Source organism: Danio rerio, chromosome 16 (assembly GCF_052040795.2).
Source record: "Danio rerio strain M-AB ecotype USA chromosome 16, GRCz13ab, whole genome shotgun sequence".
NCBI lineage: Eukaryota > Metazoa > Chordata > Actinopteri > Cypriniformes > Danionidae > Danio > Danio rerio.
Genome location: NC_141036.1, coordinates 28634049 through 28704873, shown reverse-complemented (window position 1 = coordinate 28704873; position 70825 = coordinate 28634049). Strand labels below are relative to the sequence as shown.

The following is a 70825-nucleotide window of genomic DNA, read 5'->3' as shown; positions in this document are numbered from 1 at the left end:
TAGGTGGAGGGCCAAGGGTCACCCTGGGGCCTAGTCTGCAAGTCTAGGGAGAGAGGTGGACCCCTGGGTAGCTTTCTGGGGTCAGAGGCCCCTAGGTGGAGGGCCATGGGGCACCCTGGGGCCTCTATTGCAAGTCCAGGGAGAGAGGTGGACCCCTGGGCAGCTAGCTTGGGTCAGGGGCCCCTAGGTGGAGGACCAGGGGGCACCCTAGGGTCTATACTGCAAGTCCAGGGAGAGAGTTGGAGCCCTGGGTAGCTTGCTGGGGTCAGAGGGCCCAAGGTGGAGGGCCATGGGGCACCCTGGGGACTCTACTGCAAGTCCAGGGAGATAGGTAGGACCCTGGGTAGCTTGCTGGGGTCAGAGGTCCCTAGGTGGAGGGCCAAGGGTCACCCTGGGGCCTCTACTGCAAGTCTAGGGAGAGAGGTGGACCACTAGGAAGCTTGCTGGTGTCAGAGGCCCCTAGGGGGAGGGCCAAGGGGCACCCTGGGGCCTCTATTGCAAGTCCAGGGAGAGAGGTGGACCTCTGGGCAGCTTGCTTGTGTCAGGGGCCCCTAGGTGGAGGACCAGGGGGCACCCTGGGGTCTATACTGCTAGTCCAGGGAGAGAGTTGGAGCCCTGGGTAGCTTGCTGGGGTCAGAGGGCCCTAGGTGGAGGGCCATGGGGCACCCTGGGGACTCTACTGCAAGTCCAGGGAGATAGGTAGGCCCCTGGGTAGCTTGCTGGGGTCAGAGGCCCCTAGGCGGAGGGCCAAGGGTCACCCTGGGGCATAGTCTGCAAGTCTAGGGAGAGAGGTGGACCCCTGGGTAGCTTTCTGGGGTCAGAGGCCCCTAGGTGGAGGGCCAAGGGGCACCCTGGGGCCTCTATTGCAAGTCCAGGGAGAGAGGTGGACCCCTGGTCAGCTTGCTTGGGTCAGGGGCCCCTAGGTGGAGGACCAGGGGGCACCCTGGGGCCTATACTGCAAGTCCAGGGAGAGAGTTGGAGCCCTGGTTAGCTTTTTGGGGATCAGAGGGCCCAAGGTGGAGGGCCATGGAGCACCCTGGGGACTCTACTGCAAGTCCAGGGAGATAGGTAGGCCCCTGGGTAACTTGCTGGGGTCAGAGGTCCCTAGGTGGAGGGCCAAGGGTCACCCTGGGGCCTCTACTGCAAGTCTAGGGAGAGAGGTGGACCACTGGGAAGCTTGCTGGTGTCAGAGGCCCCTAGGGGGAGGGCCAGGGGGCACCCTGGGGCCTCTATTGCAAGTCCAGGGAGAGAGGTGGACCTCTGGGCAGCTTGCTTGGGTCAAGGGCCCCTGGTGGAGGACCAGGGGGCACCCTGGGGCCTATACTGCTAGTCCAGGGAGAGAGTTGGAGCCCTCGGTAGCTTGCTGGGGTCAGAGGGCCCTAGGTTGAGGGCCATGGGTTACCCTGGGGACTCTACTGCAAGTCCACGGAGATAGGTAGGCCCCTGGGTAGCTTGCTGGGGTCAGAGGCCCCTAGGTGGAGGGCCAAGGATCACCCTGGGGCCTAGTCTGCAAGTCTAGGGAGAGAGGTGGACCCCTGGGTAGCTTTCTGGGGTCAGAGGCCCCTAGGTGGAGGGCCAAGGGGCACCCTGGGGCCTCTATTGCAAGTCCAGGGAGAGAGGTGGACCCCTGGGTAGCTTGCTGGGGTCAGAGGCCCCTAGGTGGAGGGCAAGGGGGCACCCTGTGGCCTCTATTGCAAGTCCAGGGAGAGAACTGGACCCCTGGGTAGCTTGCTGGGTTCGGAGGCCCCTAGTTGGAGGGCCACGGGGTACCCTGGGGCGTCTACTGCAAGTCCAGGGAGAGATGTGGACCCCTGGGTAGCTTGCTGGACTCAGAGGCCCTTAGGTGGAGGGCCACGGGGTACCCTGGGGCCTCTACTGCAAGTCCAGGGAGAGAGGTGGAGCCCTGGGTAGCTTGCTGGGGTCAGTAGCCCCTGGGTGGAGGGCAAGGGGGCACCCTGGGGCCTCTACTGCAAGTCCAGGGAGAGAAGTGGAGCCCTGGGTAGCTTGCTGGGGTCAGAGGCCCCTAGGTGGAGGGCAAGGGGGCACCCTGTGGCCTATACTGCAAGTCCAGGGAGAGATGTGGACCCCTGGGTAGCTTGCTGGGGTCAGAGGGCCCTAGGTGGAGGGCCATGGGGCACCCTGGGGACTCTACTGCAAGTCCAGGGAGATAGGCAGGCACCTGGGCAGCTTGCTGGGGTCAGAAGCCCCTAGGTGGAGGGCCAAGGGTCACCCTGGGGCCTAGTCTGCAAGTCCAGGGAGAGAGGTGGACCCCTGGGCAGCTTGCCTGGGTCAGGGGCCCCTAGGTGGAGGACAAGGGGGCACCCTGAGGCCTATACTGCAAGTCAAGGGACAGAGTTGGAGCCCTGGGTAGCTTGCTGGGGTCAGAGGCCCCTAGGTGGAGGGCCATGGGGCACCCTGGGGACTCTACTGCAAGTCCAGGGAGTTAGGTAGGACCCTGGGTAGCTTGCTGGGGTCAGAGACCCCTAGGTGGAGGGCCAAGGGTCACCTTGGGGCCTCTACTGCAAGTCTAGGGAGAGAGGTGGACCACTGGGAAGCTTGCTGGTGTAAGAGGCCCCTAGGGGGAGGGCCATGGGGCACCCTGGGGCCTCTACTGCAAGTCCAGGGAGAGAGGTGGACCCCTGGGTATTTTGCTAGGGTCAGAGGCCCCTAGGTGGAGGACCAGGGGGCACCCTGGGGCCTATACTGCAAGTCCAGGGAGAGAGTTGGAGCCCTGGGTAGCTTGCTGGGGTCAGAGGGCCCTAGGTGGATGGCCATGGGGCACCCTGGGGACTCTACTGCAAGTCCAGGAAGAGAGGTGGAGCCCTGGGTAGCTTGCTGGGATCAGAGGCCCCTAGGTGGAGGGCCAGGGGGCACCCAGGGGCGTCTACTGCAAGTCCAGGTAGAGATGTGGACCCCTGGGTAGCTTGCTGGGGTCAGAGGCCCCTAGGTGGAGGGTCAGGGGGCACCCTGGGGCCTCTATTGTAAGTCCAGGGAGAGAGGTGGACCCCTCGGTAGCTTGCTGGGGTCAGAGGCACTAGGTGGAGGGCCAGAGGGCAGCCTAGGGCCTCTACTACAAGTCCAGGGAGAGAGGTGGACCCCTGGGCAGCTTGCTTGGGTCAGGGGCCCCTAGGTGGAGGGCCACGGGGTACCCTCGGGCCTCTACTGCAAGTCCAGGGAGAGAGGTGGACCCCTGGGTAGCTTGCTGGACTCAGAGGCCCCTAGGTGGAGGGCCACGGGGTACACTGGGGCCTCTACTGCAACTCAGGGAGAGAGGTGGAGCCCTGGGTAGCTTGCTGGGGTCAGTAGTCCCTAGGTGGAGGGCAAGGGGGCACCCAGGGGCCTCTACCGCAAGTCCAGGGAGAGAAGTGGAGCCCTGGGTAGCTCGCTGGGGTCAGAGGCCCCTAGGTGGAGGGCAAGGGGGCACCCTGTGGCCTATACTGCAAGTCCAGGGAGAGAGGTGGAGCCCTGGGTAGCTTGCTGGGGTCAAAGGGCCTTACGTGGAGGGCCATGGGGCACCCTGGTAACTCTACTGCAAGTCCAGGGAGATAGGCAGGCCCCTGGGCAGCTTGCTGGGGTCAGAGGCCCCTAGGTGGAGGGCCAAGGGTCACCCTGGGGCCTAGTCTGCAAGTCTAGGGAGAGAGGTGGACCCCTGGGTAGCTTTCTCGGGTCAGAGGCCCCTAGGTGGAGGGCCAAGGGCCACCCTGGGGCCTCTCTTGCAAGTCCAGGGAGAGAGGTGGACCCCTGGGCAGCTTGCTTGGGTCAGGGGCACCTAGGTGGAGGACCAGGGGCACCGTGGGGCCTATACTGCAAGTCCAGGGAGAGAGCTGGACCCCTGGGTAGCTTGCTCGGTTCAGAGGCCCCTAGGTGGAGGGCCACTGGGTACCCTCGGGCCTCTACTGCAAGTCCAGGGAGAGATGTAGACCTCTGGGTAGCTTGCTGGGGTCAGAGGCCCCTAGGTGGAGGGCCAGAGGTCACACTGGGGCCTATACTGCAAGTCCAGGGAGAGAGGTGGACCCCTGGGTAGCTTGCTGGTGTCAGATGCCCCTAGGTGGAGGGCCAGAGGGCACCTTGGGGCCTATACTGCAAGTCCAGGGAGAGATGTTGACCCCTGGGTAGCTTGCTGGTGTTAGATGCCCCTAGTTAGAGGCCCAGGGGGCACCCTGGGTCCTATACTGCAAGTCCAGGGAGAGAGGTGGACCCCTGGGTAGCTTGCTGGGGTCAGATGCCCCTAGGTGGAGGGCCAGGGGGCACCCTGGGGCCTATACTGCAAGTCCAAAGAGAGAGGTGGACCCCTGGGTAGCTTGCTGGGGTCAGAGGCCCCTAGTTGGAGGGCCAGGGGGTACCCTGGAAACTCTACTATAAGTCCAGGGAGAGAAGTGGACCCCTGGGTAGCTTGCTGGGGTCAGAGGCCCCTAGGTGGAGGGCCAGGGGGGACCCTGGGGCCTCTATTGCAAGTCCAGGGAGAGAGGTGGACCTCTGGGCAGCTTGCTTGGGTCAGGGGCCCCTAAGATGAGGACCAGGGGGCACCCTGGGGATTATACTTCTAGTCCAGGGAGAGGGTTGGAGCCCTGGGTAGCTTGCTGGGGTCAGAGGGCCCTAGGTGGAGGGCCATGGGGCACCCTGGGGACTCTACTGCAAGTCCAGGGAGAGATGTGGACCCCTGGGTAGCTTGCTGGACTCAGAGGCCCCTATGTGGAGGGCCAGGGGGCACCCAGGGGCGTCTACTGCAAGTCCAGGGAGAGAGGTGGACCCCTCGGTAGCTTGCTGGGGTCAGAGACCCCTAGGTGGAGGGCCAATGGGCACCCTGGGGCCTAGTCTGCAAGTCTAGGGAGAGAGGTGGACCCCTGGGTAGCTTTCTGGGGTCAGAGGCCCCTCTTGGAGGGCCAAGAGGCACCCTTGGGCCTCTATTGCAAGTCCAAGGAGAGAGGTGGACCCCTGGGCAGCTTGCTTGGGTCAGGGGCCCCTAGGTGGAGGACCAGGGGGCACCCTGGGGCCTTTACTGCAAGTCCAGGGAGAGAGTTGGAGCCCTGGGTAGCTTGCTGGGGTCAGAGGGCCCAAGGTGGAGGGACATGGGGCACCCTGGGGACTCTACTGCAAGTCCAGGGAGATAGGTAGGCCCCTGGGTAGCTTGCTGGGGTCAGAGGCCCCTAGGTGGAGGGCCAGAGGGCACAATGGGGCCTATACTGCAAGTCCAGGGAGAGAGGTGGACCCCTGGGTAGCTTGCTGGTGTCAGATGCCCCTAGGTGGAGGGCCAGAGGGCACCCTGGGGCCTATACTGCAAGTCCAGGGAGAGAAGTCGACCCCTGGGTAGCTTGCTGGGGTCAGAGGCCCCTAGGTGGAGGGCCAGGGGGCACCCTGGGGCCTATACTGCAAGTCCAAGGAGAGAGGTGGACCCCTGGGTAGCTTTCTGGGTTGAGAGGCCCCTAGTTGGAGAGCCAGGGGGTACCCTGGGGCCTCCACTGCAAGTCCAGGGAGAGATGTGGACCCCTGGGTAGCTTGCTGGACTCAGAGGCCCCTATGTGGAGGGCCAGGGGGCACCCAGGGGCGTCTACTGCAAGTCCAGGGAGAGAGGTGGAACCCTCGGTAGCTTGCTGGGGTCAGAGACCCCTAGGTGGAGGGCCAATGGGCACCCTGGGGCCTCTACTGCAAGTCCAGGGAGAGAGGTGGAGCCCTGGGTAGCTTGCTGGGGTCAAAGGCCCTTAGGTGGAGGGCCAGAGGGTAGCCTAGGGCCTCTACTACAAGTCCAAGGAGAGAGGTGGAGCCCTGGGTAGCTTGCTGGGGTCAGTAGCCCCTGGGTGGAGGGCAAGGGAGCTCCCTGGGGCCTCTATTGCAAGTCCACGGAGGGAGCTGGACCCCTGGGTAGCTTGCTGGGTTCAGAGGCCCCTAGGTGGAGGGCCACGGGGTACCCTGGGGCCTCTACTGCAAGTCCAGGGAGAGATGTGGACCCCTAGGTAGCTTGCTGGACTCAGAAGCCCCTAGGTGAGGGCCAGGGGGCACCCTGGGGCCTCTATTGCAAGTCCAGGGAGAAAGCTGGACCCCTGAGTAGCTTGCTGGGGTCAGAGGCCCCTAGGTGGAGGGCCACGGGGTACCGTGGGGCCTCTACTGCAAGTCCAGGGAGAGAGGTGGAGCCCTGGGTAGCTTGCTGGGGCCAGTAGCCCCTGGGTGGAGGGCCATGGGGCACCCTGGGGTCTCTACTGCAAGTTCAGGGAGAGAGGTGGAGCCCTGGGTAGCTTGCTGGGGTCAGAGGCCCCTAGGTGGAGGGCAAAGGGGCACCCTGTGGCCTATACTGCAAGTCCAGGGAGAGAGGTGGACCCCTGGGTAGCTTGCTGGGGTCAAAGGGCCCTAGGTGAAGGGCCAAGGGTCAACCTGGGGCCTTTACTGCAAGTCCAGGGAGAGAGGTGGAGCCCTGGGTAGCTTGCTGGGGTCAGAGGCCCCTAGGTGGAGGGCTAGAGGGCAGGCTAGGGCCTCTACTACAAGTCCAGGGAGAGAGGTGGAGCCCTGGGTAGCTTGCTGGGGTCAGTAGCCCCTGGGTGGAGGGCAAGGGGGCACCCTGGGGCCTCTTTTGCAAGTCCAGGGAGAGAGCTGGACCCCTCGGTAGCTTGCTGGGGTCAAAGACCCCTAGGTGGAGGGCCAATTGGTACCCTGAGGCCTCTACTGCAAGTCCAGGGAGAGAGGTGGACCCCTGGGTAGCTTGCTGGGGTCAGAAACCCCTAGGTGGAGGGCCAATGGGCACCCTGCGGCCTCTACTGCAAGTCCAGGGAGAGAGGTGGAGCCCTGGGTAGCTTACTGGGGTCAGAGGCCCCTAGGTGGAGGGCCAGAGGGCAGCCTAGTACCTCTACTACAAGTCCAGGGAGAGAGGTGGAGCCCTGAGTAGCTTGCTGGGGTCAGTAGCCACTGGGTGGAGGGCAAGGGGGCACCCTGGGGCCTATATTGCAAGTCCAGGGAGATAGCTGGACCCCTGGGTAGCTTGCTGGGTTGAAAGGCCCCTAGGTGGAGGGCCACGAGGTATCCTGGGGCCTCTACTGCAAGTCCAGGGAGAGATGTGGACCCCTGGGTAGCTTGCTGGGGTCAGAGGCCCCTAGGTGGAGGGCCACGGGGTACCCTGGGGCCTCTACTGCAAGTCCAGGGAGAGAGGTGAATCACTGGGCAGCTTGCTTGGGTCAGTTGCCCCTAGGTGGAGGACCAGGGGGCACCCTGGGGCCTATACTGCAAGTCCAGGGAGAGAGTTGGAGCCCTGGGTAGCTTGCTGGGGTCAGAGGGCCCAAGGTGGAGGGACATGGGGCACCCTGGGGACTCTACTGCAAGTCCAGGGAGATAGGTAGGCCCCTGGGTAGCTTGCTGGGGTCAGAGGCCCCTAGGTGGAGGGCCAGAGGGCACAATGGGGCCTATACTGCAAGTCCAGGGAGAGAGGTGGACCCCTGGGTAGCTTGCTGGTGTCAGATGCCCCTAGGTGGAGGGTCAGAGGGCACCCTGGGGCCTATACTGCAAGTCCAGGGAGAGAAGTCGACCCCTGGGTAGCTTGCTGGGGTCAGAGGCCCCTAGGTGGAGGGCCAGGGGGCACCCTGGGGCCTATACTGCAAGTCCAAGGAGAGAGGTGGACCCCTGGGTAGCTTTCTGGGTTGAGAGGCCCCTAGTTGGAGAGCCAGGGGGTACCCTGGGGCCTCTACTGCAAGTCCAGGGAGAGATGTGGACCCCTGGGTAGCTTGCTGGACTCAGAGGCCCCTATGTGGAGGGCCAGGGGGCACCCAGGGGCGTCTACTGCAAGTCCAGGGAGAGAGGTGGACCCCTCGGTAGCTTGCTGGGGTCAGAGACCCCTAGGTGGAGGGCCAATTGGCACCCTGGGGCCTCTACTGCAAGTCCAGGGAGAGAGGTGGAGCCCTGGGTAGCTTGCTGGGGTCAAAGGCCCTTAGGTGGAGGGCCAGAGGGTAGCCTAGGGCCTCTACTACAAGTCCAAGGAGAGAGGTGGAGCCCTGGGTAGCTTGCTGGGGTCAGTAGCCCCTGGGTGGAGGGCAAGGGGGCACCCTGGGGCCTCTATTGCAAGTCCACGGAGGGAGCTGGACCCCTGGGTAGCTTGCTGGGTTCAGAGGCCCCTAGGTGGAGGGCCACGGGGTACCCTGGGGCCTCTACTGCAAGTCCAGGGAGAGATGTGGACCCCTAGGTAGCTTGCTGGACCCAAAAGCCCCTAGGTGAGGGCCAGGGGGCACCCTGGGGCCTCTATTGCAAGTCCAGGGAGAAAGCTGGACCCCTGAGTAGCTTGCTGGGGTCAGAGGCCCCTAGGTGGAGGGCCACGGGGTACCGTGGGGCCTCTACTGCAAGTCCAGGGAGAGAGGTGGAGCCCTGGGTAGCTTGCTGGGGCCAGTAGCCCCTGGGTGGAGGGCCATGGGGCACCCTGGGGTCTCTACTGCAAGTCCAGGGAGAGAGGTGGACCCCTGGCTAGCTTGCTGGGGTCAAAGGGCCCTAGGTGAAGGGCCAAGGGTCAACCTGGGGCCTCTACTGCAAGTCCAGGGAGAGAGGTGGAGCCCTGGGTAGCTTGCTGGGGTCAGAGGCCCCTAGGTGGAGGGCCAGAGGGCAGCCTAGGGCCTCTACTACAAGTCCAGGGAGAGAGGTGGAGCCCTGGGTAGCTTGCTGGGGTCAGTAGCCCCTGGGTGGAGGGCAAGGGGGCACCCTGGGGCCTCTTTTGCAAGTCCAGGGAGAGAGCTGGACCCCTCGGTAGCTTGCTGGGGTCAAAGACCCCTAGGTGGAGGGCCAATTGGCACCCTGAGGCCTCTACTGCAAGTCCAGGGAGAGAGGTGGACCCCTGGGTAGCTTGCTGGGGTCAGAAACCCCTAGGTGGAGGGCCAATGGGCACCCTGCGGCCTCTACTGCAAGTCCAGGGAGAGAGGTGGAGCCCTGGGTAGCTTACTGGGGTCAGAGGCCCCTAGGTGGAGGGCCGGAGGGCAGCCTAGTACCTCTACTACAAGTCCAGGGAGAGAGGTGGAGCCCTGAGTAGCTTGCTGGGGTCAGTAGCCACTGGGTGGAGGGCAAGGGGGCACCCTGGGGCCTATATTGCAAGTCCAGGGAGAGAGGTGGACCCCTGGGTAGCTTGCTGGGTTCCAAGGCCCCTGGGTGGAGGGCCAGGGGTACCCTGGGGCCTCTACTGCAAGTCAAAGGGAGAGAGTTGGACCCCTGGGCAGCTTGCTGGGTTCAGAGGGCCCTAGGTGGAGGGCCACGGGTCACCCTGGGGCCTAGTCTGCAAGTCTAGGGAGAGAGGTGGACCCCTGGGTAGCTTTCTGGGGTCAGAGGCCCATAGGTGGAGGGCCAAGGGTCACACTGGGGCCTCTATTGCAAGTCCAGGGAGAGAGGTGGACCCCTGGGCAGCTTGCTTGGGTCAGGGGCCCCTAGGTGGAGGACCAGGGGGCACCCTGGGGCCTATACTGCAAGTCCAGGGAGAGAGTTGGAGCCCTGGTTAGCTTTTTGGGGATCAGAGGGCCCAAGGTGGAGGGCCATGGAGCACCCTGGGGACTCTACTGCAAGTCCAGGGAGATAGGTAGGCCCCTGGGTAGCTTGCTGGGGTCAGAGGTCCCTTGGTGGAGGGCCAAGGGTCACCCTGGGGCCTCTACTGCAAGTCTAGGGAGAGAGGTGGACAACTGGGAAGCTTGCTGGTGTCAGAGGCCCCTAGGGGGAGGGCCAGGGGGCACCCTGGGGCCCCTCTTGCAAGTCCAGGGAGAGTGGTGGACCTCTGGGCAGCTTGCTTGGGTCAAGGGCCCCTGGTGGAGGACCAGGGGGCACCCTGGGGCCTATACTGCTAGTCCAGGGAGAGAGTCGGAGCCCTGGGTAGCTTGCTGGGGTCAGAGGGCCCTAGGTTGAGGGCCTTGGGGCACCCTGGGGACTCTACTGCAAGTCCAGGGAGATAGGTAGGCCCCTGGGTAGCTTGCTGGGGTCAGAGGCCCCTAGGTGGAGGGCCAAGGGTCACCCTGGGGCCTAGTCTGCAAGTCTAGGGAGAGAGGTGGACCCCTGGGTAGCTTTCTGGGGTCAGAGGCCCCTAGGTGGAGGACCAAGGGGCACCCTGGGACCTCTATTGCAAGTCCAGGGAGAGAGGTTGACCCCTGGGCAGCTTGCTTGGGTCAGGGGCCCCTAGGTGGAGGACCAGGGGGCACCCTGGGGCCTATACTGCAAGTCCAGGGAGAGAGTTGGAGCCCTGGGTAGCTTGCTGGGGTCAGAGGGCCCTAGGTGGAGGGCCATGGGGCACCCTGGGGACTCTACTGCAAGTCCAGGGAGATAGGTAGGCCCCTGGGTAGCTTGCTGGGGTCAGAGGTCCCTAGGTGGAGGGCCAGGGGTCACCCTGGGGCCTCTACTGCAAGTCCAGGGAGGTTAAGCCCTGGGTAGCTTGCTGGTGTCAGATGCCCCTAGGTGGAGGGCCAAAGGGCACCCTGGGGTCTATACTTCAAGTCCAGGGAGAGAGGTGGACCCCTGGGTAGCTTGCTGGTGTTAGATGCCCCTAATTGGAGGGCCAGGGGGCACCCTGGGTCCTATACTGCAAGTCCAGGGAGAGAGGTGGACCCCTGGGTAGCTTGCTGGGGTCAGATTCCCCTAGGTGGAGGGCCAGGGGGCACCCTGGGGCCTATACTGCAAGTCAAAAGAGAGAGGTGGACCCCTGGGTAGCTTGCTGGGGTCAGAGGCCCCTAGGTGGAGGTCCAATGGGCACCCTGGGGCCTCTACTGCAAGTCCAGGGAGAGAGGTGAAGCCCTGGGTAGCTTGCTGGGGTCAGAGGCCAATAGGTGGAGGGCCAGAGGGCAGCCTAGGGCGTCTACTGCAAGTCCAGGGAGAGAGGTGAATCACTGGGAAGCTTGCTGGGGTCAGTAGCCCCTAAGGGGAGGGCCAGGGGGGCACCTGGGGCCTCTACTATAAGTCCAGGGAGAGAGGTGGACCCCTGGGTAGCTTGCTGGGTTCAGAGGCCCCTGGGTGGAGGGCCACGGGGTACCCTGGGGCCTCTACTGCAAGTCCAGGGAGAGAGTTGGACCCCTGGGTAGCTTGCTGGGGTCAGAGGGCCCTACGTGGAGGGCCATGGGGCACCCTGGGGACACTACTGCAAGTCCAGGGAGAGAGGTGGAGCCCTGGGTAGCTTGCTGGGGTCAGTAGTCCCTGGGTGGAGGGCAAGGGGGCACCCTTCGGCCTCTACTGCAAGTCCAGGGAGAGAAGTGGAGCCCTGGGTAGCTTGCTGGGGTCAGAGGCCCCTAGGTGGAGGGCAAGGGGGCACCCTGTGGCCTATACTGCAAGTCCAGGGAGAGAGGTGGACCCCTGGGTAGCTTGCTGGGGTCAGAGGGCCCTACGTGGAGGGCCATGGGGCACCCTGGGGACTCTACTGCAAGTCCAGGGAGATAGGCAGGCCCCTGGGCAGCTTGCTGGGGTCAGAGGCCCCTAGGTGGAGGGCCAAGGGTCACCCTGGGGCCTAGTTTGCAAGTCTAGATAGAGAGGTGGACCCCTGGGAAGCTTTCTTGGGTCAGAGGACCCTAGGTGGAGGGCCAAGTGCCACCCTGGGGCCTCTCTTGCAAGTCCAGGGAGAGAGGTGGACCCCTGGGCAGCTTGCTCGGGTCAGGGGCCCCTAGGTGGAGGACCAGGGGCACCCTGGGGCCTATACTGCAAGTCCAGGGAGAGAGTTGGAGCCCTGGGTAGCTTGCTGGGGTCAGAGGGCCCTAGTTGGAGGGCCATTGGGCACCCTGGGAACTCTACTTCAAGTGCAGGGAGATAGGTAGGCCCCTGGGTAGCTTGCTGGGGTCAGAGGCCCCTAGGTGGAGGGCCAAGAGTCACCCTGGGGCCTCTACTGCAAGTCTAGGGAGAGATGTGGACCACTGGGAATTTTGCTGGTGTCAGAGGCCCCTAGGGGGAGGGCCAGGGGGCACCCAGGGGCCTCTATTGCAAGTCCAGGGAGAGAGGTGGACCCCTGGGCAGCTTGCTTGGGTCAGGGACCCCTAGGTGGAGGACCAGGGGGCACCCTGGGGCCTATACTGCAAGTCCAGGGAGAGAGTTGGAGCCCTGTGTATCTTGCTGGGGTCAGAGGGCCCTGGGTGGAGGGTCATGGGGCACCCTGGGGACTCAACTGCAAGTCCAGGGAGATAGGTAGGCCCCTGGGTAGCTTGCTGGGGTCAGAGGCCCCTAGGTGGACGGCCAAGGGTCACCCTGGGGCCTCTACTGAAAGTCTAGGGAGAGAGGTGGACCACTGGGAAGCTTGCTGGTGTCAGAGGCCCCTAGGGGGAGGGACTGGGGGCACCGTAGGGCCTTTACTGCAAGTCCAGGAAGAGAGGTGGACCCCTGGGTAGTTTGCTGGGGTCAGAGGCCCCTAGGTGGAGGGCCAGGGGCACCCTGGGGCCTCTACTAAAAGTCCAGGGAGAGAGGTGGACCCCTGGGTAGCTTGCTGGTGTCAGAGGCCCCTAGGTGGAGGGCCAGGGGGCACTCAGCGGCGTCTACTGCAAGACAAGGGAGAGCTGTGGACCCCTGGGTAGCTTGCTGGGGTCAGAGGCCCCTAGGTGGAGGTTCACGGGGCACCCTGGGTTCTCTAATGCAAGTCCAGGGAGAGAGGTGGACCCCTCGGTAACTTGCTGGGGTCAGAGACCCCTAGGTGGAGGGCAAATGGGCACCCTGGGGCCTCTACTGCAAGTCCAGGGAGAGAGGTGGAGCCCTGGGTAGCTTGCTGGGGTCAGAGGCCCCTAGGTGGAGGGCCAGAGGGCAGCCTAGGGCCTCTACTACAAGTCCAGGGAGAGAGGTGGAGCCCTAGGTAGCTTGCTGGGGTCAGTAGCCCCTGGGTGGAGGGCAAGGGGGCACCCTGGGGCCTCTATTGCAAGTCCAGGGAGAGAGCTGGACCCCTGGGTAGCTTGCTGGGTTCAGAGGCCCCTAGGTGGAGGGCCAAGGGCCACCCTGGGGCCTCTACTGCAAGTCCAGGGAGAGAGGTGGACCCCTGGGTAGCTTGCTGGACTCAGAGGCCCCTAGGTGGAGGGCCACGGGGTACCCTGGGGCCTCTACTGCAAGTCCAGGGAGAGAGGTGGAGCCCTGGGTAGCTTGCTGGGGTCAGTAGTCCCTGGGTGGAGTGCAAGGGGGCACCCTTCGGCCTCTACTGCAAGTCCAGGGAAAGAAGTGGAGCCCTGGGTAGCTTGCTGGGGTCAGAGGCCCCTAGGTGGAGGGCAAGGGGGCACCCTGTGTTCTATACTGCAAGTCCAGGGAGAGAGGTGGACCCCTGGGTAGCTTGCTGGGGTCAGAGGGCCCTACGTGGAGGGCCATGGGGCACCCTGGGGACTCTACTGCAAGTCCAGGGAGATAGGCAGGCCCCTGGGCAGCTTGCTGGGGTCAGAGGCCCCTAGGTGGAGGGCCAAGGGTCACCCTGGGGCCTAGTCTGCAAGTCTAGGGAGAGAGGTTGACCCCTGGGTAGCTTTCTTGGGTCAGAGGCCCCTAGGTGGAGGGCCAAGGGCCACCCTGGGGCCTCTCTTGCAAGTCCAGGGAGAGAGGTGGACCCCTGGGCAGCTTGCTTGGGTCAGGGGCCCCTGGGTGGAGGACCAGGGGCACCCTGGGGCCTATACTGCAAGTCCAGGGAGAGAGTTGGAGCCCTGGGTAGCTTGCTAGGGTCAGAGGGCCCTAGTTGGAGGGCCATTGGGCACCCTGGGAACTCTACTTCAAGTGCAGGGAGATAGGTAGGCCCCTGGGTAGCTTGCTGGGGTCAGAGGCCCCTAAGTGGAGGGCCAAGAGTCACCCTGGGGCCTCTACTGCAAGTCTAGGGAGAGATGTGGACCACTGGGAAGCTTGCTGGTGTCAGAGGCCCCTAGGGGGAGGGCCAGGGGGCACCCAGGGGCCTCTATTGCAAGTCCAGGGAGAGAGGTGGACCCCTGGGCAGCTTGCTTGGGTCAGGGACCCCTAGGTGGAGGACCAGGGGGCACCCTGGGGCCTATACTGCAAGTCCAGGGAGAGAGTTGGAGCCCTGTGTATCTTGTTGGGGTCAGAGGGCCCTGGGTGGAGGGTCATGGGGCACCCTGGGGACTCAACTGCAAGTCCAGGGAGATAGGTAGGCCCCTGGGTAGTTTGCTGGGGTCAGAGGCCCCTAGGTGGAGGGCCAAGGGTCACCCTGGGGCCTCTACTGAAAGTCTAGGGAGAGAGGTGGACCACTGGGAAGCTTGCTGGTGTCAGAGGCCCCTAGGGGGAGGGCCTGGGGGCACCGTAGGGCCTCTACTGCAAGTCCAGGAAGAGAGGTGGACCCCTGGGTAGTTTGCTGGGGTCAGAGGCCCCTAGGTGGAGGGCCAGGGGCACCCTGGGGCCTCTACTAAAAGTCCAGGGAGAGAGGTGGACCCCTGGGTAGCTTTCTGGGGTCAGAGGCCCCTAGGTGGAGGGCCAGGGGGCACTCAGTGGCGTCTACTGCAAGACAAGGGAGAGATGTGGACCCCTGGGTAGCTTGCTGGGGTCAGATGCCCCTAGGTGGAGGTTCACGGGGCACCCTGGGGCCTCTAATGCAAGTCCAGGGAGAGAGGTGGACCCCTCGGTAACTTGCTGGGGTCAGAGACCCCTAGGTGGAGGGCAAATGGGCACCCTGGGGCCTCTACTGCAAGTCCAGGGAGAGAGGTGGAGCCCTGGGTAGCTTGCTGGGGTCAGAGGCCCCTAGGTGGAGGGCCAAGGGTCACCCTGGGGCCTCTACTGCAAGTCTAGGGAGAGAGGTGGACCACTGGGAAGCTTGCTGGTGTCAGAGGCCCCTAGGGGGAGGGCCAGGGGGCACCCTGGGGCCTCTATTGCAAGTCCAGGGAGAGTGGTGGACCTCTGGGCAGCTTGCTCGGGTCAAGGGCCCCTGGTGGAGGACCAGGGGGCACCCTGGGGCCTATACTGCTAGTCCAGGGAGAGAGTCGGAGCCCTGGGTAGCTTGCTGGGGTCAGAGGGCCCTAGGTTGAGGGCCATGGGGCACCCTAGGGACTCTACTGCAAGTCCAGGGAGATAGGTAGGCCCCTGGGTAGCTTGCTGGGGTCAGAGGCCCCTAGGTGGAGGGCCAAGGGTCACCCTGGGGCCTAGTCTGCAAGTCTAGGGAGAGAGGTGGACCCCTGGGTAGCTTTCTGGGGTCAGAGGCCCCTAGGTGAAGGGCCAAGGGGCACCCAGGGGCCTCTATTGCAAGTCCAGGGAGAGAGGTTGACCCCTGGGCAGCTTGCTTGAGTCAGGGGCCCCTAGGTGGAGGACCAGGGGGCACCCTGGGGCCTATACTGCAAGTCCAGGGAGAGAGTTGGAGCCCTGGGTAGCTTGCTGGGGTCAGAGGGCCCAAGGTGGAGGGTCATGGGGCACCCTGGGGACTCTACTGCAAGTCCAGGGAGATAGGTAGGCCCCTGGGTAGCTTGCTGGGGTCAGAGGTCCCTAGGTGGAGGGCCAAGGGTCACCCTGGGGCCTCTACTGCAAGTCCAGGGAGAGGGGTGAAGCCCTGGGTAGCTTGCTGGTGTCAGATGCCCCTAGGTGGAGGGCCAAAGGGCACCCTGGGGCCTATACTTCAAGTCCAGGGAGAGAGGTGGACCCCTGGGTAGCTTGCTGGTGTTAGATGCCCCTAATTGGAGGGCCAGGGGGCACCCTGGGTCCTATACTGCAAGTCCAGGGAGAGAGGTGGACCCCTGGGTAGCTTGCTGGGGTCAGATTCCCCTAGGTGGAGGGCCAGGGGGCACCCTGGGGCCTATACTGCAAGTCCAAAGAGAGAGGTGGACCCCTGGGTAGCTTGCTGGGGTCAGAGGGCCCTACGTGGAGGGCCATGGGGCACCCTGGGGACACTACTGCAAGTCCAGGGAGAGAAGTGGAGCCCTGGGTAGCTTGCTGGGGTCAGTAGTCCCTGGGTGGAGGGCAAGGGGGCACCCTTCGGCCTCTACTGCAAGTCCAGGGAGAGAAGTGGAGCCCTGGGTAGCTTGCTGGGGTCAGAGGCCCCTAGGTGGAGGGCAAGGGGGCACCCTGTGGCCTATACTGCAAGTCCAGGGAGAGAGGTGGACCCCTGGGTAGCTTGCTGGGGTCAGAGGGCCCTACGTGGAGGGCCATGGGGCACCCTGGGGACTCTACTGCAAGTCCAGGGAGATAGGCAGGCCCCTGGGCAGCTTGCTGGGGTCAGAGGCCCCTAGGTGGAGGGCCAAGCGTCACCCTGGGGCCTAGTCTGCAAGTCTGGATAGAGAGGTGGACCCCTGGGTAGCTTTCTTGGGTCAGAGGCCCCTAGGTGGAGGGCCAAGGGCCACCCTGGGGCCTCTCTTGCAAGTCCAGGGAGAGAGGTGGACCCCTGGGCAGCTTGCTCGGGTCAGGGGCCCCTAGGTGGAGGACCAGGGGCACCCTGGGGCCTATACTGCAAGTCCAGGGAGAGAGCTGGACCCCAGGGTAGCTTGCTCGGTTCAGAGGCCCCTAGGTGGAGGGCCACGGGGTACCCTCGGGCCTCTACTGCAAGTCCAGGAAGAGAGGTGGACCCCTGGGTAGTTTGCTGGACTCAGAGGCCCCTAGGTGGAGGGCCACGGGGTACCCTGGGGCCTCTACTGCAAGTCCAGGGAGAGAGGTGGAGCCCTGGGTAGCTTGCTGGGGTCAGTAGTCCCTGGGTGGAGGGCAAGGGGGCACCCTTCGGCCTCTACTGCAAGTCCAGGGAGAGAAGTGGAGCCCTGGGTAGCTTGCTGGGGTCAGAGGCCCCTAGGTGGAGGGCAAGGGGGCACCCTGTGGCCTATACTGCAAGTCCAGGGAGAGAGGTGGACCCCTGGGTAGCTTGCTGGGGTCAGAGGGCCCTACGTGGAGGGCCATGGGGCACCCTGGGGACTCTACTGCAAGTCCAGGGAGATAGGCAGGCCCCTTAGGCAGCTTGCGTGGGTCAGGGGCCCCTAGGTGGAGGACCAGGGGCACCCTGGGGCCTATACTGCAAGTCCAGGGAGAGAGTTGGAGCCCTGGGTAGCTTGCTAGGGTCAGAGGGCCCTAGTTGGAGGGCCATTGGGCACCCTGGAACTCTACTTCAAGTGCAGGGAGATAGGTAGGCCCCTGGGTTGCTTGCTGGGGTCAGAGGCCCCTATGTGGAGGGCCAAGAGTCACCCTGGGGCCTCTACTGCAAGTCTAGGGAGAGATGTGGACTACTGGGAAGTTTGCTGGTGTCAGAGGCCCCTAGGGGGAGGGCCAGGGGGCACCCAGGGGCCTCTATTGCAAGTCCAGGGAGAGAGGTGGACCCCTGGGCAGCTTGCTTGGGTCAGGGACCCCTAGGTGGAGGACCAGGGGGCACCCTGGGGCCTATACTGCAAGTCCAGGGAGAGAGTTGGAGCCCTGTGTATCTTGCTGGGGTCAGAGGGCCCTGGGTGGAGGGTCATGGGGCACCCTGGGGACTCAACTGCAAGTCCAGGGAGATAGGTAGGCCCCTGGGTAGCTTGCTGGGGTCAGAGGCCCCTAGGTGGAGGGCCAAGGGTCACCCTGGGGCCTCTACTGAAAGTCTAGGGAGAGAGGTGGACCACTGGGAAGCTTGCTGGTGTCAGAGGCCCCTAGGGGGAGGGCCTGGGGGCACCGTAGGGCCTCTATTGCAAGTCCAGGAAGAGAGGTGGACCCCTGGGTAGTTTGCTGGGGTCAGACGCCCCTAGGTGGAGGGTCAGGGGCACCCTGGGGCCTCTACTAAAAGTCCAGGGAGAGAAGTGGACCCCTGGGTAGCTTGCTGGGGTCAGAGGCCCCTAGGTGGAGGGCCAGGGGGCACTCAGAGGCGTCTACTGCAAGACAAGGGAGAGATGTGGACCCCTGGGTAGCTTGCTGGGGTCAGAGGCCCCTAGGTGGAGGTTCACGGGGCACCCTGGGGCCTCTAATGCAAGTCCAGGGAGAGAGGTGGACCCCTCGGTAACTTGCTGGGGTCAGAGACCACTAGGTGGAGGGCAAATGGGCACCCTGGGGCCTCTACTGCAAGTCCAGGGAGAGAGGTGGAGCCCTGGGTAGCTTGCTGGGGTCAGAGGCCCCTAGGTGGAGGGCCAGAGGGCAGCCTAGGGCCTCTACTACAAGTCCAGGGTGAGAGGTGGAGCCCTAGGTAGCTTGCTGGGGTCAGTAGCACCTGGGTGGAGGGCAAGGGGGCACCCTGGGGCCTCTATTGCAAGTCCAGGGAGAGAGCTGGACCCCTGGGTAGCTTGCTGGGTTCAGAGGCCCCTAGGTGGAGGGCCATGGGGTACCCTGGGGCCTCTACTGCAAGTCCAGGGAGAGATGTGGACCTCTGGGTAGCTTGCTGGGGTCAGAGGCCCCTAGGTGGAGGGCCAGAGGGCACACTGGGGCCTATACTGCAAGTCCAGGGAGAGAGGTGGACCCCTGGGTAGCTTGCTGGGGTCAGAGGCCCCTAGGTGGAGGACCAGGGGGCACCCTGGGGCCTCTATTGCAAGTCCAGGGAGAAAGCTGGACCTCTGGGTAGCTTGCTTGGGTCAGGGGCCCCTAGGTGGAGGACCAGGGGGCACCCTGGGGCCTATACTGCTAGTCCAGGGAGAGAGTTGGAGCCCTGGGTAGCTTGCCAGGGTCAGAGGGCCCTAGGTGGAGGGCCATGGGGCACCCTGGGGACTCTACTGCATGTCCAGGGAGATAGGTAGGCCCCTGGGTAGCTTGCTGGGGTCAGAGGCCCCTAGGTGGAGGGCCAAGGGTCACCCTGGGGCCTAGTCTGCAAGTCTAGGGAGAGAGGTGGACCCCTGGGTAGCTTTCTGGGGTCAGAGGCCCCTCTTGGAGGGCCAAGAGGCACCCTGGGGCCTCTATTGCAAGTCCAAGGAGAGAGGTGGACCCCTGGGCAGCTTGCTTGGGTCAGGGGCCCCTAGGTGGAGGACCAGGGGGCACCCTGGGGCCTATACTGCAAGTCCAGGGAGAGAGTTGGAGCCCTGGGTAGCTTGCTGGGGTCAGAGGGCCCAAGGTGGAGGGACATGGGGCACCCTGGGGACTCTACTGCAAGTCCAGGGAGATAGGTAGGCCCCTGGGTAGCTTGCTGGGGTCAGAGGTCCCTAGGTGGAGGGCCACGGGGTACCCTGGGGCCTCTACTGCAAGTCCAGGGAGAGATGGGGACCCCTGGGTAGCTTGCTGGGGTCAGAGGCCCCTAGGTGGAGGGCCAGAGGGCACAATGGGGCCTATACTGCAAGTCAAGGGAGAGAGGTGGACCCCTGGGTAGCTTGCTGGTGTCAGATGCCCCTAGGTGGAGGGCCAGAGGGCACCCTGGGGCCTATACTGCAAGTCCAGGGTGAGAGGTGGACCCCTGGGTAGCTTACTGGGGTCAGAGGGCCCTACGTGGAGGGCCATGGGGCACCCTGGGGACTCTACTGCAAGTCCAGGGAGATAGGCAGGCCCCTGGGCAGCTTGCTGGGGTCAGAGGCCCCTAGGTGGAGGGCCAAGGGTCACCCTGGGGCCTAGTCTGCAAGTCTAGGGAGAGAGGTGGACCCCTGAGTAGCTTTCTGGAGTCAGAGGCCCCTAGGTGGAGGGCCAAGGGCCACCCTGGGGCCTCTCTTGCAAGTCCAGGGAGAGAGGTGGACCCCTGGGCAGCTTGCTTGGGTCAGGGGCCCCTAGGTGGAGGGCCACGGGGTACCCTGGGATCTCTATTGCAAGTCCAGGGAGAGATGGGGACCCCTGGGTAGCTTGCTGGGGTCAGAGGCCCCTAGGTGGAGGGCCAGAGGGCACAATGGGGCCTATACTGCAAGTCCAGGGAGAGAGGTGGACCCCTGGGTAGCTTGCTGGTGTCAGAGGCCCCTAGGTGGAGGGCCAGGGGGCACCCTGGGGCCTATACTGCAAGTCCAAGGAGAGAGGTGGACCCCTGGGTAGCTTGCTGGGTTCAGAGGCCCCTAGTTGGAGGGCCAGAGGTACCCTGGGGCCTCTACTGCAAGTCCAGGGAGAGATGTGGACCCCTGGGTAGCTTGCTGGACTCAGAGGCCCCTAGGTGGAGGGCCAGGGGGCACCCTGGAAACTCTACTATAAGTCCAGGGAGAGAGGTGGACCCCTGGGTAGCTTGCTGGTTTCAGAGGCCCCTAGGTGGAGGGCCAGGGGTCACCCAGGGGCGTCTACTGCAAGTCCAGGGAGAGAGGTGGACCCCTCGGTAGCTTGCTGGGGTCAGAGACCCCTAGGTGGAGGGCAAGGGGGCACCCTGGGGCCTATACTGCAAGTCCAGGGAGAGAGGTGGACCCCTGGGTAGCTTGCTTATGTGAAAGGCCCCTAGGTGGAGGGCCAAAGGGCACCCTGGGGCCTCTATTTCAAGCCCAGGGAGAGAGATGGACCCCTGGGTAGCTTGCTGGGGTCAGAGGCCCCTAGGTGGAGGGCCAAGTGGCACCCTGGGGCCTCTACTGCAAGTCCAGAGCGAGAGGTGGACCCCTGGGTAGCTTGCTGGGGGACATTCTGGGGCCTATCCTGCAAGTCCAGGGAGAGAGGTGGACCCCTTGTTAGCTTGTTGGGGTCAGAGGCTCCTAGGTGGAGGGCCAGGGGGCACCCTGGGGCCTATCCTGCAAGTCCAGGGAGAGAGGTGGACCCCTGGGTAACTTGATGGGGTCAAAGGCCCCTAGGTGGAGGGCCAAAGGGCACCCTGGGGCTTCTACTGCAAGCCCAGGTATACAGTTGGACCCCAGGGTAGCTTGTTGGGGTCAGAGGCCCCTATGTGGATTGCAAGGGGGCACCCTGGGGCCTATACTGCAAGACCAGGGAGAGAGGTGGACCCCTGGGTAGCTTGCTGGGGTCAGAGGCCCCTAGGTGGAGGGTCAGGGGGCACGCAGGGGCGTCTACTGCAAGTCCAGGGAGAGATGTGGACCCCTGGGTAGCTTACTGGGGTCAGAGGCGACTAGGTGGAGGGCCAATGGGCACCCTGGGGCCTATCCTGCAAGTCCAGGGAGAGAGGTGGACCCCTGGGTAGCTTAATGGGGTCAAAGGCCCCTAGGTGGAGGGCCAAGGGGCACCCTGGGGCTTCTACTGCAAGCCCAGGGATAGAGTTGGACGCCAAGGTAGCTTGTTGGGGTCAGAGGCCAATAGGTGGAGGGCCACGGGGCACCCTGGGGCCTCTACTGCAAGTCCAGGGAGAGAGGTGGACCCCTCGGTAGCTTGCTGGGGTCAGAGGCGACTAGGTGGAGGGCCAATGGGCACCCTGGGGCCTTTACTGCAAGTCCAGGGAGAGATGTGGAGCCCTGGGTAGCTTGCTGGGGTCAGAGGCCCCTAGGTGGAGGGCCAGAGGGCAGCCTAGGGCCTCTACTACAAGTCCAGGGAGAGAGGTGGAGCCCTGGGTAGCTTGCTGGGGTCAGTAGCCCCTGGGTGGAGGGCAAGGGGGCACCCTGGGGCCTCTATTGCAAGTCCAGGGAGAGAGCTGGACCCCTGGGTAGCTTGCTGGGGTCAGAGGTCCCTAGGTGGAGGGCCAAGGGTCACCCTAGGGCCTATCCTGCAAGTCCATGGAGAGAGGTGGACCCCTGGGTAGCTAGATGGGGTCAAAGGCCCCTAGGTGGAGGGCCACGGGGTACCCTGGGGCCTCTACTGCAAGCCCAGGGAGAGATGTGGACCCCTGGGTAGCTTGCTGGGGTCAGAAGCCCCTAGGTGGTGGGCCACGGGGTACCCTGGGGCCTCTACTGCAAGTCCAGGGAGAGAGGTGGAGCTCTGGGTAGCTTGCTGGGGTCAGAGGCCCCTAGGTGGAGGGCAAGGGGGCACCCTGTGGCCTATACTGCAAGTCCAGGGAGAGAGGTGGACCCCTGGGTAGCTTGCTGGGGTCAGAGGGCCCTAGGTGGAGGGCCATGGGGCACCCTGGGGACTCTACTGCAAGTCCAGGGAGATAGGTAGGCCCCTGGGTAGCCTGCTGGGGTCAGAGGCCCCTGGGGGAGGGCAAGGGGGCACCGTAGGGACTCTACTATAAGTCCAGGGAGAGAAGTGGACCCCTGGGTAGCTTGCTGGGGTCAGAGGCCCCTAGGTGGAAGGCCAGGGGGCACCCAGGGGCGCCTACTGCAAGTCCAGGGAGAGATGTGGACCCCTTGGTAGCTTGCTGGGGTCAGAGACCACTAGGTGGAGGGCCAGGGGGCACCCTGGGGCCTCTACTGCAAGTCCAGGGAGAGAGATAGACCCTGGTTAGCTTGCTGGGGTCAGAGGCCCCTGTGTGGATTGCAAGGGGGCACCCTGGGGCCTATACTGCAAGACCAGGGAGAGAGGTGGACCCCTGGGTAGCTTGCTGGGGTCAGAGGCCCCTAGGTGGAGGGCCAGGGGGCACCCAGGGGAGTCTACTGCAAGTCAAGGGAGAGATGTGGACCCCTGAGTAGCTTACTGGGGTCTGAGGCCCCTAGGTGGAGGGCCACGGGGCACCCTGGGGCAACTACTGCAAGTCCAGGGAGAGAGGTGGACCCCTCGGTAGCTTGCTGGGGTCAGAGGCAACTAGGTGGAGGGCCAATGGGCACCCTGGGGCCTCTACTGCAAGTCCAGGGAGAGAGGTGGAGCCCTGGGTAGCTTGCTGGGGTCAGAGGCCCCTAGGTGGAGGGCCAGAGGGCAGCCTAGGGCCCCTACTACAAGTCCAGGGAGAGATGTGGAGCCCTGGGTAGCTTGCTGGGGTCAGTAGCCCCTGGGTGGAGGGCAAGGGGGCACCCTGGGGCCTCTATAGCAAGTCCAGGGAGAGAGCTGTACCCCTGGGTAGCTTGCTGGTGTCAGAGGCGACTAGGTGGAGGGCCATAGGGCACCCTGGGGCCTCTACTGCAAGTCCAGGGAGAGAGGTGGAGCCCTGGGTAGCTTGCTGTGATCAGAGGCCCCTAGGTGGAGGGCCAGAGGGCAGCCTAGGGCCTCTACTACAAGTCCAGAGAGAGAGGTGGAGCCCTGGGTAGCTTGCTGGGGTCAGTAGCCCCTGGGTGGAGGGCAAGGGGGCACCCTGGGGCCTTTATTGCAAGTCCAGGGAGAGAGCCGGACCCCTGGGTAACTTGCTGGGGTCAGAGGCCCCTAGGTGGAGGGCCACGGGTTACCCTGGGGCCTCTACTGCAAGTCCAGGGAGAGAGGTGGAGCCCTGGGTAGCTTGCTGGGGTCATAGGCCCCTAGGTGGAGGGCCAGGGGGCACCGTAGGGCCTCTACTGCAAGTCCAGGAAGAGAGGTGGACCCCTGGGTAGTTTGCTGGGGTCAGAGGCCCCTAGGTGGAGGGCCAGGGGGCACCCTGGGGCCTCTACTTTGAGTACAGGGAGAGAAGTGGACCCCTGGGTAGCTTGATGGGGTCAAAGGCCCCTAGGTGGAGGGCCAAGGGGCATCCTGGGGCCTCTACTGCAAGTCCAGGGAGAGATGTTGAACACTGGGTAGTTTGCTGAAGTCAGAGGCCCCTAGGTGGAGGGCCACGGGGCAACCTGGGGCCTATACTGCAAGTCCAGGGAGAGAGGTGGACCTCTGGGTAGCTTGCTGGGGTTGGGGGCCTCTATGTGGAGGGCCAGGGGGCATCCTGGGGCCTATCCTGCAAGTCCAAGGAGAGAGGTGGACCCCTGGTTAGCTTGTTGGGGTCAAAGGCCCCTAGGTGGTGGACCAAGGGGCACCCTGGGGCTTCTACTGCAAGCCCAGGGATAAAGTTGGACCCCAGGGTAGCTTGCTGGGGTCAGAGGCCCCTAGGTGGAGGGCCAGGGGGCACCCAGGGGCGTCTACTGCAAGTCCAGGGAGAGATGTGGACCCCTGAGTAGCTTACTGGGGTCAGAGGCCCCTAGGTGGAGGGCCACGAGCACCCTGGGGCCTCTACTGCAAGTCCAGGGAGAGAGGTGGACCCCTTGGTAGCTTGCTGGGGTCAGAGGCGACTAGGTGGAGGGCCAATGGGCACCCTGGGGCCTCTACTGCAAGTCCAGGGAGAGAGGTGGAGCCCTGGGTAGCTTGCTGTGATCAGAGGCCCCTAGGTGGAGGGCCAGAGGGCAGCCTAGGGCCTCTACTACAAGTCCAGAGAGAGAGGTGGAGCCCTGGGTAGCTTGCTGGGGTCAGTAGCCCCTGGGTGGAGCGTAAGGGGGCACCCTGGGGCCTCTATTGCAAGTCCAGGGAGAGAGCTGGACCCCTGGGTAGCTTGCTGGGGTCAGAGGCCCCTACGTGGAGGGCCACGGGGTACCCTGGGAACTCTACTGCAAGCCCAGGGAGAGATGTGGACCCCTGGGTAGCTTGCTGGGGTCAGAGGCCCCAAGGTGGATGGCCACAGGGTACCCTGGGGCCTCTACTGCAAGTCCAGGGAGAGAGGTGGAGCCCTGGGTAGCTTGCTGGGGTCAGAGGCAACTAGGTGGAGGGCAAGGGGGCACCCTGTGGCCTATACTTCAAGTCCAGGGAGAGAGGTGGACCCCTGGGTAGCTTGCTGGGGTCAGAGGGCCTTAGGTGAAGGGCCATGGGGCACCCTGTGGACTCTACTGCCAGTCCAGGGAGATAGGTAGGCCCCTGGGTAGCTTGCTGGGGTCAGAGGCCCCAAGGGGGAGGGCCAGGGGGCACCAAAGGGCCACTACTATAAGTCCAGGGAGAGAAGTGGACCACTGGGTAGCTTGCTGGGGTCAGAGGCCCCTAGGTGGAGGGCCAGGGGGCACCCTGGGGCCTCTACTGCAAGTCCAGGGAGAGAGCTGGACCCCTAGGTAGCTTTCTGGGGTCAGGGGCCCCTAGGTGGAGGGCCAGGGGGCACCCTGGGGCCTATACTGCAAGTCCAGGGAGAGATGTGGACCCCTGGGTAGCTTGCTGGGGTCAGAGAACCCTAGATGGAGGGCCACGGGGCACCCTGGGGCCTCTACTGCAAGTCCAGGGAGAGAAGTGGACCCCTGGGCAGCTTGCTTGGGTCAGGGGATCCTAGGTGGAGGGCCAGGGGGCAACCTGGGGCCTATACTGCAAGTCCAGGGAGAGAGCTGGACCCCTCGGTAGCTTGCTGGGGTCAGAGGCCCCTAGGTGGAGGGCCAGAGGGCAGCCTAGTTCCTCTACTACAAGTCCAGAGAGAGAGGTGGAGCCCTGGGTAGCTTGCTGGGGTCAGTAGCCCCTAGGTGGAGGGCAAGGGGGCACCCTGGGGCCTCTATTGCAAGTCCAGGGAGAGAGGTGGACCCCTCGGTAGCTTGCTTGGGTCAGAGGCCCCTACGTGGTGTGCCACGGGGAACCCTGGGAACTCTACTGCAAGCCCAGGGAGAGATGTGGACCCCTGGGTAGCTTGCTGGGGTCAGAGGCCCCAAGGTGGATGGCCACGGGGTACCCTGGGGCCTCTACTGCAAGTCCAGGGAGAGAGGTGGAGCCCTGGGTAGCTTGCTGGGGTCAGAGGCAACTAGGTGGACGGCAAGGGGGCACCCTGTGGCCTATACTGCAAGTCCAGGGAGAGAGGTGGACCCCCGGGTAGCTTGCTGGGGTCAGAGGGCCTTAGGTGGAGGGCCATGGGGCACCCTGTGGACTCTACTGCAAGTCCAGGGAGATAGGTAGGCCCCTGGGTAGCTTGCTGGGGTCAGAGGCCCCAAGGGGGAGGGCCAGGGGGCACCGTAGGGCCTCTACTATAAGTCCAGGGAGAGAAGTGGACCACTGGGTAGCTTGCTGGGGTCAGAGGCCCCTAGGTGCAGGGCCAGGGGGCACCCTGGGGCCTCTACTGCAAGTCCAGGGAGAGAGCTGGACCCCTAGGTAGCTTTCTGGGGTCAGGGGCCCCTAGGTGGAGGGCCAGGGGGCACCCTGGGGCCTATACTGCAAGTCCAGGGAGAGATGTGGACCCCTGGGTAGCTTGCTGGGGTCAGAGGCCCCTAGATGGAGGGCCACGGGGCACCCTGGGGCCTCTACTGCAAGTCCAGGGAGAGAAGTGGACCCCTGGGCAGCTTGCTTGGGTCAGGGGATCCTAGGTGGAGGGCCAGGGGGCAACCTGGGGCCTATACTGCAAGTCCAGGGAGAGAGGTGGACCCATCGGTAGCTTGCTGGGTTCAGAGGCCCCTAGGTGGAGGGCCAATGGGCACCCTGGGGCCTCTACTGCAAGTCCAGGGAGAGAGGTGGAGCCCTGGGTAGCTTGCTGGGGTCAGAGGCCCCAAGGTGGAGGGCCAGAGGGCAGCCTAGGGCCCCTACTACAAGTCCAGGGAGAGAGGTGGAGCCCTGGGTAGCTTGCTGGGGTCAGTAGCCCCTGGGTGGAGGGCAAGGGGGCACCCTGGGGCCTCTATAGCAAGTCCAGGGAGAGAGCTGGACCCCTGGGTAGCTTGCTGGGGTCAGAGGCCCCTAGGTGGAGGGCCACGGGGTACCCTGGGGCCTCTACTGCAAGCCCAGGAAGAGATGTGGACCCCTGGGTAGCTTGCTGGGGTCAGAGGCCCCTAGGTGGAGGGCCACGGGGTATCCTGGGGCCTCTACTGCAAGTCCAGGGAGAGAGGTGGAGCCCTGGGTAGCTTGCTGGGGTCAGAGGCCCCTAGGTGGAGGGCAAGGAGGCACCCTGTGGCCTATACTGCAAGTCCAGGGAGAGAGGTGGACCCCTGGGTAGCTTGCTGGGGTCAGAGGGCCTTAGGTGGAGGGCCATGGGGCACCCTGTGGACTCTACTGCAAGTCCAGGGAGATAGGTAGGCCCCTGGGTAGCTTGCTGGGGTCAGAGGCCCCTAGGGGGAGGGCCAGGGGGCACCGTAGGGCCTCTACTATAAGTCCAGGGAGAGAAGTGGACCACTGGGTAGCTTGCTGGGGTCAGAGGCCCCTAGGTGGAGGGCCAGGGGGCAACTAGGGGCATCTACTGCAAGTCCAGGGAGAGATGTGGACCCCTGAGTAGCTTGCTGGGGTCAGAGGCCCCTAGGTGGAGGGCCACGGGCACCCTGGGGCCTCTACTGCAAGTCCAGGGAGAGAAGTGGACCCCTGGGCAGCTTGCTTGGGTCAGGGGATCCTAGGTGGAGGGCCAGGGGGCAACCTGGGGCCTATACTGCAAGTCCAGGAAGAGAGGTGAACCCCTGGGTGGCTTGCTGGGGTCAGAGGCCCCTAGGTGGAGGGCAAGGGGTCACCCTGCGGACTATACAGTACGTCCAGGGAGAGAGCTGGACCCCTGGGTAGCTTGCAGGGGTCAGAGGCCCCTAGGTGGAGGGCAAGGGGGCACCCTGTGGAATATACTGCAAGTCCAGGAAAGAGTTGGACCCCTGGGTAGCTTGCTGGGGTCAGAGGGCCCTAGGTGGAGGGCCATGGGGCACCCTGGGGACTCTACTGCAAGTCCAGGGAGAGAGGTGGACCCCTGGGTAGTTTGCTACGGTCAGAGGCCCCTAGGTGGAGGGCCAGGGGGCACCCTGGGGCCTCTACTATGAGTCCAGGGAGAGAGGTGGACCCCTGGGTGGCTTGCTGGGGTCAGAGGCCCCTAGGTGGAGGGCCAGGGAGCACCCAGGGGCCTCTACTGCAAGTCCAGGGAGAGAAGTGGACCCCTGGGTAGCATGATGGGGTCAGAGGCCCCTATGTGGAGGGCCAAGGGGCACCCTGGGGCCTCTATTGCAAGTCCAGGGAGAGAGGTGGACCCTTGGGCAGCTTGTTTGGGTCAGGGGCCCCTAGGTGGAGGTCCAGGGGGCACCCTGGGGCCTATACTGCAAGTCCAGGGAGAGAGGTGGAGCCCTGGGTAGCTTTCTGGGGTCAGAGGGCCCTAGTTGGAGGGCCATGGGGCACACTGGGGACTCTACTGCAAGCCCAGGGAGATAGGTAGGCCCCTGGTTAGCTTGCTGGGGTCAGAGGCCCCTAGGTGGAGGGCCAAGGGTCACCCTGGGGCCTCTACTGCAAGTCTAGGGAGATAGGTGGACCACTTGGAAGCTTGCTGGTGTCAGAGTACCCTAGGGGGAGGGCCAGGGTGCACCGTAGGGCCTCTACTGCCAGTCCAGGAAGAGAGGTGGACCCCTGGGTAGCTTGCTGGGGTCAAAGGCCCCTAGGTGGAGGGTCAGGGGGCACCCAGGGGCGTCTACTGCAAGTCCAGGGAGAGATGTGGACCCCTGGGTAGCTTGCAGGGGTCAGAGGCCCTTAGGTGGAGGGTCACGGGGCACCCTGGGGCCTCTATTGCAAGTCCAGGGAGAGAGGTGGACCCCTCGGTAGCTTGCTGGGGTCAGAGACCCCTAGGTGGAGGGCCAATGGGCACCCTGGGGCCTCTACTGCAAGTCCAGGGAGAGAGGTGGAGCCCTGGGTAGCTTGCTGGGGTCAGAGGCCCCTAGATGGAGGGCCAGAGGGCAGCCCAGGGCCTCTACTACAAGTCCAGGGAGAGAGGTGGAGCCCTGGGTAGCTTGCTGGGGTCAGTAGCCCCTGGGTGGAGGGCAAGGAGGCACCCTGGGGCCTCTATTGCAAGTCCAGGGAGAGAGCTGGACCCCTGGGTAGCTTGCTGGGTTCAGAGGCCCCTAGGTTGAGGGCCACGGGGTACCCTGGGGCCTCTACTGCAAGTCCAGAGAGAGATGTGGACCCCTGGGTAGCTTGCTGGGGTCAGAGGCCCCTAGGTGGAGGGCCACGGGGTACCCTGGGGCCTCTACTGCAAGTCCAGGGAGAGAGGTGGAGCCCTGGGTAGCTTGCTAGGGTCAGTAGCCCCTGGGTGGAGGGCAAGGGGGCACCCTGGGGCCTCTACTGCAAGTCCAGGGAGAGGGATGGAGCCCTGGGTAGCTTGCTGGGGTCAGAGGCCCCGAGGTGGAGGACAAGGGGGCACCCTGTGGCCTATACTGCAAGTCCAGGGAGAGAGGTGGACCCCTGGGTAGCTTGCTGGGGTCAAAGGGCCCTAGGTGGAGGGCCATGGGGCACCCTCGGGACTCTACTGCAAGTCCAGGGAGATAGGCAGGCCCCTGGGCAGCTTGCTGAGGTCAAAGGCCCCTAGGTGGAGGGCCAAGGGTCAACCTGGGGCCGGGTCAGAGGCCCCTAGGTGGAGGGCCACGCGGCACCCTGGGGCCTCTACTGCAAGTCCAGGGAGAGAGGTGGACCCCTCGGTAGCTTGCTGGGGTCAGAGGCCCCTAGGTGGAGGGCCAAGGGGCACCCTGGGGCCTCTACTGCAAGTCCAGGGAGAGAAGTGGACCCCTGGGTAGCATGATGGGGTCAAAGGCCCCTAGGTGGAGGGCCAAGGGGCACCCTGGGGCCTCTACTGCAAGCCCAGGGATAGAGGTGGACCCCTGGGTAGCTTGCTGGGGTCAGAGGCCCCTGGGTGGATTGCAAGGGGGCACCCTGGGGCCTCTATTGCAAGTCCAGGGAGAGAGCTTGACCCCTGGGTAGCTTGCTGGGTTCAGAGGCCCCTAGGTGGAGGGCCACGGGGTACCCTGGGGCCTCTACTGCAAGCCCAGGGAGAGATGTGGACCCCTGGGTACCTTGCTGGGGTCAGGGGCCCCTAGGTGGAGGGCCACGGGGTACCCTGGGGCCTCTACTGCAAGTCCAGGGAGAGAGGTGGAGCCCTGGGTAGCTTGCTGGGGTCAGAGGCCCCTAGGTGGAGGGCCAGGGGGCACCCTGTGGCCTATACTGCAAGTCCAGGCAGAGAGGTGGACCCCTGGGTAGCTTGCTGGGGTCAGAGGGCCCTAGGTGGAGGGCCATGGGGCACCCTGGGGACTCTACTGCAAGTCCAGGGAGATAGGTAGGCCCCTGGGAAGCTTGCTGGGGTCAGAGGCCCCTAGGGGGAGGGCCAGGGGGCACCTTAGGGCCTCTACTATAAGTCCAGGGAGAGAAGTGGACCCCTGGGTAGCTTGCTGGGGTCAGAGGCCCCTAGGTGGAGGGCCAGGGGGCACCCAGGGGCGTCTACTGCAAGTCCAGGGAGAGATGTGGACCCCTGGGTAGCTTGCTGGGGTCAGAGGCCCCTAGGTGGAGGGCCACAGGGCACCCTGGGGCCTCTACTGCAAGTCCAGGGAGAGAGGTGGACCCCTGGTTAGCTTGTTGGGGTCAGAGGCTCCTAGGTGGAGGGCGAGGGGGCACCCTGGGGCCTATCCTGCAAGTCCAGGGAGAGAGGTGGACCCCTGGGTAGCTTGATGGGGTCAAAGGCCCCTAGGTGGAGGGCCAAGGGGCACCCTGGGGCTTCTACTGCAAGCCCAGGGATAGAGTTGGACCCCAGGGTAGCTTGCTGGGGTCAGAGTCCCCTGTGTGGATTGCAAGGGGGCACCCTGGGGCCTATACTGCAAGTCCAGGGAGAGAGGTGGACCCCTGGGTAGCTTGTTGGGGTCAGAGGCCCCTTGGTGGAGGGCCAGGGGGCACCCAGGGGCATCTACTGCAAGTCCAGGGAGAGATGTGGACCCCTGGGTAGCTTACTGGGGTCAGAGGCCCCTAGGTGGAGGGCCACGGGGTACCCTGGGGCCTCTACTGCAAGCCCAGGGAGAGATGTGGACCCCTGGGTACCTTGCTGGGGTCAGGGGCCCCTAGGTGGAGGGCCACGGGGTACCCTGGGGCCTCTACTGCAAGTCCAGGGAGAGAGGTGGAGCCCTGGGTAGCTTGCTGGGGTCAGAGGCCTCTAGGTGGAGGGCAAGGGGGCACCCTGTGGCCTATACTGCAAGTCCAGGCAGAGAGGTGGACCCCTGGGTAGCTTGCTGGGGTCAGAGGGCCCTAGGTGGAGGGCCATGGGGCACCCTGGGGACTCTACTGCAAGTCCAGGGAGATAGGTAGGCCCCTGGGAAGCTTGCTGGGGTCAGAGGCCCCTAGGGGGAGGGCCAGGGGGCACCTTAGGGCCTCTACTATAAGTCCAGGGAGAGAAGTGGACCCCTGGGTAGCTTGCTGGGGTCAGAGGCCCCTAGGTGGAGGGCCAGGGGGCACCCAGGGGCGTCTACTGCAAGTCCAGGGAGAGATGTGGACCCCTGGGTAGCTTGCTGGGGTCAGAGGCCCCTAGGTGGAGGGCCACAGGGCACCCTGGGGCCTCTACTGCAAGTCCAGGGAGAGAGGTGGACCCCTGGTTAGCTTGTTGGGGTCAGAGGCTCCTAGGTGGAGGGCGAGGGGGCACCCTGGGGCCTATCCTGCAAGTCCAGGGAGAGAGGTGGAGCCCTGGGTAGCTTGATGGGGTCAAAGGCCCCTAGGTGGAGGGCCAAGGGGCACCCTGGGGCTTCTACTGCAAGCCCAGGGATAGAGTTGGACCCCAGGGTAGCTTGCTGGGGTCAGAGTCCCCTGTGTGGATTGCAAGGGGGCACCCTGGGGCCTATACTGCAAGTCCAGGGAGAGAGGTGGACCCCTGGATAGCTTGTTGGGGTCAGAGGCCCCTTGGTGGAGGGCCAGGGGGCACCCAGGGGCGTCTACTGCAAGTCCAGGGAGAGATGTGGACCCCTGGGTAGCTTACTGGGGTCAGAGGCCCCTAGGTGGAGGGCCACGGGGCACCCTGGGGCCTCTACTGCAAGTCCAGGGAGAGAGGTGGACCCCTCGGTAGCTTGCTGGGGTCAGAGGCGACTAGGCGGAGGGCCAATGTGCACCCTGGGGCCTCTACTGCAAGTCCAGGGAGAGAGGTGGAGCCCTGGTTAGCTTGCTGGGGTCAGAGGCCCCTAGGTGGAGGGCCAGAGGGCAGCCTAGGGCCTCTACTACAAGTCCAGGGAGAGAGGTGGAGCCCTGGGTAGCTTGCTGGGGTCATTAGCCCCTGGGTGGGGGGCAAGGGGGCACCCTGGGGCCTCTATTGCAAGTCCAGGGAGAGAGCTGGACCCCTGGGTAGCTTGCTGGGGTCAGAGGCCCCTAGGTGGAAGGCCACGGGGTACCCTGGGGCCTCTACTGCAAGCCCAGGGAGAGATGTGGACCCCTGGGTAGCTTGCTGGGGTCAGAGGCCCCTAGCGTGAGGGCCACGGGGTACCCTGTGGCCTATACTGCAAGTACAGGGAGAGAGGTGGAGCCCTGGCTAGCTTGCTGGGGTCAGAGGGCCCTAGGTGGAGGGCCATGGGGCACCCTGGGGCCTCTACTGCAAGTCCAGGGAGAGAGGTGGACCCCTCGGTAACTTGCTGGGGTCAGAGTTAACATCTTCTGTTAACCTTACAAAGAACTCTGAAGACTCTAAAATACATTTCAACTTTGACAACTCACTGTTGACTCCTGAATGGAGGGAAAGAGTGACAAGGAAACTCAATTCAAAGCATGAAGTCTTTGCATGCCATGATCTCAACTTTGGTCACACCACCAAGACCAAACACCATATCCGATTACATGATGAGACGCCATTTAAACACAAAGCCAGACCCATTCACCCTAAAGATATTCAAGCTGTCCGAAAAAATCTGCAGGAACTGCTGTATGCTGGGATTTTTAGGGAGTCAGAGTCTCCATTTTCCTCCCCAATCGATGTGAGAAAGAAGAATGGGGAGGTATGGCTTTGTGTTGATTACCGAAAGCTAAACCTCCAAACTATTAAAGACGCTTATGCTCTACCTAACTTGGAAGAGACGTTTTCTGCCTTGACTGGGTCTAGGTGGTTCTCAGTGTTAGACCTCAAGTCCCGGTATTATAAAATTGAGGTAGAGGAGATTGATAAGCCAAAGACTGCTTTCGTTTTTCCCCTGGGGTTTTGGGAATTTAATTGAATGCCCCAGGGCCGTTTAATCAAACGCCCCCAGCAATGGAACGCTGCATGGGGGATATCAATCTGAAAGAGGTTTTCGTTTTTATAGATGATCTCATTGTCTTTTCGGCAACATTAGAAGAGCATGAGGAAAGGCTCTTGCGAGTTCTTTACCGCTTGGAAGACTATGGTCTCAAATTGTCACCAGAGAAATATACATTTTTCCAAACATCGGTGAGGTATCTCGGGCACATTGTGTCTCAAAGTGGTGTTGAGACAGATCCTGATAAGATAAAGGAACTAAAAACCTGGCCAAGTCCCACAAACTTAAAAGAACTCAGGTCCTTTCTAGGTTTTGCAGCGTATTACAGGAGATTTATCAAAGATTTTTCCAAAATAGTAAAACCCCTTAACCATCTCTTCTCTGGATATCCTCCACTTCACAAATTAAGGAAGACTAAAGAGATTAAAGGTCACTACTTGAATCCTAGAGAACCATTTAAGCAGCGTTGGACATCTAACTGTCAACACGCTTTTGAGGAAATCATTGACAAACTTACCTCTGCCCCTGGGTTTTGAAAATCCTAAACTTCCATACATTTTGCACACGGATGCAAGTACTACGGGTTTAGGAGCTGCACTTCACCAGGAGCAGGAAGGAAAGATGAGGGCAATTGCTTTTGCCAGTAGGGGTTTGTCATTCAGTGAGAGTCGCTATCCAGCACACAAACTGGAATTTCTCGCTTTAAAGTGGGCTATGACTGAAAAGTTCCACGATTACCTTTATGGAAGTCAGTTCATAGTTATAACAGACAGTAACCCACTTACATATATTCTCACTACCGTGAAGCTGGATGCAGCCAGCTATCGCTGGCTTTCTGCTCTTTCTACTTACTACTTCTCCTTGAAGTATCGGGCAGGGAAACTTAATCTTGATGCTGATGGCTTATCTAGGCGTCCCCATGAAGTGACTATGGATGTTGTCTCAAGAAAGAACCAAGAGAGGATTGATACATTTCTGACCTTACATCTTGAAAACCTAGGAGAGGCAAGTCTTACACAAGATGAGGTTGAAGCCATTTGTGATAAGCACATAATTAGTTCCATGCCTGAAGATGTTGTGGAAAGTGCAAGTGATCAAACAATGTTAGTGCATTCCCTTGCTATGAGTTTGAATGCTGTGCCCAACAGCTATGAGGTGGAAGAACCTGGAGTCTCACTCATACCTCACGTCTCCCCATTGACCTAGCCTTTGGTCTCCCTACCACCAGTAAGCGACTGTCGCACTCCCAATATGTGTCAAAACTTAAAAAACACCTTGAGGAAAGCTATCAAATTGCCACTCGCAATGCACTCAATAATGCTGAAAGAAACACGATAAGGTTTGACAGAGATGTTGTGGATTCTACCTTAAAAGTAGGCGATCGAGTTTTAGTGAAGCAAGTTCGCTTGCGAGGCAAACATAAGCTCGCAGATAAATGGGAGCCATCTGCTTACATTGTTTTACGCCGAGTACATGACCTCCCAGTGTACACAGTAAGACCTGAAGGGGAAGAAGGACCCTTGCGTACTCTGCATCGGGATCTTCTGCTCCCATGTGGATTCCTTGCTCTACCAGGTGAGAAGACATCTAATCCACCAAGTTCTGCTTCAAAGCCTAGAACACGTCAACAAGTTAGTGGGGAAGACAACAGTGAAAATGGAGTTAACGATACTGCAGAGTCAATGGCGGATGAAGTTCCAGAATACTGGATCAGAATTCCTGTTACTAATGAATCTCACAAAAATGCATTGGGTACTTTAACATCTACCTTTGATCCTCCTGTGGGTTGTGATCCTCAATTGCCTTTTGTAGCTCTAGGTGATGAGTCACATGTGGGATGGATTCTGCAGGACAAGAGGCATGCTTGGGAGATTCACACCAGGAAAAACCGATTGAACAAATCACAGCTTTACAGGGTGAATCAAGTGAAATGTCAGAGAGTGGTAAATCGTATGAAGGTGAATTGAGTGAAGAGATGCCTCAATGTCCAGATGATGTAATAGAACGTATTGTTGAGGAAAAACTTGAAGAGGAAATTAGGAAACCCCTTTCAAATGCTCCTGATAATGTTTCATCTAATATAGAGCAGCACGAAACATCTCAAGAGCCAGAAAATCCAATGAGACGTTCTCAGAGGAGAAAGGAAAAACCAGATAGATTGCAGTATAGTGAACTGGGTAATCCATTAGTTTTAGTTGCCCAAGCACTTTTCCATAGCCTTACCACTGCCTTCACAAACTCTTTAAATGGAGTTGACTTTGTTGAGACATCTTCACCCTCAACCTCTGACAAAGCAGTTACATGTTAGCCAGTAAGAGTTAATGCAACGGGACGTGCATAGATTCTGGCGGGTAGGGTGTAGCACAGGTGCATTAAGTCACACAGAACGAGTATTTGGAATAAATAAATAAATAAATAAATAAATAAATAAAGATGAGCAAAACACACATTACATAGTATAGTGATTTAATTAAATAAATGTTATTTTCCTTTAAATCTTATAGAAATAAGAAAAGGATATTTTCTTTTTAGTGGATAGAAAGTTTTTTAATGATTTTTCATTTATCTGAATCATTTTTGGTTCATTTGTATTATGTATGTGAAAAAGGGGTACTGGCCCTTTAAATCAGTTTTTCGGAGAAAGTGCTTCTCTGACGAGGCAGAGTTGAATCCTCCATTTTGTGGAAGGGTGACGGAGCAGATCTGACGCAGATTAGTGCGTCTAAACATCGCTATTTGTGCCGAAATACACCAATAATCATCTTATGAAAGGGATTTGGTCAGGTTTTTGATTGGTGGAACTGAATGTTCTGGAAATCAGTTGATGGCGAGCCTCCCACGGATCTGGACACTTGACTGACTGAATTGATCTCCCATCGCTATACTACGGTTTTTCCGCTTTATGAGGTGGGATCTAAGCTTACTTATTTTGTTAATTTCTTCATCATTCTCGGTTGGAAATACTGAGAATTTCCTGGACTGTCTCACGGACCTATATTTTTCATATTTTTTTCCTTCTGCCATCCGCGTTACATGGATTTGAGTCGAACTGTTCTTTTCTTTATATAAACAAAAGGAAATAGACTTGAAGTTAAAAAGAAAGACATTTTTTTGGATTTTTGACAATTTGGATTTTTTGTACAAAAAAAAAAAGATACAAAGTCTGTTGGACTGTAATGTTTATTGATTCTTTGGGTTTTATTGGTTTTAAGAAAGCCAACTAATTCAAAGTGTAACTCTTTTCTGTGAGATACAAAATTTCATGAATGGGAAAATTACATGCTAAAGAGACATAAGTGTGTTTAGAAGGTGCACCTATAGGATTGTATGTGCTGTACAATATTGTCAATTGTATTTTTCTGATACAAGTATACTGTTTTATTTTTACTGTTAAACTTTAGTTTATTTATTTATTTTTTCATTGGACAATTCATATAGTAAACTACCAGCTGATATAAAGGAAACCACGTTGAATATTTTCTTTTCTCAAACATTAATTCATACTATTATTTACAGGCTTCATAGTCGAACCCAACTGGTCCAAATAACATCTTTGCACTTAGGAAATAACACATAAAATTAGCCCAACAAATAGCTCCTAATTATTATAGGTGCAAGCAGGTGTTACATAATGCACTCGCAAAATCAAATGATTTTGATGTAGCAACCAGCAGTATGGATGTCATCTTAACTAAATATTGTGGCACCTATCAAATTAAAAAACCATGGGATAATAGTCATACTCGCGCTCTCAAAACAGCAACCTATGCCCGGGAACATAAATGGAAAAAAACTAATTTAGAGGTCTTTAGAATTACGTACAAAGACAGTATGTCCAGCTATAGGAGGGCTCTAAAATCTCCCAGGGCTGAGCACCTCCGCAAACGGATAGAAAATAATTATAACAATCCTAGATCTTTATTTAACACCATTGCTAAATTAGCAACTAATCCGTCATCCTTGGAACAAAATGTTCCACCACAAATTAGTAGTGATGACTTCATGAATTTTTTCAGTGATAAAATAGAAGGCTTTAGACAGACAGAAAATGGGAGATGTTAAACTTTCTTATAATCCAAATCCTGTAAATATTTCACTGAATCATAATAATAACCTACAGTGCTTCAAATCATAGAACAGGAAGAGCTAGATAAAAGTATAAATAGCTCTAAACCAGCTATGTGTATGCTGGGCTCAATTCCAACAAAATTTCTGAAAGAAAAGGAGAAGCACTCTACCAACGAGACCAGCAGCCTGTAAGTACATTTAGACTTGTTTCAGTTGTTGTGTATGGTTTGAGGACTTGTATTCAGCTGTTTGTGTAAGGTTGTAGGACATTTAAACTTGCTTTCAGTTGTGTATAATACTAGACGTGTTTAGCCACTGTTTCCATGGTTACTATAAGAGCTTGTGTGGCGAACGCAGACGGTTTCGCGTCGTCCGCCGCAGTTTTGGTCGTTGTTTTGGCTCTCGAGGCGTGTCCAGCTGAATTCAATTAGCTAGTGCTTTGGGGTGTATATAAGCAACTAGTTTCACCGCGGCAGCCTCGTGTGAAGACCACCTCGTGTGAAGACCGACGAGTGTAAAGACTATCGACTCTACCTTCGCCATCGACTCTACCTGAAATTTACTCTGAGACCGTCCCTGCTAACAATCAACTCCTTTGAATTCCATGCAGTCACCATTATCCACCCCTTCTACATAAATGTGGTTGTCATCTACCGCCCACCGGGTACATTAGGTCACTTCTTAGATGAACTGGATGTTCTTCTCTCATCTTTTTCTAATTATGACACTCCCTTGTTGGTGCTAGGTGACTTTAACATTCACATTGAGAGACCGCAAGCTGCTGACTTTCAGACTCTGCTTGCCTCTTTTGACCTCAAAAGAGCACCTACTTCTGCTACCCACAAATCAGGTAATCAGCTAGACCTTATTTACACACGACACTGCTTTGCTGATCAAACAATAGTAACTCCACTACAAATATCGGATCATTTCCTTCTGTCCCTCAACATACACATTACTCCTGAGCCGCCACACACTCCAACACTGGTTGCCTTTCGCAGAAACCTACTCTCTCTCTCACCCAATAGACTATCCACCATTGTTTCAGACTATCTTCCTCCATCTTGCAAACTCTCTGCACTTGATACGAACAGTGCCACTGATACACTCTGCTTCACACTAGCATCATGTCTAGACCGATTATGTCCTCTTGCATCCAGGCCAGCCCGTGCCAGTCCTCCTGCACCCTGGCTCTCGGATGCTCTTCGTGAGCATTGCTCAAAACTTCGGGCTGCAGAGAGAATTTGGCGGAAAACTAAAAATCCTGCACAGCTCTTAACATACCAAATTTTTTGTCTTCTTTCTCGGCTGAAGTTTCTTCTGCAAAGCAGACATATTTCTGTCAGAAAATCAACAATGCCACTAATCCTCACCTACTTTTTAAAACATTTTCCTCCCTCCTCTATCCTCCTCCTCCACCCGCATCCTCCACACTTACTACTGATGACTTTGCTACATTCTTTTGCACCAAAACTGCAAAAATCAGTGCTCAATTTGCTGCACCTACAACAAACACGCAACATACACCACCAACACCACACACACTCACCTCTTTTTCTCAGCTCTCTGAGTCTGAGGTGTCCAAACTCATGCTATCTAGCCATGCAACCACCTGTCCACTCGATCCCATTCCTTCTCATCTCTAGCAAGCCATCTCTCCTGCAGTCATACCAACACTGACTCACATAATTAACACATCGCTTGACTCTGGTTTATTCCCCACTTCATTTAGGAAGGCTAGGGTAACCCCACTGCTAAAGAAACCCAACCTGGACCATACACTACTTGAAAACTACAGACCAGTATCCCTGCTTCCATTCATAGCCAAGATTCTGGAGAAAGTAGTGTTCAATCAAGTCCTGGACTTTCTTACTCAAAACAATCTCATGGACAACAAGCAATCCGGCTTTAAGAAAGGCCACTCAACTGAGACTGCCCTGCTCTCGGTCGTGGAGGATCTCAGACTGGCTAAAGCAGACTCAAAATCATCAGTCCTCATCTTGCTGGATTTGTCAGCTGCTTTTGACACTGTCAACCACCAGATCCTGCTATCTATGCTCGAGTCACTGGGCGTTGCGGGCACTGTTATACAATGGTTCAGATCTTACCTCTCTGACAGGTCATTCAGGGTGTCTTGGAGTGGAGAGGTGTCCAACCTATAGCATCTAAACACTGGGGTACCTCAAGGCTCTGTTCATGGGCCACTTCTCTTCTCCATCTACACGTCATCTCTAGGACCAGTCATCCAGAGACATGGATTATCCTACCACTGCTATGCTGATGATACCCAGCTATACCTCTCTTTTCATCCTGATGATCCCTCAGTTCCAGCTCGCATCTCAGCCTGCCTGTTGGACATTTCACACTGGATGAAAGATCATCATCTTCAGCTTAACCTCGCAATAACGGAAATGCTTGTAGTTTCTGCCAACCCGACTCTACACCATAACTTTTCAATCCAGATGGATGAGGCAACCATTAATGCATCCAAAATGGTAAAAAGCCTTGGAGTAACGATTGATGACCAACTAAACTTCTCTGACCCCATTTCTAGAACTGCTCAATCGTGCAGATTCGCACTCTATAACATCAGAAAGATCCGACCCTTCTTATCTGAACATGCAGCTCAACTCCTTGTTCAAGCTCTTGTTCTCTCCAAACTGGATTACTGCAACTCTCTACTAGCTGGGCTTCCAGCTAACTCTATCAAGCCTCTTCAGCTGCTCCAGAACGCAGCAGCATGAGGGGTCTTCAATGAACCTAAACGAGCACATGTCACTCCGCTGCTAGTCCGTTTGCACTGGCTGCAGGTTGCTGCTCGCATCAAATTCAAAGCTCTGATGTTTGCCTACAAAGCGACTTCTGGCCTTGCTCCTTCTTATCTGCTCTCACTTCTGCAGATCTATGTGCCCTCCAGAAACTTGCGTTCTGTGAATGAACGTCGCCTCGTCGTTCCAACCCAAAGAGGGAAGAAATCACTTTCGCTCACGCTCACGCTCAATCTGCCCAGTTGGTGGAATGAACTCCCTAACTGCATCAGAACAGCAGTCACTCGCTATTTTCAAGAAACGACTAAAAACTCAACTATTTAGTCTCCACTTCACTTCCTAATCTGCAATTGCCTCTCTGGATATCACACTAACTGTACCAAAAAAAAAAAAATTACTAATACTTTCCTTCTTAGACTTTACAGACCTGAAACTTGCCATTGTTCATTGTTGCTCTTATAGTTGTGTAAGTTGCTTCCTTGTCCTCATTTGTAAGTCGCTTTGGATAAAAGAGTCTGCTAAATGACTAAATGTAAATGTAAGAATTGCTACCTGCTTTAGAAGAACCTCTTCTTAACATTATCAACTCTTCTTTATCTTTAGGCCATGTTCCAAACTCTTACAAGCTAGCTGTTATTAAGCCTATTATTAAGAAACCGCAACTGGACCCCAACAATTTAGCTAATTATTGACCTTATTCTCAAATGCGGAAGTGCGCCTGTTTTCGCGATTGTCTTAGAACTTCCGTTTCAGTCGCCTATGGGAGAAATGACATGGAATAATAAGCGGCAAAAAACGGTCAAACTACTTGCTCTACAAACAAATGTTTGCATGACTATACAGACCAAGTAGAATAATACAACAAGGAAATATCAGTTTGCAACATCAAACAACGAAACGAGCAGTTTTTAATGTCTAAAAATGAATGGAAGTGAATGAGACCGGAAGTCTCGTGCCAAAAAGATTCAAATGGCAGCGCCCGCTTGTCTGCGGAGAATAAGGTCAATAGGCCTATTTCATATCTTCCATTTATGTCTAAAATACTAGAAAAAGTTGTTTATACCCTATTATGCTCCTTTCTGCAGATGAAAAATATTTTTTAAGGGTTTCAGTCAGGTTTCAGGGCTCATCACAGTACAGAAACCGCATTAGTGTAAATAACCAATGATTTACTCTTAGCTGCTGACCAAGGGTGCATCTCGCTATTAGTTCTACTCGATCTTAGTGCGACATTTGACACCATTGACCACAATATCCTCATAAATCGCTTAAAGTCTACAGGTGTCCAGCACAGGCTCTACAATGGTTTAAGTCATACTTAACTGACCGTTACCAGTTTGTGTATATTGTAATGAACCTTATTGACATTTATGTCTGTCAGAAAAACACCACACACGATGTAATGTACAAAAGGGAAATGCTTTGTTTATTTTAAGAACAGGGGCCAATCAGATGCGGGTACCAGGGTGAGAGATATAGGTCTAAGGCTACACGCGATTGTCACACCCACTTCTTTACACACTGTGAGTTAAACACATTACTGCAACAGTGTTTCAAATAGCACCCAACAACTCAATCTACACTACACACAAAATGAAGGCGCCTCCCTATAATCATATATCCCCTGCACCCGCCTCCCACACTAGTACCTTTCACGCACATAACAATCACACTTTACATACACAGACAAACACAAATAAAGGTTTAAAAAGACTTCCCTTCACAGAGCCTTCGAGACCCAGCCAAGGAGGAAGGAATTAGTGTTATCACACAGAATAGAAAAGGGCGCACTTCTCGTTATATGATGCTCAGTCCTTTCATTCATGAAATGTGGAGAAGGCGGGGATGGACTGATGAATTGCTACCAACACATGACTGCGTCAAGAGAGAGGCTTAAGCTAAGGTAGTGGGCAGCTAAACATTTAATACTCCCCCAACTCGACTGTCTCACATAGAAAGCCCTATCTAGCTACCTATCTTCCTCTCCGGAGGGCATATTGCCCCCGAGAGACAGACCAGCGACACCCACAACTCACCATCTCAAAGCTCAAGTTTCTTTCCCGCACGCCTCTTTTAAAGAGTCTCATCATAAGCGGTCCACAGGTGAATCCACTCAGGAAAATCTCATGGTCCTCGATCTCAACATTCCACAATATTAATGGACAGCCTTCACAAGTCAGCCCAGTAAAGTATGGGGTGCCTCAAGGATCAGTTTTAGGCCCTTTGCTGTTTACAATTTACATGCTACCACTGGAAGACATTATAAGAAGACATGGGAACAGCTTTTACTGCTATGCTGATGATACCCAGCTATACCTCTCTTTTCACCCTGATGATCCCTCGGTCCCAGCTCGCATCTCAGCCTGCCTTTCAGACATTTCACACTGGATGAAAGATTATCATCTTCAGCTTAACCTCGCGAAAACGGAAATGCTTGTAGTTTCTGCCAACCTGACTCTACTCCATAACTTTTCAATCCAGATGGAAGGGGCAACCATTAATGCATCCAAAATGGTGAAAAGCCTTGGAGTAACGATTGATGACCAACTAAACTTCTCTGACCACATTTCTAGAACTGCTCGATCGTGCAGATTCAAACTCTATAACATCAGAAAGATCAAGCAGCTCAACTCCTTGTTCAAGCTCTTGTTCTCTCCAGACTGGATTACTGCAACTCTCTACTAGCGGGGCTTCCAGCTAACTCTATCAAGCCTCTTTAGCTGCTCCAGAACGCAGCAGCATGAGTGGTCTTTAATGAACCTAAAAGAGCACATGTCACTCCACTGCTCATCCGATTGCACTGGCTGCCAGTTGCTGCTCGCATCAAATTCAAAGCTCTGATGTTTGCCTACAAAGCGACTTCTGGCTTTGCTCCTTCTTATCTGCTCTCACTACTGCAGAATTATGTGCCCTTCAGAAACTTGCGTTCTGTGAATGAACGTCGCCTCGTGGTTCCATCCCAAAGAGGGAAGAAATCACTTTCCCGGACTCTCGCGTTCAATCTGCCCAGGTTGGTAGAATGAACTCCCTAACTGCAACAGAACGGCTGAGTCACTCGCTGTTTTCAAGAAACGACTAAAAACTCAACTATTTAGTCTCGACGTCACTTCCTAATCTGCAATTGCCTCTCTGGATATACCACTACCTGTACTCAAAAAAAAAATTACTAATGCTTTCCTTCTTAGACTTTACAGACCTGAAACTTGCCTATAGCACTTATTCATTGTTGCTCTTATAGTTGTGTAAATTGCTTCCTTAGCTTCATTTGTAAGTCGCTTTGGATAAAAGCGTCTGCTAAATGACTAAATGTAAATGTAAAGTTTCGTATTGAATTTAAAATATTACTTCTCACATATCTCCTCACAAAGGCCTATCTGTTTAGTAAGGCATACACTCAATGCATCACTTAACGGGTTTCCACACAAATTTCTGCATCTAGTTTATATACACTATGAACTGCCTCCACAGCTGAGACTGCAGCTCTGCACAAGACTTTTGACCAACGGAGAAATTAAAATGGTCTTGCCGAACTGAGTCTGGTTTCTCTCAAGGTTTTTTTTTCACTCTCCTATCCATGAAGTTTTTTTTCCCTCTCCGCTGTCGCCACTGGCATGCATGGTTCAAGATCGGTAGAGCTACGTATTGATGAATTTGCTCTTCAGTGTTTGGACTCTCAGTAATGATTTTAAACCACACTGAACTGAGCAAAACTGAACTGAACCTAAACACTAAAAACTGAACTACCCTGATCCAATTACTATGACCATTTATGTGAAGCTGCTTTGACACAATCTACATTGTAAAAGCCTTATACAAATAAAGCTGAACTGAATTGAACAGACGGAGTGAGGAAGATATAGGTGACCTACTGGCTGCAGTTGTTAACACCATCACCCAGGCTAGAGCACCCTCTCGAGGCATGCCTACACCCTAAAGTGAAGTCTATTTAGTGAATGGTGCACTTCTTGTTGAGAAGACCCCCGAACTTGCCAGATAAGTGTTGTACTTTCTTTTCTTTAGGATAGGTTGAAGCGGAGACTGTCACCCTCCACATTAAAGGTTTACATTGCTGCCATTTCTGCTCATCACAACGCGGTGGATGGTGGCACCTTGAGAAGACATAACCTCATCATCCAATTTCTTAAAGGCACAAGTTGATTAAATCCACTCCACCCCCCTCTCATGACCATTTGGGATCTCTCTGTAGTGCTCATGAGCCTACACAGAGATACATTCGAACCACTCGACTTAGTATCCTTGAGATTTCTATCTTTGAAGGTCGTGTTGTCATCGATCAAGGCACTTTCGGGCTGGCTTTCTCTCACATGATCCTGAGAACCCAGCCTGGCTATGTGCCCAAGGTTCCTACCACACCGTTTAAAGACCAGATAGTGAGCCTGCAAGTGCTTCCTGCTGAGGAGGCAGACCCAGCCCTTTCATTGCTGTGTCATGTTCGTGCTCTGCACATTTATGTAGACCGCACTAAGAGCTTTTGATCCTCTGAGCAGCTCTTTGTCTGTTACGGTGGTCGGCAACCACCATCAGAGGTAGACCCACTGGATAGTGGATGCCATCTCTCTCGCTTATCAGAGCCAGGGCAAGCCCTTTTCCAGGGATTGAGAGCGCACTCGCAAGTGTTTCTTCTTCTTGGATTTGCTTTTCAAACAGATATCTGTAGAGCGGCGAGCTGGGCAACACCTAATACATTTGCAAGATTTTACAATCTTCAAGTAGAGCCGATTCCCTCACGGGTGCTGGTGAACTCCGGTGAATGAAGAAATTTGGCTTGGTGTTGTGACACGCTTGCTGTGCCTCTCTCTAACACAGAAATATGTGCGCTTTTTTAAGTGACCTTTCACTAAGCCACACTCAAAAACCACCATCCACCAATCGTGGGTTAGCTACCGTAGCTATGCACTGGAGCTCTGTCAAGCTTTCGAGCAATGGAAACAGGCCAAAGCGTTGTGCATATGGATTGTGCAAATCTGATACCCGGTATCCTAAAAATTTGGACAGGGTGGTGGAATTTTTTCTCTATTAAAACCAAAAACCCAAGAGGAGAGCGTGGATTAAGCTCTGTGAGGGGTGCTAAAGGAGCGGAGTTAAGCTGGTTATGTTTTGATATTCCTGACACAGTCATAGACGGCAATAACTCACACACCTCTTACCTTGAAACGATCTAAACTGTGTTTCCTACGATAATACAAAGCAGGTTATGTTTTTTCCTTTTTTCACTCAGTATTATGAGCACTGCTCCGTTTAAGCCCTCGCCATAGTAGACATACTAATAGCAATCATTTTTCCATCTGTTTCCAGCTACAACTATTTGAAATTACATATCAACAGAACAAAACAAAAATGTGGTCGCAAACTGAGCACTTGCGATCAATATACTTAATCTGCAGCCATTTTTTCAGTAATTTATAAGCCTCAATGTCCATGTCAGTGCTGCAAATCCCTGATGTTTTCATCTGTGTTTTAGAGATTTAGCAGTGGTGGGAGTAACGAATTACAACTACTCACGTTACTGTAATTAAGTACATATTTGGGGTAATTGTACTTTCATGAGTATATTTTTAAGTCAGTAATTTTACTTGTACTTGAGTACAAATTAAGCTGAATAATGTAATCCGTTACTTTTAAATCACAATTCGTTACAGAGTACTGTAAATAAATGAATATTTTAACCACTGACTTCGGTAGCCAATAAAAAAAGCTCATCTTAACGGACCAACGAAAAGCCTGGTACATTATTTGAGCCGAAAAACAAGCTGCAGATTTACGTGAGCTGAGCAGTGATTGTTTTGGTATTGTTACGAAGTTATTGTTCTACACATGGAGATTCAAGACACCAACAACGCATCTGAAGAACGCAGAAAGGACGAAGAAATAACAGAGGATGAATCCCCATGGCCACACCTGGAGAAGCTGTTCACCTACAGGGGAAAGAAAGGGGACAGTGTGCTAATGCAGTGTAAGCAATGTCTGCCATCTGCTGTGATTTCGGCTTACAAGACTTCAGCCTCTAATCTAAAAAAACACATAATGGTAAGAAGACATATGACTTCATTTGTGTGATATTTTATTTATTTATATGTTTAGGCACTATGCAGTGTTGTTCTGCGGTTTCTGATGGTTTGTTTCGCGCTATTAGATTAATAGCAAAGTTTCTCCAAAATTTGTAAGTGAAGTGATATTAAAGTTTAACGTTTAAACCAGGGCTATTTAATTGGTGAACTTTTTCCGCGAGGCAATTTGTTCCGGCCCTCCAAATAGTGTGACCAAGACATCAAAAATAAAATTTGTTGTTCAGTCGAAAAACGGCTGCTTTATTTAGGAAGTGACATGCGTCGTTCAGCACGAGCTGCAGTTGAAGGCTGCGCAGACAGAGCCTGATTCACCTGACAAAAAAAGCAAGTGGCGCAAGCAGCCGAAAACATTTGGATAATTTGTTAATTACGGTTAATTCATCGTAAAGGATTCTCAGCGCCGCGTTTCTGTCGCACGGAAAAAAACCTGCAGCAACTAAAAGTTATGCTACCTGTGCGCTAGTTTAAAGATCCGAGTTTAAACCAAGGCTAATATTTACGCATACTGGATTAACTATAGCAGCGGGCCGTTCACATATCGTGTCTTTTCCGCACACAAGTTCGTTATATAAGAACATTTGCCAATATGCACGTGCAAGCGGACCTCACACCTACCAGCCACACCGATTAGAAAACGTTTCACACCGTAGCGTGGCTTTCAGTGCAATGTAAACAAAAAATATGTTAAACGAATTATTGCAAATTATTAAAATGATTATGTATGTCTGAACGCAGATGATAACAACAGTTTACTTGAATACTGACCTAATTTAAAGCTTAAACTTACATTAGACGTGATAACCGTGAAACCATTATTCTCAAGAATCGTACAAACAAAATCTACAATTGTTGCATCCATAATTGTTATGCAGTTCACATAACATATGAATGTACACATGTCTGAATGTAGAAGAAGCCTACTTAAGCAATGCACTGCTTTTGTTGTGCTTTAAAATACAGCATTTGAATGTTTTCCTATTGTACAATGCACTAAATGATATTTCAAAATACAATATATTAACATTTTAATGTTGAAAAAGTTAATGTGGGTGTCTTAAAGAGCAAAAATAGTATACAGCATATGGACTTTTATATGCTGTTGTGTAATCACTTATATTGCAAGTCATATCTCTCCGGCCCCTCATTTGGGATGCTTTTCATGAACTGTCCCCCATGACAAACTAATTGAATAGCCCTGATTTAAACTTTGCCTCAAGTTGGAAAAGGCGATGTCGACGTTTGCTGCATTTTTTTTCTTAATCATATTGTCTTTTGATCATATGAGATAAAAAAGGCATCATTTGAAACTGTAAAGAATCTATTTTTATTTGTGTATATTGCTGTTTTCTTTATACTCACAATAGCATATATATATATATATATATATATATATATATATATATATATATATATATATATATATATATATTAATCTGTAATTTAATTTGTGTAACTCCTTTGCATTTTTTAAATGTTTTTCCCAGAGGAAACATCCATCCAAGATCGACCAGTACAATGACATCATAACAGCAGCAGCATGTCATCCCCGGAAGCCCATGGCTAGCAAACTCTCAGCAAGTAAGCAAGCCAAGTTACCAGTTGTGATGTTAGCAGCTACAAGCAAATGTGTCCCTCAAGCAACTGTTGACAAACTTGTCATCAGTTTCATATGTGAAAGTCTACAGCCATTTGCAGTGGTTGAACAGCCAGCTTTTAAAGAGCTGATTACAACTTTGCAACCACAAGCTAAAATCATTTCCAGATCCACTGTCTGTGGCAGAATCACTGATGCTGCTGATGACCTAAAGAAAACAATAATAACAGAATTGGCTAAGGTAAAATTTGTTGCAACCACCACAGATTGTTGGTCAGCTCATCAGAAAAGTTACCTTGGTGTAACTTGTCATTGGATTGAGGAAGACTCTTTAGAAAGAAGATCAGCGATGTGCATGTCACTTGCTAAATCTTGTGGCAACAACTGATGCTGCTCTTACAGAAGGCATGAATGATACCTAAAAAAGGCTTTTTCGTTCAAGCTTTGCAAAATGCCAGGCCATATGGAACAAAACTGGGCGATCTCATTTGGCTAGTGAAGTGGTAGAGGACAAGTGTGAGCTATAGATCATCCGCCCTGTTGCAACACGGTGGAATTCATCCTGTCTTGCTACAGAAAGGATAATACGCATCATTGATGAAAAGGGGGAAGATGCCATCAGGAGTGTATGTGATGAAATCAAGGTGAAAATGTGAGTAATATTAATACCACCAATATTATTTTCCTTTTCTTGTTGTCATGATTTGGCTTAGTTGTTTATCATACAGATTTTGTCTGCCAGGTTTAATCCTGCAGAAGTTGGATTTCTCAGAGAGTATTGCATCACCATGAAACCACTGCTGAAAGCTTCAAACATTCTCCAGTCAGAGTCCAGCGTCAACTTGGGATGGCTGCTGCCAGTAATCCACCAGCTTCAGTCCAAACTCAACAGGCTGGAGACATCAAGCCAGACCTGCACGCCCCTTATAAGAGCCTTGCGTAATGGCCTGCAGAAGCGTTTTGGACAGATGATGGAGGATCCAGAGCTGGCTGCTGCTGCAGTACTCTTACCCAAGTTCAAGACCTCCTGGACTGACAAACCTGATGTAATAGATGCTGGTAAATTCAAATTTACATTATCCAATTAATTGCCCAAGTAAGTGGGCTGGTCTACTGTTCACATCTAAAAGATGCCGGTTAGACTCTGTGAACTTTGAAAATCAGCTTCTGCTGAAACTGAACAAAAGGTTCAGAAGGTAAACTGTTTTGATATATGTTGGGATGTAAGGTTCATGTTGCAAGGACCTTGCCCAGCTGTTTGTTATCCCACAGCACTGGGATAAGTTAATACTGTTTACAAAGTTACGAAAGTGTTTTTATTATAAAACACATAATAATGCGAATGGTAAGAAGACTAACAACTTTATATTTGTGACATTGTTTTATTTATTTTTATTTGTATTATTGGGTTCAATGTGTTTATGTTTCAAAAGTGTTAATAGTACCTTTAAATGTGTATTGTAAAATGTGTTTTATTGTTTGGATCTTGTCTGATTCAGCAATTACGGATCAATAAATACCACCAGCAAAAAAGTAATTTGTACTTTGAGTACTTTTTTTAAAGATTAATTTGTACTTTTACTCAAGCACGTTTTAACCCCAGTACTTTTACTTGTAATTGAGTATAATTTTAGCAATGTAACAGTTCTTGTAATTGAGTACAAATTTGTTGTACTCTTACCACCACTGAGATTTAGTCATTGGTGACGACGCTATAGCGGGTTAGTGTCTGATTTTATATTTGCTGTCGGATTAATATTTGCTGGTAAGCAAAATCTATTTGTCCTCTTCTGCTATTTATACTTTGATTTGCATTTCAATTTATTTATTTATTCCACTTAACTGCTAATTAGAATAAAAACTTGATAAAGAGCACACAAACTGATAGTAATAGGTACTGTACATTTTTATGGGTAAATGATGCTTATATCTGGCACAAATCCATCAATTTCGCTTTTCTAACTACTCTTTCCATGAATTAATTATGTAGAAGCACTGTTCATGTGTGTTTCCTGGTTGGTTAGTAACGCTATATTTCATTGTACAACAATAGTCTATCAGGCTTTTTTGCTAAAAAAAAAAAATTAACAGCTGTTGAATGGTCAGCGTATGAGGTGACTAGGCTAACCTAGTTTCAATTTTGATTAAATTATTTTCTAATCGGTTGCCTATAGAGTCGTGAATATACCCCTGTAATGCACACCACAGTCCTTTTCATCTGGCTTTTGTTATCTCACCTGTCTGCCAAAAATGACTAATTATATCCTTGGCATCCCTGGCATTTCCATCCCAACCCCCCACCCTCAAGGAATGTGGGTTACTTTGGTAACCATTTCATTGTCTGCTTACTTATTTATAAACTTATCTAGGTATACAGTATGTCACACAACCAGCTTTCTGGAAAACCCTCAGGAACAAGGAAATGTGTGTGATGGACACAACAGTGATCAAGTGCAACAGTGCAAGTGGTGCTTATATGCTATGTTGTACTGCAGCCGTAAATAAAAGCAGTAAAAGTGTAATAAGTCCGGATGGGTAAACTGTCTCAGGTGTGTGGGTGTAAAGCATTATGGTCAGTCCAGGTGCGAGGCAGAGGTGATGTGTGTAGCTGTGGGCACTTCAGCTGATGATCATGCCAGTATCTCTCTAGATAAGTGACGTGATATGACCAAAGAATGCAAATGTATCTTATTGCCTTGCAAAATAATATACTATATGTGGAAAAGGCATTTTTCAGCAACTTCTTTTCTATTAATGGGGCAAAAATGAAAAAAAAAGTATATATATTAAAAAAAAAACTACCTTCCTACCGGTAAAGATCTCAACAATTGAAGTGCCATATGATTTGATGATTTGTGGTAACTAAGAACCTGGCATTTGGCTGTAAAAAATTAGCCACATGTAAAAACTGAATGAAAACATGCTGTGAGAATTTCTTGAAGCACTGTCATGTTACTATATCATCCGAATCGCCGCCAGGCTTTAACACAGGTTTTGGATCTCGTTATTCATGTTTCAACAGCTGTGAGTCTATATGTCATGCCTATGTATATAATTATTTTATAATGATGAAGCCAACTTGTGAAAAAGTCAATCAGTATGAAATGTAAGATATTTGTGGGCCATTTACAGTATAACATCAGTGGAGATTTTGTTTTTTTGTTTTGTGAAACTTAACACTTAAAAAACATCATGCTCTATAAAAAAAAAAAAGTTTTTGTATTTTCAGAGAATGCCTCCAGGTCCCCAACCCTCTTAATCGACGCCAACGCAACCAGCAGAGCTGTCTTTAAGGACACAAATCTCAAGGATACTGAGTCGAGTGGTTCGAAGGGATCTCCAAGTAGGCTCGTGAGCACTACCGCGAGATCCCAAGAGGGCATGAGAGGGGGGCAGGGTAAAAAACATCCACATAGGGAGTTGATATGCCAATGCAGCTGGGTTCCCTTCCACAGGTCCGCAGCAGCATCCCCGCAACACATGCCCTCCCAACCCGTACAGGAAGCATCTGTCAATACGACAACATACCTGGACGCCTGCCCTAGGGTCACTCTGGCCCGTAGGAAGGAGGGGTCCTTCCAGGGGGTGAGGGTGCCCATGACTGTGTAAGCCTACTGTTCACCTCCAGGAAGAAGGAAACGGGAGGCTTAGAAGGCTTAGCCTTCTTAGTATCCTCCACATAGCACCCATCTAGTCGGTCCGGCCTTGGGGCTAAACCATCTCCAGACCCATGGCCGATGCAGCCCGGGAAAGCATATTTGCTTCTGGATCCGGGACCACGCTCGCCACCTCGGAGGGGGGAAGCGGGTCTGGATCCTTGCTGGATAGTGATAGCCCACCCTCCGATGCCATGATGGACATCTGGTCCCCGGTGTCATCAAGCGAAAGGGCGACCATCTGTGAGGACGGATCGCTTCTCTTGCTCGAAGCTTGGATGGAGCGTGCTAAGGAGTGGGAGGTCCGCGAGCCCAAGGGCGGCAGATTTACTCCTACTGTAACCCTCAGATCTGCCCGAGTGTCAACCGCAGAAACAACTGGGAGGGGTCGCCCTTTTGCAAAAGCAAGCCGAGATCTTAGCTACAATAAACATGACATCACAATGATGGCATTCACTGCCCGCGAGAACCGCATTAACATGCTGGACCCCTAGACATGCAACACAGTGCTCGTCCCCATCATCTGGGGACAAGGAACCACCGTATCCAGAAATACACGGTCGGAATGACATCTTTTAAAAGACACGCTACACAACAGTGTTGCTCTTTTAGGAAACTTGCTTCCTTGTACAAACCGCTCTTGGAGGACCGGACCCAAAGGAAACCAGGCAAGGGAGAAGAACCCAGCTCGACCGTCTGCCATTGCTATACATGCTCTAGACCGGGAGAATCTGCTTCTCGATCTCTCTTTGTGTCAACAGCTTGGAGAAATGAAAGCTTTAGCGAAGGTTCTACCAGGAAGACTGAGATGTCACGTCATTCATAATAATTATCTCGTCAGCCTATAACAACCAAGCAAGCCATGTATATCTGACCAAATCTCCTATAGGTAAAGTTTCCACATGGCATTAGAGTTCCCCTTCTAAAGGGGAACTTAAATTCAACAATTGAATTTGTTGAAAATAATGGACCTTCAAAATAATGTGGACCTTCAAAATAATGTGTGACAGCTTTTTTTATTCATAGCACTTCTTTTTGCATTGATATTCAATATCTCTTTGTTCTCTAGAGCAGTGGTTTCCAACCTTTTTTGCCTGAGACCCCCTTTTCCCCTGGAAAATTTCATAAGGTCCCCCTCCACATTCAATGATCTTATCACTCATATAAGTTTGCATTAATGATGACAAAAAATGTTTTCAAACAAACGGTATGTTTATTACTATATCTAGATATGTTTATGCACAAATAATAGCCTGATGTAAAATATAAAAGCAAAACATCAATAGGCCATTTGCAACTGAAAAAACTTAATCCTTTGGCCTTTAAACTGGCCCTATTTGAAATAAAATAACAAAAATATCAGTATTCACATTGGTGTATAAGGGGAAAAATAATATAGGCTATTACAATTTAACACTAGCATGTTATTTGTCATGCTCTACCAATTAGTGTGAGGATTGTTGCTCAGCCATTTTCTCAGAAGATGACAAGCTGACAAAACATTGCTGTCACTTGTTGATACAAGTTTATACAAGCACTGCATTGTTTGTGTGTTCTGTGTTTGTCTGAGAAAATTAAGTTGTACCGGAATGTAAATATTCCAAACAAGCCGAAGCTGATCCGTCAATTCTTATCACGTGACTTGCGGTTCGCTCGCAGGATTCATTGGCATGAGTGCGTCACGCCACCAATTGTGCACGCAAGCCAAGCACCTTCATTGGAAAGAACAAACTTGTGCAAACTCTACAAATATGCGATATGCTAATGGCCACTAAAAGGCTGCCGTCATTTGCGATCTCCATCAGTTGATCTGCTTGTACAGACCTGGTGCATTCACCTGATTTTTTGACAAATGGGTTGCAAACCCATTCCTTGGCAGTTTGTGGTTCATTTACTGGGCCCCCTTAGCAAAGAATCTTTCCAAAGACGTCTAATTCTTATTCATTAAGTTACTAGTGAGTTAAATTTGGGCGCTCAAGTGACCGAGATGTAAGCGAAAGAATACTGTCATTTTTCAAAGCAAAAGACTTTTCAAAATAAAAGATCTTTCAGACTCAGATAATAAATAAAACTAAAATAATTCATGATTTCTTGTGCAGCTTGGTACCAATTGTTTTACGGATCGGTGGTTAAGGATCACTGAGCTTGGGGATTAAATAAACTAAGGCAACATGGTCATACTCCTAATTGTCCTCTGCTAAGAATTTTTTTTTAACATGACACGGCCCCCTACAGAGCTCGCTGAGGCCCCCTTGTGGGCCAGCAACCCCCTGTTGGGAACTGCTGCTCTAGAGATCCCCAGGTCTCTAGAGATTGTGCAGGATTCAAGTCCTGTAAAGAGATGATGCCAATTATAGAGGACTTCTAGAGGTCTCCATAACCCTGGAACAGGCCGTATACTGAGCAGGTGATGTGGCAGTCTTAGAGGAGTGCATGATTATGAGACTGATTCCGGAAAGACCACATTGAGAGAAGAGTGTCTGCATGGATCCCATGGGCCAGCATGAACACCCGTCAGTGCTTTACTCACACCTGCAGCTTCTCCATGATGGACGTCCAGTGCTTAGACCTCAGCTCTTCACAAGTTTGGCCAGAGGAGAAATGATTACGCCAAACTGAGTCTGGTTTGTCTAGAGATTTTTTCCATTACTTTGTCAATTGGTAAAGTTTTGTTCCTTTGACAGGAAAATAGTGGTCCCCTTGAAATCTTTTCAGAGGCCCCTGGGCCATATGGCATCCGCAGCTGCTGTCACTTCGCTTTGATTGTTCCATATGAGAGCGCTTCAGCACTTCACGATCGAGTCCCCAGACGCGCATGTAAGAATTGAGATATTACAAATATTTTGATGTCTTGATAATTCAACATGAGCCTAAAACAGAGACAACTGACTCCACAACCCAGCAGGTGGGAATGCGGGAAAAACCAGCTCCTGCTACATTTACATCTGAATCTGCTGAAACCCGACTTCAACCACCCCAACTCACATATATGGTCATTTCAATGTTTGAATGTTCTAAATTAACCAAAGTGACTTTATCTATCATGTTTGATATCATTTGAAATGTCTCGACTGGTACAATGGTCTCAATCTCTCAAAAATAGACATAATCAAAACAATAAATATATAACGTCAGGCATCTTTTGAACCACTGTGAAGGGTGTGACTTTTCCACAGGCAGCACTAAAAGCAAATGCCTTTTGTTATGCACACACCCTTTTCCTTGAGGGGATTCTTGGATTACTTAAGGTAAGGTTTGAGAAATGCTCTGCGCGATTCTGCTTACCCAGATCAGGCCATAATGTGGAGCTTACGCTCCACGTTATGTTTAATTTGAAGTCAGGTATGCATCTTTTTATCTTGGACTTATCTTTGATAGATTTGATGTTTTGTATTGATCGTTTATGAATTGACTGAATTAATTGGCATAATACATTTACCTGACTAATATTTGAATTATTCAAACAGTCCTCGTGTTATTATCACTGGTAAATGTTGTTGTCCATAGCACTACAAGCCCATGTACAGGTTAGTAACGGACTAAAACATGTTAGATAGAGCAGCGTGGCACGCTATACGATGTTGTTAGAGATCCGACTAGCACATTGGCATTAATTCAAGTATACTTAGACTGTAAAAGGCCAACTATGGGTTTTCTGTTTAGAACAACAAAATATTGTTGAAACTAATCTAAATGTGGATATTTAGGCCTTCATCTACAAACTTATAATCCTGTGCGATTATTATTCAAATACTTTGTCTTGATTAAGTAGATAACAGATTTATGGGGACCACATAAAAAAATCTCCTAAATTGAGTAAGTAGGGTTCTGCCACTTTAGGAGAGTGGTTAATCGCCTCTGTTTAATGACCAAAACTGACAAGCTTGTATTAAGAGATTGTATACCTGGCCGGTGCAAGACTCGGGATGCTATAGGAATCTGAATAAATGAGAATAAGGTATAATAACAAATCAAAAGAATATTTAATCATAATCTAAAATAATGTGAAAGGAAACAAAATAACTTTCAAATGTTTTATAATTGGAGTCAGATAAAACGAGGATAAATATATTAATATTCTAAACCCCCTTATACTAAAATTGGAGTCAGATATGGGTTAAGTTTAATATAAATCAACATTGTGCACCGGAAAGACTGAACATGCAGTGAACCTTCATCCACCAGTGAACACCGTCATTGGACCAACTGGCTGGACCCTACACGCATGACATGTGGGCACACACCGGGTGACTGTCACTGTATTGTGTCACCATGCCCTCAGCCCTTGCATGGACCCTGCACTCCTACAGGCTGGAATGCCTGTAGGGCAAGTGTCCAGGCATATTGTCGTTTCGATGGATGCTTCTAGTACGGGCCGGGGGGCCATGTGTTGCGAGCATACATCTGTGGCCCTATGGAAAAAGACCCGATTGCATTAGCATATTAACTGCCTGGAGCTGTTGGCAGTGTATCTCGCTCTATGCCAATTTTTACAGGTGCTGGATGGGAAATACATGCTGTTCAGGACGGACAGCACAGTGACATTAGAGTATATCAACTGCATGGGGGGTATACGGTTCCGCCGCATGTTTCAGCTCGCTTGCCATTTGCTCCTCTGAAGTCATACAATGTGATACAAGTTACACCGATGCCGGTGTTTAATACCATCACTCAGGCAAAAGCGCCCTCTACGAGGCATGCCTACTGTAGGCCCTGAAGTGGAGTCCATTTACTGAGTGGTGTGCTTTTCACCGAGAAGACCCCCGAACTTGTCAGATCAGCGTTGTGCTTTATTTTCTTCAGGATAGGTTGAACAGAGGCTGTCTCTCTCTGTGACCTTACACAGAGCTTTAGATTCTTTGAGCTGCTCTTTGTCTGTTACGGCAGTCGACAGAAGGGATGTACTGTATCCAAACATAGGTTGACCAACTGGATAGGGGATGCCATCTCCCTCGCTTAACAGAGCCAGGGCGAGCCGTGTCCCCTAGGGATGAGAGCGCACCCCACTCGAAGTGTTGCATCCTCTTGAGCTTTAGCACACAGCGCCTCTCTAACAGACATCTGCAGAGCTGCAGGCTGGGCGACACCTAATACAATCTGTAAGTGAAGCCAGTTTCTTCACAGGTGCTGGGAAACCCTGGTGAATGAGAAAATTCAGTTTGGTGTTGTAACATGTTTGCTGTGCCTCTCTCTCTAACATTTACATTAACATTTAGTAACATTTAGTCGCTTTTATCCAAAGCGACTTACAAATGAGGACAAGGAAGCAACTTGCACAACTATAAGAGCAACAATGAATAAGTGCTATAGGCAAGTTTCAGGTCAGTAAAGTCTAAGAAGGAAAGTATTAGTACTTTTTTTGGTAACACTTTATTTTGATGGTCCCCCTTTAGATAGTCTGTTGACCATAAGTTACTTTTCAAGTTCTTATCTGTTTACTCTCAACTGGGTAGTATCTGTAGATTGTCTTTTAAATGTTTCTAGGCAATCATTACAATGTCTACAACATGTAAACATTTAATAAACTTTTGGTAAGTTGTGTTACCAATATAGGTTCTAGATGGTCAACAATGTATCAGTAGGTATGTAACAAATCTTCAACAGATGTTCAACAGAGTATCAGTAGATAAGCAACAAATCCTCAGCATTAAGGTTCTAGATGTTCAACAATGTATCAGTAAATATGTAACAAATCTTCAACAGATGTTCAACAAAGTATCAGTAGATATGCAACAAATCCTCAACATTTATTAAACTTTTGATAAGTTACGTGCTACCAAATTAGGTTGTAGTGTATTACAGTGTATTAGTAGATATGCAACAAATCTTCAACAATTTTTTAGTACATTTACCATCAAGATTTTTTTGTTGTCAGTGTCTGCATGTAGATGTTAATCAGTTTATGAATAGACCTTCAGTAAACATTCAGATGCCTATGAGTAGCAACGCAACATAATTTAAAATGAACTTTAATCAAATATAAAGTTAGGATTAGGTACAAATTTCATTCATGTATTTGCAAAAGTGTTCAACTAACTATTCGTTGCATTTAACCTAACTTTCAGTAGACAGTTAGTTTACTTTAAGTTACATTTATCTGCTAATCTGTTGTCACACTAGGCCCATCAAAATGAAGTGAAAACCTAAGAAATGCTGTTGAATGACTGTAAGGAGCCAACATTACAGACAGCATGGTACTATTACTATTCTGTAAATGTTCAGCAGATAGTCAACAGACAGGTAGTAGCAACACTGGTGCAAGTATTTGAAGACACACAACAGCACCACACATACAAAAACATAAAAATAAATACCAGAGTCATTAGTTCGTTCAACTGCTTTTAATGTATTGCTGTCAAAAATTTCAGTAAACACAACTGAACATTAAATGGCTCTTACTCGCTCTCTCTTTCTTTATATATATATATATATATATATATATATATATATATATATATATATATATATATATATATATATATATATATAAACAAACATATATTGTATAACGATGTTTATATATATATATATATATATATATATATATATATATATATATATATATATATATATATATATATATATATATAAACAATTCTGTCTGGTTCTCGAATCTGATTGGCTGATAGCCGTGATATATTTACGTAATATCAGCACCTGTACAGCCTCTTTACCCTTTGTGTATTACTCCGCCCACATACAGCCAGCAGAAAGCAGACACTACAGATCTAAAATTTAAAACATGCTTGCTCAACTGTTTAACTGTCAGCTTATGATTTGAATCCAATGCGGAAGAAAGTAGTTCCTCATACAAAAGGGTTTTTGAGACTCACCATGTTTGATTTAGTTTTTATATCCACAATTATGCCATCAAACTGTTGTATAAACGCAATATCACACTCGTAGCACTGCGATATGGCTGTATATCGGCACTGGTGGGGACACTAACGCACGCTTCCCACACGCTACTCGTGTGATATTGCTCATATAAATATATATATATATATATATATATATACACATATACATACACACACACACACACACAGTTGAAATAAAGTCAGAATTATTAGCCCCCTTTTGATTTTTTTTTCTTTTTTAAATATTTCCTAAATGATGTTTAACAGAGCAAGGAAATTTTCACAGTATGTCTGATAATATTTTTTCTTATGGAAAAAGTCTTATTTGTTTTATTTCGGCTAGAATTAAAGCAGTTTTTAATTTTTTAAAATCATTTTTGGGACAAAATTATTAGCCCCTTTAAGCTATTTTTTTTCTGATAGTCTGCAGAACAAACCATCGTTATACAATAACTTGCCTAAGTACCCTAACCTGCCTAGTTCACCTTATTAACCTGGTGAAGCCTTTAAATGTCACTTTAAGCTGTATAAAAATGTCTTGAAAAATATTATTTACTGTCATCATGGCAAAGATAAAATAAACCATTTATTAGAAATAGGTTTTTAAAACTATTAGGCTTAGAAATGTGCTAAAACAATCTTCCCTCTATTAAACAGAAATTGGGGAAAAAATAAACAGGGGTGCTAATAATTCAGGGGGGGCTAATAATTCTGACTTAAACTGTGTGTGTGTGTGTATATATATATATATATATATATATATATATATATATATATATATATATATATATATATATATATATATCTGTTTAATGGAGGGAAGATTTTATCAACATATTTCTTAACAAAATAGATTTAATAACTCTATTTATCTTTCCCATGATAACAGTACATAATATTTGACTAAATATTTTTCAAGACACTTCTATACAGCTTAAAGTGACATTTAAAGGCTGAACTAGGTTAATTAGGGTAACTAGGCAGGTTAGGGTAATTAGGCAAGTAATTGTATAATGATGGTTTGTTCTGTAGACTATCTAAAAAAATATATAGCTTAAAGGGGCTAATAATTTTGACCTTAAAATGGATTTTAAAAATTAAAAACTGCTTCTATTCTAGCTGAAATAAAACAAATAAGACTTTCTCCAGAAGAAAAAAATATTATTAGACATACTGTGAATATTTCCTGAATCTGTTAAAACATCATTTTGAAAATATAAAAAAAAAAAAATCAAGGGGGGGCTAATAATTCTGACCTTAACTGTATACACACACACTGGTAGAGCTGACTGATGTCATGTATAAGCCTTCCAAGAATCCCTTGTTTGTGTTTCCTACCCAACCAATAAGTCCATTCTATATATATTAGATGGTTTTCAGCGACTTTTCTGTCCGGTTTGCACGCAGTCTCCATACTTCCCTTTTGTAGTTTGCCTATGCCTTTTCAATGTATTGTGTATGTACCCGTGATGATGGAATAACAAAACTAATGCTGTAGTTCACTGTGTGATGTAGGTATCCTCTCTGAAAAACTTGAGTATGCACGCCATTCATCACTATGAATGATGCTGCCTTTCTTGAAATGTTTTGCTATGATTGGTATAAGGGTCTTCTTGTCCCGTTTGTCCACCAGCTGCAAAACAGGTTTTCGGGAAGGCAAAATTTCAACCATTCCAAATAACTATGAAAGTAAATCAGTTGCGAAACTCGAGAGCTTGCAAATGTAAATGTGAGCACTTGTGATAATAATATTTGTATGTGTAGGTTGAAATGTACACTTACAGCTCTGATGTGAACAGCTGAAATCCTCGATTTGCACACACACACAACAATCCACACACTTGTGTTTTAAATTCGAAGTTGCAGATTAATAGTTGTGTATTTGTAAAATGTCATTCACAAATACAAAGTGACAGACACACGTGTGCACGGCAAATTTGACTGCATCTTCGCTCTACAACCACAGGTCGGCACTCACAACCTCTCAGATTCGTCAGTACAACTACAAATCTCCCGCGCTCTGACTTTTGCTACACATCTCCCGCGATCTCTGTAGCAGAACTCATCTGTGCACTCGCAGATGCAGAGGCGTGAGCAGCGCTGGGCGGGGGAGGGGCGGGGCTGGTGTAAAGCTGTTTGATTGGCTGATGCCTGACCAATGAACAATGCCAGCAGCCAACAGGACTGAGGTGCAAAATAATCATTTCCCACGATTATTTTATTATTTAGGGTTTATTTAAACTCTTTTCTGAAGAGATTCTTGTTAAAAATAATAAATTCGGTGGAAATGTACATACCAGTAAAAGAGCAGCAAAGCCAGTTTATTGGCTAGAGCCAGCCAATGAGATGGGGCGTTTCTGTTTGTCAGGACACAGGGCAGCTCACGTTGTTGGAGGCCTCGAGCAATCAGAGGGTAAGTTATGATTTTTAATAATTATCTATATGTTCAATACTGTTAGCTAAGCTAAGGACTGTGCTGGGTGCTTCTCTTGTTTGTTTTTTTATATAAGAAACAGTTATGAGTTATCTAGGAGCTGCTTTCAATCATGTTATATGGTTCTAAAGATACGATTCAACCCACATGAAATAAGAAGTTGTAATAGTATTTATAGTAAATAATAGTACGTTTTTGAACCATACTAACTATAGTAAACTGTATTATACAGTATATATTGCAGTATCTACAACTTTGTTAATGAATGCAACAGCACACTGTAGTATTAACTAGCATGAACTTTAATAAATTGAAGTATACTTGTAGTATGTATGTATATATATATATATATATATATATATATATATATATATATATAGCTTAAATTTGAAAAAATTGAAATATAGCTATCTGTTTAAAACTAAACATTCTAATGCCATTTATTATGCAAATATCAAGTTGAAACAAATCTGTTAAGAACACATATTTATATGTAAAACCTAATACATTTTAAAGCAGTTTCATTTCTTTCTAATTTTTACATCTACATGCATTACATCTGATTTAGGTCCACAACTTGCATCCTTCAACATGATATGTGTGTTCAAAGGAAGAGCAACTAGGTGAGGGAGACAGTGTCCATCGCTCGGCTGAGGGTCCACTTTGAGCATCTCATCTGCAGGGTTAAGCAACATAAGCTGAACAGTCATCATCTCTCTCTATTACAGCGAGCATCAACCAGCTTTACACAATGGCTTGCTTTCTGACCATTAGTTAAGGCTTGAGCAAAGTATTAAAGAGGAGATAACATTTGATGGGTAATGATGAAGTTGGATTTACCACCTCCATCTCATTATGAACAAGGAAAAACCCTGAAATATTTCAATACAAGTAACTAGACATTTGCACTGCACTTATTTGGACTGTAAATTTTATTTGACAAATTACATTTCACTTACAGAACAGGTGTCAAACTCAGTTCCTGGAGGGCTGCAGCTTTGCAAAGTTTAGTTCTAACCCTAATTAAACACACCTGATCAAACTAATTGAGTCCTTCAGGTTTGTTTGAAACTTTCACTTAAGTGTGTTGAAGCAGGGTTGCAACTGAAAACGTGAAGGGTTACGGGCCTTCAGGAACTGAGTTTGACACCCCTGCCTTACAGTAAAGTGTAAAAATACTACATTAAACAATTATCAAAATAAAAGTTGTGTTTGTGGGTGAGTGTGTGTTTTGTTCAAATCTGTAGTCATCTTGGCAAGAAAAAAGAGAAAATAAAGTCGGCTTCCTCTTGAATGATCTGAATCATTTTGAAGTGTTTGTAGATGAGCTGGATCATCATGTCATCTTTAGCATAAATAACATCCTATTCAAGCTATGCAGCTTCTCTGAGTTCCTCATCGACTTGAAACATGCTGATCTCTCCTGTCACTCCATCCTTACAGGAAACTGAGAAATAACCTATAGTTAGTAACGTTCATAATTAAAAAAGTGATATAAAGGACACACTGTACACAAACATGTAAATAGATAGATGGATAGATAGACATGATGCAGGTTATAATAACCAAAACCGGTATGATCTGTAAGAAACTGAAACGCCTAGTGTTATTTTTAATTGCTATTAATGTGTGTGTGTGTGTGTGTGTGTGTGTGTGTGTGTGTGTGTGTGTGTGTGTGTGTGTGTGTAAATATACTTCAATTTATTAAAGTTCATGCTAGTTAATACTACAGTGTGCTGTTGCATTCATTAACAAAGTTGTAGATACTGCAATATATACTGTATAATACAGTTTACTATAGTTAGTATGGTTCAAAAACGTACTATTATTTACTATAAATACTATTACAACTTCTTATTTCATGTGGGTTGAATCGTATCTTTAGAACCATATAACATGATTGAAAGCAGCTCCTAGATAACTCATAACTGTTTCTTATATAAAAAAACAAACAAGAGAAGCACCCAGCACAGTCCTTAGCTTAGCTAACAGTATTGAACATATAGATAATTATTAAAAATCATAACTTACCCTCTGATTGCTCGAGGCCTCCAACAACGTGAGCTGCCCTGTGTCCTGACAAACAGAAACGCCCCATCTCATTGGCTGGCTCTAGCCAATAAACTGGCTTTGCTGCTCTTTTACTGGTATGTACATTTCCACCGAATTTATTATTTTTAACAAGAATCTCTTCAGAAAAGAGTTTAAATAAACCCTAAATAATAAAATAATCGTGGGAAATGATTATTTTGCACCTCAGTCCTGTTGGCTGCTGGCATTGTTCATTGGTCAGGCATCAGCCAATCAAACAGCTTTACACCAGCCCCGCCCCTCCCCCGCCCAGCGCTGCTCACGCCTCTGCATCTGCGAGTGCACAGATGAGTTCTGCTACAGAGATCGCGGGAGATGTGTAGCAAAAGTCAGAGCGCGGGAGATTTGTAGTTGTACTGACGAATCTGAGAGGTTGTGAGTGCCGACCTGTGGTTGTAGAGCGAAGATGCAGTCAAATTTGCCGTGCACACGTGTGTCTGTCACTTTGTATTTGTGAATGACATTTTACAAATACACAACTATTAATCTGCAACTTCGAATTTAAAACACAAGTGTGTGGATTGTTGTGTGTGTGTGCAAATCGAGGATTTCAGCTGTTCACATCAGAGCTGTAAGTGTACATTTCAACCTACACATACAAATATTATTATCACAAGTGCTCACATTTACATTTGCAAGCTCTCGAGTTTCGCAACTGATTTACTTTCATAAATAACCAGCATTTCCTTTTCCACAGACCTCCAAAACGCCCTCTGCCATACTGAAAAAATAGAAAAGAAATTTAAGTTAAACCTTTTCAAAAACTCTGAATAGTCAAAAGCCATGCAGCCTTAAAATAAAGTCAAATATTGTGAGTCTATAAAAATACTTGTGGCAATTTAATTTATTAGAGCAATGGAGCAATGTTAATTTTTTTTATCTACATGTATAAACACTACACAAATTCCATTTAAAAAATTGCATACTTTTCCTGAATCAAATTTTCAGACTTGTCTAGGGATTTTTCACTCTGTAATTAACTTTTAAAAAAATGCTGCATTATTAGTTAGAATCTCTTGGCTAAATTCTTGTAGTTAAACTATAGCTCATTTACCACCAAGTTTAAGTTCAAAGCACACCATTTTGTTAAACTGCAATGCTAAAATGGTGCAAATTCATTCATTCTTGTCATGACAATTTTAATTATCAAACTTTAAACCCTACAAAAACAGAAGGGATGTTTATGTACAAATTACTAGGCAACAGATTTAAATTCCTCTCACTTGTATTCACTGGCTGTTAGCAATCGCAAACTGTTTAATAAATATTTATAAATAAAAGTTTTATCTTACGCATTAAAATAAAGCATTTTGTTATCATGTTTAAAAACATTACATATATTACGATATTACATCATTTACTTACCCACATTAAGTTGCAAACTCAAAGGCTTTTGGTCATCCTAAATTTTAAAATAACTATGGTATATTTTAGGCACTTCTCTAATACTTCATAACAAAAATATTTTATGTGTTCATAAGATTAATTAATTTACCAAAAATGGGTTGCAGCTGGAAGGGCTTCTGCTGCGTAAAAACATGCTGGATAAGTTGGCGGTTTATTCCGCTGTGGCGATCCCGGATTAATAAAGGTACTATGCCGAAAAGAAAATGAATGAATGAATTAATTTCTTTTAGATTTGGAATGAGATTAGGGGTAAGTAACAGTTACCTCAAAAATTTTAATCGTCTTTAAGCTGCTACTACTATAATATACAGTAGTATGAAGTATCAAATACATTTCAGTAGTTCAGTACTTTCTCCTTGTGTCATTCCATTGTTATTATCCACTTATGTAACTAATATATATGTAAATATATATATATATATATATATATTGATTCATTCATTCATTTTCGTCGGCTTAGTCCCTTTATTAATCTGGGGTCGCCACAGTGGAATGAACCGCCAACTTATCCAGTATATGTTTTACGCAGCGGATGCCCTTCCAGCCACAATCCATCACTGGGAAACACCCATTCACACTCATACACTACGGTCAATTTTAGCATAGCCAATTCACCTGTACCACATGTCTTTGGACTTGTGGAGGAAACAGGAGCACCCGAAAGAAACCCACGCAAACACGAGGAAAGCATGCAAACTCCACACAGATATGCCAACTGACTCAGCCGAGGCTTGAACCAACCCCCTTCTTGCTGTGAGGTGAACATGCTACCCACTGCGTCACCTATATACACGGTTAAAGTCAGAAATATTAGCCCCGTTTATTTTTTTCACCAATTTCTGTTTAACAGAGAGAATATTTTATCAACACATTTCTAGACATAATAGTTTTAATAACTTATTTTTAATAACTGATTTATTTTATCTTTGCAATGATGACATAAATAATAATTTACTAGATATTTTTCAAGACTCTTCTTACAGCTTAAAGTGACATTAAAAGGCTTAATTAGGTAAATTGGGTTAACTAGGCAGGTTAGGGCAATTAGGCAAGTTATTGTATAATGATGGTTTGTTCTGTAGACTATCAAAAAATAAAAAAATAAAAATACATATATAGCTTAAAGGGGCTAATAATTTTGCCAATAAACTGTATTTTAAAATATTAATAACTGCTTTTATTCTAGTGGAAATAAAATAAATAAGACTTTCTCCAGAAAAAAAAAATATCAGATATACTGTGAAAATGTCCTTGCTCCTTTAATATTTCAAAAAGAAAAAAAAAATTCAAAGGGGGGCCAATAATTCTGACATCAACAGTATACATATTTATATTATGTATATACACACAATGGTAACATCATATCCACTTGTCGCATATGGAGACCTTGTGAAATCTAAATAATGCAATGTTATATTACAGTAAAAAAAACTGAATGAAAAAAATGTATATGTAGAATACTAGAGAACAGGCTACTAGAGATCATAGAAAATATGCTGTAGAGATCATATGAAAACTTGCCTGTAAATACACTTCATCCAACTGAAATGACTTGCATGGGAATGGAAAAATATAGACTTCGTCCTTACACTTTTCCAAATTCGTCTACATGACTTCTTGCACTGCCTGCAAATAAGTAGTAAAGTTATTCATAAACATGTATTACCTTTGGCAATGCAAACAAACAAACACACAAACAAATAAATAGACAAGTTAAAATAATCTGTCTCAATTATAGTCATCTTATTTTAAGTTTGAGAACTGCTTCTATATTGAATAAAACAATGGTTTAAAGTAATTTAAAAGTTGAAAGCATTGAAAGAAAATCAAATTTTAAAAGGTTTTAAACATTTACAGTACTATAAGAGGGTGAAACTTGTAAGTGCTTAAAATAATTGTTAATCTTGAAGCAAATATGCTATAATAGCCCAATAATAACTTACTTTTATTGATGTTATTTTCTGAATAGGATATGGATAAAATAAATATAATATACTTACCAGATGTAGCGGTCTTTACAAGATGTCACAATTTTCATGCTTTTCGTTGTCTTTTTCTTTGCATTCACTGTATTAATTTCAGACGTGACTTGTTTCACTAATATAAACTGTCTCAGAGTGATCTTAACAAAGTGCTCATCTACACATCTGATTAAACCTATTATTTTTTACTAATTTACATTCGCGAAAATACATTACCTAAACTGCTACAGCACGAACTCATGAATTTAGATGCAGCATAATGCTCTGTTGGCGCGGAAAAGACAAATCCGGAAATGGGCGGGACTTGGCGGCCCAGATATTTAAAATTATTTTGTTCTTTGCGGTTTGAATTTATAATATTAATCTAATGAGAAATCTTCATGAAGTTTATTATTTTTATTATATTTATATCGGCTTTTAAAGTCATTGGTCCCAACTGTTCGGGGTACTAACTTATGTCGATGTCACAGGGTACCTGTTACATTTCTAAGCGCTGTCATCACATAGTCATTTCCGATGATTCAAAAAACTTTATTTAATAATTTTTTAAATGTTAGCTGGACCATTTTGATTTGTACATGATATAGCTAGATGTAATATGACTCGTTTTTATAAAATATGAGTGTTTTTAATCTTTCCCATAAGACTCTACTTCAAATTATGTACAGCTAAGCGCCCTCTACAGGAAAACTACATAAAAGGCGCTTAAAAAGGATTGCCGCCTAAATAAAGCTCCCTTAACAAAAGGAACGCAAATTTGTTCTCCGTGATCAACCCAAATGCAACTACCGTGGAAGAAAAGGTACGTGTGAAGTTTTGACCAAATGTTACTTGTGATTTTACTGTGTTACTGTTTCAAGTAGGCCCAATGGAAAGTGATCAGCTCGCATCAACAAAGTTTCTTAGATCCATTTCAACTTAGCCTGTATAGTAGTTAGTTGTTATAAAACTCGATTTAAAAAGCATAATTCTGTTTTCAAGTTCAGACGGAGTGATAAAGGCAAAAACAATTTACTTGGCCACTTAATCACCATTTGACATGAAAACTTGTATAAATTTCAAGTAATTTTGCATGTTTTAATAATGTGTCTTTAGACTAGGTGTGTATTACATGCTTAATAATCAATTTTTAGACTGTGTGTGTGTGTGTGGGCCTATTATTATTTAAAATAAAATATTAAAATAAAAATTATTATATTAAATTATTATATTATGTAAAAAATATAATATAAAAATAAAACCAAAAAGTAAATAACTGTTTTGTCTGACAAGGTTTCAGGACATAGCAAACTTCAGCACAACACTAACTGACTAGTCTCACTCACTCACACACACACACACACACACACACACACACACACACACACACACACGTGTACACACTCTCACTAACACACTCACTCTTGTACATGCTCTCTCTCACACACACCTACATTCTATCTCAATTCAATTCAGAATTACTTTTTTAGCATGACTAAATGATACAATGTTGCCAACACAAACACATAGACATCTCACAGACACATGTACATGCTCTCACTCACACACACACTTCTACATGCTCTCTCATAAACATGTACTGGCTCTCTCTCTTACACACCCTAGCACATGCTGTCTATCACACACACACACGCACGCACGCACACACACAACCACACACACACACACACACACAAACAAATGTGCATGTTAATGATACTTATTTCTATAATTTTACGTGCTCATTAGGCTTACGATAGGTGGTTGCATTGTGATTATTTGGTCATGAAGGTATTAATGTTTTAAATTGTTTTTCAGCTGTTCTTGATGTCATACATTGCTACAAAAGGCTTTTGAAGTGGACAAGACGTGGACCAACCATGACCAGAGCGTTTCAGAGAGAAGGTGTCTCTCAAAATGCAGTGGCTCAGCTTGCTGCAATTGCAGAGCTGTACTTTGCTAACAGGGAGGGATTTAACAGCATCAGCTTCACACCAGGACAATTAACAGTTCGCTCAAAAGTGTAGAGAATTCATTTTTGGAGATTTTTGCATAAATGTTGTATCAATAAAAAGGAAGGGTTCACTTTTGTCTTTTTATCTGAATAAGTGATTAGAGTAGATTTGCTATGCCACTTATTGTTGCCATGTTTATTGTATGTTTCTTTGTTCAATAATGCTCCTGTTTACTGTTGGTAAAATGTAGAAGCAAAAACTTACAGCACAATAAACTTGGCTTATAATGCCAAAAAAAAAAATAATAAATAAATATATATATATATATATATATATATATATATATATATATATATATATATATATATATATATATATATTTAAATCAGATGCAAAAGCTATTAAATTCCGACTAAATTAATTAATTTTCTTTTCACCTTAGTCCATTTATTAATCTAGGGTTGCCACAATGGAATGAATCATTCCATGTTTTACACAGCAGATGCCCTTCAAGCTGCAATGCATCACTGGGAAACATCCAAACACACACATATTTGAGCCTACTCAATTTACCTGTACCGCATGTCTTTGGACTTGTGGAGGAAACCGGAGCACCCAGAGGACACCCACGCGAACACAGGGAGAACATGCAAACTCCACACAGAAATGCCACCTGACCTAGCTGAGGCTCGAACCAACGACCTTCTTACTGTGAGGTGAACGTTTTACCCTCTGCGCCACCACATTGCCCGCCATTTAAATTGTTTTTCTAAAATTTTTTTTTTTTGTCAGCCTACTATGTTAAAGATAATGAAAAAAAATATTTGCCACAAAAAAAGTTACATTGCAGAACTGAGACTTAAAAAAAATATACATTTTAGAAAAAAATGTATATGGTGCCTGCATTGTCTTGCCTGCAGCAAGAAAGTCACTGGTTCGAGCCTCGGCTGGGTCAGTTGGTGTTTCTGTGTGAAGTTTGCATGTTCTCCCCATGTTCGCGTGGGTTTCCTCTGGGTACTCTGGTTTCCCTGACAAGTCCAAAAACATGTGGTAATGCCTAATATCCGATGTCAGAAAGTGATTCATTTTTTTTATTGTTATATTTTTGGTATTTGTTATGCAGCAAGCCCAGAGATTGTTGTGTACACTATGATTTTATATAAAATTGACTTTAATGTGTGATAGGAATAAAACGTGATCATAAACGAATGATTTCTCCACTCAAATGAATGGCGACTTGGACCCGGAAACAGTATTACATATGTCATCACTTAACAAGCGGATATGGTTTTGCATCTAAACTCTTCAAATGTAACAATTGTTTTTAGTTGTCCTGAAGTTAGTTTTCTTTAGCTTAATTATTTGGGCTGTTCTTTTTTTTTTTTTTACAGCAATACATTAAAAGCAGTTGAACGAACTAATGACTCTGGTATTTATTTCATGTTTTTGTATGTGTGGTACTGTTGTGTCTGTCTTCAAATACTTGCACCAGTGTTGCTACTACCTGTCTGTTGACTATCTGCTGAACATTTACAGAATAGTAACCATGCTGTCTGTGATGTTGGCTCCTTACAGCCATTCAACAGCATTTCTTAGGTTTTCACTTCATTTTGATGGGCCTAGTGTGACAACAGATGAGCAGATAAATGTAACTTAAAGTAAACTAACTGTCTACTGAAAGTTAGGTTAAATGCAACGAATAGTTAGTTGAACATGTTAGCAAATACATGTATGAAATTTGTACCTAACCCTAACTTTATATTTGTTTAAAGTTCATTTTAAATTATGTTGCGTTGCTACTTATAGGCATCTGAATGTTTACTGAAGATCTATTCATAAACTGATTAGCAACTACATGCAGACACTGACAACAAAAAAATCTTGATGGTAAATGTACTAAAAAATTGTTGAAGATTTGTTGCATATCTACTAATACACTGTAATACACTACAACCTAATTTGGTAGCACGTAACTTATCAAAAGTTTAATAAATGTTGAGGATTTGTTGCATATCTACTGATACTTTGTTGAACATCTGTTGAAGATTTGTTACATATTTACTGATACATTGTTGAACATCTAGAACCTTAATGCTGAGGATTTGTTGCTTATCTACTGATACTCTGTTGAACATCTGTTGAAGATTTGTTACATATTTACTGATACATTGTTGAACATCTAGAACCTTAATGCTGAGGATTTGTTGCTTATCTACTGATACTCTGTTGAACATCTGTTGAAGATTTGTTACATATCTACTGATACATTGTTGACCATCTAGAACCTATATTGGTGACACTTAACTTACCCAAAGTTTAATAAATGTTTACATGTTGTAGACATTGTAATGATTGCCTAGAAACATTTAAAAAAACAATCTACATATACTACCTAGATGAGAGTAAACAGATAAGAACTTGAAAAGTAACTTATGGTCAACAGACAATCTAAAGGGGGACCATCAATATAAAGTGTTACCCTTTTTTTTTTTTTTGGGTACAGTTAGTGTGATATCCAGAGAGGCAATTGCAGATAAGGAAGTGAAGTGGAGACTAAATAGTTGAGTTTTTAGTCGTTTCTTGAAAATAGCGAGTGACTCTGCTGTTCTGATGCAGTTAGGGAGTTCATTCCACCAACTGGACAGATTGAGCGTGAGCGTTCGCGAAAGTGATTCCTTCCCTCTTTGGAATGGAACCACGAGGCGACGTTCATTCACAGAACGCAAGTTTCTGGAGGGCACATAGATCTGCAGAAGTGAGAGCAGATAAGGAGCAAGGCCAGAAGTCACTTTGTAGGCAAACATCAGAGCTTTGAATTTGATGCGAGCAGCAACCTGCAGCCAGTGCAAACGGACTAGCAGCGTAAGCTGAGTAACACAGACAAATGTGCACTTTCTTGCTCTGTCAGTTTAGTTCCCCACATGGCAAACCCTGCAAAGTTCCTCCGAGACCCCCAGCATCTGACTCAGTGGAGGAGTCAGGTGCTTGGCATGTTACGTTGTTGGCATGCCCACTGGTCAGCCCGGGTTTTGGGTATAGGTGCCTGCTATGTGATCCCTGCTGGTGATCCCATATGCTTACTCAGCCACGATGTAGTCCCCCCTCTTAGGCAGGCTCGTGATTTCCCTCCCTGCAAACCATCTTCTCATATGCCTACTCTCCCTTCTCAGGGCTAGTCCATATGCCTTTTTGCCACTAGGTCTCCCCTACTGGGCAGCAGGTGGCCTCCATAGCATCCTCCCTATTGGTAATATCTTAAATCCCTAGTATTAACTAAGTACTCATGACTCATCAAAAAAATACATCTAAACCAGTAAAGCTTCTCAAGTAAGTAAGATAAGTTAGGGCCAGGGGCCATGTTGGAAGGCTATACCTCTGATGATTATGGTGCACTTACACTGCAGCCTGGCAAACCCCTCACCAGCGACATGGTAAGGTTCAATTGTTGTGGCATTTTCCATAGATTTCCCAATAGTGGAAATTTCTACATAGCATTGAAGTTTCCCTCCCGATCGGGAAAGGAACGGTACTTAAAGTAACCCTCGTTTCCGAAATGCTATGTTCCTTCACCACAGCAATTGCCCCTAGCTGTTAGCCGTAAAAGGCTCTTTCAGCTAGAAAAGAATGCCT

The 70825-nt window shown here is 50.2% G+C and overlaps 4 long non-coding RNA genes across 4 annotated transcripts; 2 read left to right on the top strand and 2 right to left on the bottom strand.

Annotated features, from left to right (window-relative positions):
* The first annotated feature begins 43295 nt into the window (after window positions 1-43295).
* On the top strand, window positions 43296-49592 carry LOC141378337 (uncharacterized). Its single transcript, XR_015511443.1, has 3 exons — window positions 43296-45196; window positions 46722-47483; window positions 47574-49592. It is a non-coding gene; the product is annotated as an uncharacterized LOC141378337 (long non-coding RNA).
* Window positions 49593-60195: 10603 nt separating this feature from the next.
* LOC147840299 (uncharacterized) lies at window positions 60196-62548 on the bottom strand. Its single transcript, XR_015511442.1, has 2 exons — window positions 61813-62548; window positions 60196-61228 (listed from the first exon to the last, which is right to left on the bottom strand). It is a non-coding gene; the product is annotated as an uncharacterized LOC147840299 (long non-coding RNA).
* Window positions 62543-65538, bottom strand: LOC147840298 (uncharacterized). Its single transcript, XR_015511440.1, has 3 exons — window positions 65280-65538; window positions 64801-64905; window positions 62543-62593 (listed from the first exon to the last, which is right to left on the bottom strand). It is a non-coding gene; the product is annotated as an uncharacterized LOC147840298 (long non-coding RNA).
* A 440-nt stretch (window positions 65539-65978) lies between these two features.
* Window positions 65979-67314, top strand: LOC147840297 (uncharacterized). Its single transcript, XR_015511441.1, has 2 exons — window positions 65979-66063; window positions 67059-67314. It is a non-coding gene; the product is annotated as an uncharacterized LOC147840297 (long non-coding RNA).
* The last annotated feature ends 3511 nt before the right edge of the window (window positions 67315-70825 follow it).